The sequence below is a fragment of the Ambystoma mexicanum genome, chromosome 2p (assembly GCF_040938575.1).
Source record: "Ambystoma mexicanum isolate Mex_15411 chromosome 2p, UKY_AmexF1_1, whole genome shotgun sequence".
Taxonomy (NCBI): domain Eukaryota; kingdom Metazoa; phylum Chordata; class Amphibia; order Caudata; family Ambystomatidae; genus Ambystoma; species Ambystoma mexicanum.
In genome coordinates this window covers 1,001,704,090-1,001,776,178 of record NC_090923.1, presented here as the reverse complement: position 1 = coordinate 1,001,776,178, position 72,089 = coordinate 1,001,704,090, and the positions used below count along the sequence as shown (strand labels likewise).

The 72,089-nt window shown below is 46.5% G+C and overlaps 1 protein-coding gene across 1 annotated transcript; it reads right to left on the bottom strand.

The window, feature by feature from the left end:
* Nucleotides 1–23,524: 23,524 nt before the first annotated feature.
* On the bottom strand, nucleotides 23,525–64,122 carry LOC138567828 (uncharacterized). The gene is made up of 6 exons (XM_069646325.1): nucleotides 64,096–64,122; nucleotides 62,840–63,030; nucleotides 56,154–56,218; nucleotides 56,005–56,080; nucleotides 24,182–27,280; nucleotides 23,525–24,085 (listed from the first exon to the last, which is right to left on the bottom strand). Exons 1-5 carry the CDS (start codon nucleotides 64,120–64,122, stop codon nucleotides 25,267–25,269), a joined length of 2,373 nt encoding a protein of 790 aa, XP_069502426.1. The 3' UTR covers nucleotides 23,525–24,085; nucleotides 24,182–25,266.
* Between the last annotated feature and the right edge of the window lie 7,967 nt (nucleotides 64,123–72,089).

The window sequence follows — 72,089 nt, the reverse complement described above, 5'->3', positions numbered from 1 at the left end:
AGGGTCCAGTCCACTTGTCTGCCAAAGCTCTAGGCTTGGTAGGCTCCATCTCAAGGATTTCCTGTCCCGGAGTCCAATCCACTTGCGAGGCTTTAAGGTCATGCCAGTACTTATTAAATTCCTGGCTGGCCTTGAGATTCGCTGTTGCCTGACCCATCATCTGTGTCATCCTCCGTCTGAGGCCTAACACATAGTCCCCCACTTGCTTGGCGGGACCTGGAAGGGTGGCCTCCAAACCTTCTCTGATCAAGGCAAGGGGCCCCCTCACGGGATGTCCAAAGAGTAACTCAAAGGGGCTGAAACCAACACCCTTTTGAGGTACCTCTCTGTAAGCAAACAGTAGGCATAGCAGGAGGAGATCCCATTTTCTCATTAGGGGCTCTTCCAAAGCACCCAGCATGCCCTTGAGAGTTTTATTAAATCTCTCAACCAGACCAATGGTCTGGGGATGGTAAGAGGTGGAGAATTTATAGGTTACCCCGCACTCTTTCCACATGGTTTTCATGTAACTAGACATGAAGTTGGATCCTCGGTCAGAGACAACCTCCTTAGGGAATCCAACACGGGTGAAAATGCCCTGGCAACCTCCTTGGCAGTAACAGTCAGAAGGGCTATAGCCTCAGGGTACCTGGTGGCATGATCAACCAAGACCAGGATGAACTGATGCCCACCTGAGGTGGGAGGGGTCAAGGGGACTGACAAAGTCGATACCCACCCTCTCAAATGGTGTGCCAACCACTGGCAATGGCTGCAGTGGGGCAATGACACTGCCTCCAGTCTTGCCAGACAACTGACAAGTTGGGCAGGTCCTGCAGTGCGGCTCCACTTCTTCTCCCATCCGGGGCCAGTGGTAATGGGCAGAGAGCCTCTGCTTAGTCTTTTTGGTACCAAGATGACCAGCTAAGGGCACCTCATGTGCCAACTGCAGCAGGAAGGGCCTGTAAACCTGGGATACCACCAACCTCTTGAGGGCACCAGGTTCAGGCTTAGTGGGCTCACTAACAAGGAGCTCACCCTCCCAATACATCTGGAATGTCCTAGGCACTTCTCCTGTGCCTGGGACAGGGTCTGTTTCCTCAGACCCTCAAGAGAACGGCACTCTCTCTGTCCCTTACAGAAGTCTGCCCGTGAGGGTCCCCCTTCAGCTAGCAAGCATTGAAGGTCGGGTGGTCCTTCGGGTTGAGTACCTCTCCCACAGGAAAGTCTTCTGGCTCGTCTCCCACTGGAGCCTGGACCCCAATGGGTGCTGTTGGAACAGCAGGAAGGAAGAGCTGCACCGCCAGGAGTCCCACATGAACTCCTGTGCGGAAAACAAGACAGAACACAGGATAAAAAGCAGTAAAGGACAAGGATACGGAGGCCATGTCCCTCCGATGCATTTCCAGCATCACAGAGGGAAGCCCTCGATGGGACCAGTGACAATGGCCTTGTGAGAACGGGGTATTCACAACTTTCATCTCTGTCCCCAGTATCCTTCCAACCCACTCAGTTTCCTGTGGCCCCTCACACCTCTATCTATTTCTGTAGAGGATTCCATGCACAAAGATCATATTTGAATGAGGAAGAGGGAGGCTTAGCCACGAGGAGTGCATACCAGTACTGACAGGAAGAAGATCAGGCAATAAGGCATAAGCCCACTGCGGAACCGACATACGCAGTACAGTCTGCTAAAACCCACACCGGTTATAAAAAGGGAAGAAATACTGTGTACATTGTCAAGCCTGTCCTCGAGGAGCGAGGAACCAGACGCTGCTTTCATGGCAAGAGACCGAGGGAAAGATAGCAAGACGCTGCCAGGAAGGGACAGATGTCTCCAGCAGTTCTGAGGAGAAGCAACTTGTCCGGAAACATGGAGAGAGGAAACCTGACCGGTGAAAGCAACATCAGAGAAAAAAGCACAGCCGAGGATGCTAGTGAGAGCGTGTCACTGCAAAGCCGCCGAGAGCAGATCACTGAACGACAAAGCAGCACAGAAGCCACACTCCATTCCCAGGATGGACCAGAGACCGCAACAGCATTTCGCCATGGTAACAAAAGGGTCGGGCCGTCTGGTGGGACGTGAAGGCTACCCATAAAATAGAAAAGAACATTGCAATACGCAAATGTCAAGAAAAAAGGGATATACAACCAAGTGAGGAAACAAAAGCCAACTTTACAAAGTATCCTAAATTGAACAGTACCTGGCAGGAGAGTACACCAGGTCTGTTCAATGGGACATTGAGAAAAGCAGGGGTAGTGAACCCACAAACAAATAAACAACTTGTAGAAATAAGAAGTGTTGTAAAGTAGCCTATGTGGGACAGTACCTGGCAGGAGAGTACACACACCAAGTATGATGAATTGGATATTGGGTGAAAAATGGAGAGAACCCCAAACATAACACAGCAGGGTCTGGGAACCATGTGAGGGCAGGTGACCTCTACAGAAGTGGAATCCTGGGGTCAAGGACCCATACAAGATTGAAGGAACACACAGGCAAGGGCTTGGGGCCCAGAAAAAATTGAGTAGACCCTGAGGCAACCCAGGAGAACATGGGGCTCAAATAAGAAAGAAAGAAAGAAAGAAAGAAAGAAAGAAAGAAAGAAAGAAAGAAAGAAAGAAAGAAAGAAAGAAAGAAAGAAAGAAAGAAAGAAAGAAGTGCAAGAAGTTGTATCAAGGGGTCAGGTACCCACTAACAAAGGAAGAGACAGTTTTTGGAACTCCAAGATATTTATTCAAGTCTGGCAGATAGTGCACCAGACTTAACGCAACAATCTTTGAGCTGGAGAAAGAAGAATACTAAGGGACTTACCTCCTTGAAACTTGGAAAATACGTTTTATTGATCAAAAGGGTCTAGAGTGAAGTCTGGCAGGATAATGAGCCAAACATCATACTCCATTTATGTATGGAGGAGAAGAATAAGAAGCAGAGACTCCCCCTTGAAACTTGGGAACTTTGTTTATACTCACTGTGTTTACTCATTAAGAATGGAAAGTTGTATGTCTACATCCAGAAAGTGAGAATCTCCCTCTGGATCAAGAAGACACCCAGTTTTTCCTTAGTTAGTTGGCATAAGGGACAGAAATACGTTTGCACATAGGATGGTGGTCATCTTGCTTTTCACCACATCCTGAGTCCTTAATGTTTTGTTTGAGCCATTGCAACCCCTCATAGAACTGGGCAAGGTAGATTTTTCCTTTTTGTTTTATAATAAAAGTTTTTGCCAACAAGCAAGCCACCACTGTGTCAGACTCGTACTTCTGCTCCCTTACATTGGTGTGTCACGATGTGAAATTCCCACTGAAGATTTGTCATGGTGTGGATGCAGACCATGATGTGTGATGATGTTCAAGTTTCTACAGAGATATGTGATGTTTTTAATATCCTCACAGTAATGATACATGATGTTTCTACATCACAGCAGGGATGGTTTTTAATGATATTGGAGTCTATGCAAGGATTTAGTGTGATGATACAGATTGACCTAAAGAATGCTATGGGCCCGATTCATGAATATTTGCCCAGCTCAAAGTGAATTTGCACTGCGGAAAAGTGACTTTGCGCTTCCAACACAACCCCTGATTCATGGAACTGTGCAAAAATGACTAAGCGCTGACTTTGCCCAGCAAAAATACACTTTGCACAGTTGCATGAATCAGGGTTTGTGTCGGAAGTGCAAAGTCACTTTTCAGAAGTGCACATTCACTTTGAACCAGGCAAATATTCCATGAATCAGGCCCTTCATTATTATACTGCAATCCTTACACGGTCTAAAATAATATTAAAGATGGCACAAGATTGATGTTCATTTGTGTTAACCATACCAAATGGATATTTTGTTATGATGTTTGGATCCCCAACAGAGGTAGTATTTCATTATATTGAAGTTCCCAAATGAACGATATCTCAAAATGGATGTTGCTTGGTGATAGTAAAAGCATTAGTGGTTTCTAGTCACCTGGCCACGAGGGTCTCCTCCCCAGCAGGGCGAGCTTCCTAGTTCCTGGCATGCACAGTGGAGATGTGCTCAAAGGCGCCTCCATCTCTGCTGCAAAAGAAATAATGATTTCCTTTGTGGCTCGGGGCGGAGGAGCTCTGGGGCCAGGCAAATGGAAACCAGTGATGCTTTTACTGTCACCACATCCATGGGGCCTCCATCTCCTGCTGCAAAACAAATAGTTATGTATTTCCTTTGCAGTGCGAGCTGGAGGAGCGAGGGTGCCTCCATCTCGCGCCACAAAATAAATAATTTCTTTCTGAAGTCCTAGATGCATGCACTTGAACATCAGAAAGAAGTGTTTTCTTTCTGAAGTCCTGCTCCCCCCCCCCCAGAACATGGTGTGGCAAGGTCCCTCCCCCACAACATGGGAACTGCCGGGTCCCCCACTATGGCAATGACACCACAGGTTAATAGGATTACATGTTAGGGGGCAAAGTAGTTCTGTGTTATGTGAAGGCATCATGAATTAAGAAACAGATAACAGATTCACTTTTCTAAAATCAATGTTTTGGGAGTAAGCTGCAGCATAAGCTTCAGTTCTTGGCGTTGCATTCTGTGATGGTGTGCCCACTGGAGCAGTCTCCCTTCTGTGTTCGTTGGAAGAGGGTTTTGTTTTGTTTTTTTTACAAATACTAACCCCTAGCGCATAGCCAGCGGAGTAAGCTGCAGTTTGTGGCTTAGTGGCTCAACAATGGGTCAAGTAACTGTGAGTTAGGGGGAGCAGCCTTGTTGTACTGGAAGTTGCTAATTTTATGCGCAATAAGTTGCCTCCTGCTTTCTTTGATCTCCTTGGTTTCACCCTTTGGATATGAACATTTATGATCTGCGGTCATGTTTGAGCCCCCGGCTGAAGCATTTCTCTGCTCTCTCTACTACTCGTGAGAGGATTCTACCTTCCAAAAAGGCCCTGGTTGTGACACAGCAATTGAAGCAGTTGTCCCCAGTGACAGCAGTGAGTGATTCACGCTCCATGCGGAACAACATGAGCGCGAGATCTTTGAGGTCAAAGAGGTCTTTGCTCCTGTTAGAGGCTGCCACGATAGTAAACAGCTTTGACCCGGTAATTAAATCTCTGGCGTGGAGAGATTTGATGTTGGTGAGATCTCCAGGTTAAGGGTTTTTGTGACACCGTTTCTCTAGGGATCTGATTGAGAATTTGTTGGAGGTGAGCTCAGGGGTGTAACAAGGGACGGATGGTTTGGTCTTAGCATGGTTGATTTTTAAGGGGGCATGAGTGTCCAACGGCTTCATAGCAGAATTGTTGAATAATTCTAGGATGGCTGATGTATTCCCTGTGGTGGGGAAGTCTGCAGTTTCCTTCTAGCTTATTTTACTGGGAAGGTTTTGGAATGGGTGGTGCTAGGTGAGTGAGCATTTAGCCTGAACTTTGTGAGCCGTAGTCGAATGAGTGATCGATTGTGGGATGTCAGCATTGTCAGATCAGTGAGATAGGGTCTGTGCAGGTTATGACAGTGAGTGGATGATGTAAAGACCAAGGGTGTCATTACGAGGTTGGAGGTAAGTAACTGTCTTTACCGGCAAGGAGCAAATGTTGTGTCCATGTAGGTAAGAGCCGCTAATAGAGGGCTATTACGACTTCGCAGGCACGAGCTATGCGCCATGCCGGTAAAGACATTACTGGCATGCTGCTAAAGTCCCGAAAATGGACCTTAGCAGCATCATGTATAGCGCAGATTGCACTACCGGCATGAAGCAAGACGGCATTAGCGGTCACCATTAATAGCGGTGACCGCTATCAGCGGTGAAGCGGAACCGGAAGTAGCGTCATTGCACAGGAACAGGAAAGAGCACAGCGGCCATCTTTAAAAGCCCAATCCATTGCTGTCCTCAGCAGCCAGGACCTGTAGTATACTGCTGTGTGGCAAAATCAATCCACAACAACAATACTATACCCAAAGCTGTGAAAAAGGGCATCTCCCGCCAGCGCAAGGAGCACTTTAATGAAGATGAGCTAACCATGCTTGCAGAGATCCTGGCAGAGAATGCCGATGTGAGGGAAGCTGTCATCAGAAAGAAGCAGATCTGGGCACTAGTGGCAGAAAAAGTCAGCGCGGTTGGCAACACCCCCCGCACAACTAAGGACTTTAGGAAGAGGTGGAATGAAGTGCGCCTGCGAGGCTGCAACATCCTCTCGGCAAGCAGGAGCCAGGCCATGGCAACTGGCGGAGCAGAAAGCTCTTCCATTAAGCTGTCCCGGTGGGAGGAGATATGTACAATCCTCATTGGCATGGAGGCCATTTAAGGCGTTGGTGATATGGAGTGTGGCGCAACATCATCGGCGGAAGTAGGTGAGTGTCCTAAGAAAACACTGATGCATAGTCTGATGATAGTCCACCAATGTGTCTGTCTGAAGAGGCAAGCCATGCCCTAATACACACACATTCCAAGCCTACTTGTTGTCCGCAGTACAGACACATGCAGATGCCTGCAGCAAGACAATGCCATACCTTACACAAACCACAGCAAGTTGTTAATGGCATAAGTCACAATGCATGCAGCCTACACAAATATGCATGTCACATAGCATACTTCTGCCCCAACATGAGTGACCCCGACGGATGCCTGCATTACCCACCCATATAGCAAGCAACGTGATCATCCAAACTCCACTGCCTATTACCCTCTATTATGTAGATGAGCAATTATACAAATGTATGCATGATGCTTCTCAAACCATCACTCATGCCGTCCCTCTCTTCGACCCATACTAACCTCTACAGCCGACCACACCCCGTAAGAGGGCCTGGGATGAAGACAACAGGCCTTCCACCTCAAAAGCCCAAGACAAGCCTCAGCATGCACCGCAGAGGAAACCACCTCCGGATGCCATGGCACCGGTGCCGCCAAGGGCTGTTGACACTGAGTCCACAACTCCAGTCACACTGCCACAGGACACTGTAGAATCTGCACTCTCAGCAGAGAGCAGTTCTGTCGGGGAGGCGGAAGCAACAGCACCCCTGGCTGAGGACGAGGCGCAGGAACATGTGTGGGTGCCCGTGGAGGACGACTCCTCCGAATTGCCTGGCACACCAAGTCCGGCACCATCCCCGCAGCTCACGTCCATAGACTCGACACACGCCACCACCCAGGAGCAGTATGGGGGGGGGGGGGGGGGGGTACAACCCGAGTCCCATAGGGGACCCAATAGAAATTGTGCATGATCCACAAGCACTCTCCACCTCCACAGGTGTACCAGCGGCGGTGCAGCGGCAGGAGGAGCTGACCTTCCTGGTGCGACAATTCGTAACTGAAAATGCCCAAGCAAGGCAGAAGTGGCGCAAAACCACCACCTCTCTGGGCAAGATCATTGCCAATAGCACAACTAGACAGTGCGAGGAGGTATCAGCCCTGTGGCGGTCCTCAGCCGCATTGCTGATGCATTGGAGGCTGAGCGTCCGGCACCCCAAGTGGAGCAGGCGACCACCCCATCGTCCTCGAGCTCAACACAGACTATCCCACTACGCAGGTCAGCGTGCACCCTGCGCTGCCCGGAAATGCCGCCACCAGGTGCAGTGATTGGCAGGAAGTAGACGGGCCAGCCTGATGAAGGCAATAGACACTTGTTTAGATATGTGTGGGGGAGTTGTGGGGCGAGACAGATGGGGGTGAGGGTGCGTGGGGGAGTTGTGGGGGGAGGTGGAGGGGGGTGAGGGTTGTGGGGGAGTTTTGGGGGGAGGGGGTGAGGGAGGTGAGGGGTTAGTGCACTTTCATCTTCATTGTACATTTCAATACACCCGTTGTGTGAAAAAAAATTCTTGAGTGGACATTCATCATTGCGCATGTGTCATTTATTCATATACAGTGCATAGTGTACATGTACTCCCACCCCCAGTGCCCTCTGTCCAACTATGATGTCACCTTCTGCAGCCATGTGTGTCAGAAATATTGTGCAATTACTGACTGACGCACAACACATCCCTCCTGTGCATCGGCACCGCGATGATGTGCAGCCACATCTTCTTCACCCCCTTCATCCTCACCAGGTGGTTGCAGTTCAATGTCAGCGGGCAGGGGCACGTTCCGTCGGATACACATATTGTGCAGCATGACACATGCCATGATGATCTTGGCCACCTTCTCATGCCTGTAGAGGAGTGCGCCACCCAACCGGCTAAGGCAGCGAAACCGTGCCTTCAACAGCCCAAAGATCTGCTCAATAACCACACGGGTGTGGGAATGATTGTAGTCCTCCTCGTGCCTGTTCTGTGGATTTTGGACAGGGGTGAGGAGCCACGGCTTCAAGGGATAGCCACTGTCACCTGCATGGGAGACAAAAAAGGTATATGTCAGTCGATTCATGATGAACAGCTGTACTAGTCACACATGCCTGCAGATTATCGTTGGTCACATGCACATGTCCCTGGTTGTATGCACGCCATTTTTAGGCCCTCAATGTGTCCTGTGACATGGACTAATGGTGTGGGTTGCATCTTCAAGATGATACACGGTGTGCACTGCTGTCATGTTCCTCATGCATTGTGTACGCATACAGCTGTGTTCGTGTCTAATTTGTGATGTGTTCTGTGGGATTTTCTGACTGGGAGCGTTGGCAGTAGGCTCTGCAATGTTAGGCATTCAACGCTGATTTTTCCCATGGTGGCATGCTGCATTCCTGTGGTGGCCCTGTGACAGACAGTGGATTCCCTTGGTGGTTTTGTTCAATGCACTCCCATGGATGCTTGTCCTGTGTGGTGATTTGATGGAGACAGCAACATAGTGCATATTCACTGCATGTTGCCGGATGGTGTTACGGAGTGTGAGGTCCGCTGATGAGTGGTGATCGTGTTGTGGGGTGGTTTACTTTTTGACATGTTGTGATAGGTGTCAACCTTACTTCATTCCTATGGGATTTGGGTGTCATGTTCTGTTTGGGATGCTTTGGGGCACTGTGTTTATTGATGTGCACATTGTGCTATCACATCAACATTGACACCATGGTGGTGTGTGCATCTCTCTCCCCATTTCAGTGCCATGTGCCTGTCATGCAACTTACCAAGCTGCCAGGCACGTCATCCAGCATGTAGCGTGGAGTTCCGCAGGACCATGGAGTCATGAGTTGATCCGGGAAATCGGGTACAACAATGTGTGATGATCTGGCTGGTGTCACATACCATCTGCACATTGATGGAGTGGTATTGCTTGTGGTTACGGTACACCACCTCCATGGCATGCGGGACCACCAACTCCATGTGGGTGCAGTCAAGGGCACCTATACCATTGCATGGAAGCCAATTTTTGTATCAAAAATCTCCTGGGGAGTCCGTGGTAGGGATATTTAGTCCCTTGTGTGCTTGAGGAGGGCATCCAGCACTTGGTTCAGAATTCGAGAATATAAGGGTTGTGATATGCCATGCATGTGCCCCACTGTGTGCTGGTAGGTGCCTGTGGCAAGGAAATGGAGCACCGACACTAACTTGAGTAGAGGGGGGATGGCGGGGCGTATTTCAATGAGGCCGACAATGTCGCCGTGTATCATGTCCACGATAGTGGTGATGGTATCCCGGTCCAGACGGTACAGGGTGTGGATCTGCTCAGGGGTTAGGTTGAATGCACTGGCTCTGAAGCAAGGAATTGGTAGAAGAAATGTTGTTTCCGCAGAAATGCATTTTCATACATACAATACAATAGTCTCAAAAGCCTAATGCCACAACTGTATTTAATACACCCTTACATGGGGACACCCAAGTTAGCCCCCATGCACTAACATAAAGTCCAGTTAAATGAAGATGTTTTGAACTGGTTCCAGTCACTCACAAATGGTTGTTTCTACAGCTTTCAAATTGCTGCTATGAATGTCACCGGGAGGATATTTTAGAAGGTACATTCATTTTAAATCTGCCAAAAATCCCCCTGGGGTACTATGGGCTCCATAAATGGGGAATTACACTACCCTACCACCACTTGTAATCCCATGGGAAACACAGGGGACCAAGTGGCAGTAACAGTAAAAAGATGATGGTGGTGGTAATTACGCAGATTTCCTTCCATCCTCAAACCTCTTTTCCTGGCTACACACCACCCCTTTTAGTCACTCCACATTACCCTTCCTCCCTTGCCACATCTCCTTTCCTTGCCCCTCATCACCCCTCTTTCAGTCATTCCACGCAGATCCAATGTTCAAAGCATATATTAAAGCCAAAGCAGTTGGCTTTGCCAATGCTTGTTTTTAGTTTGATTTGGACGTGCTTTGCTCTTCTTTCTACTCTTGTTGCCACTGCCACATAAAGTTAAGAAAACAACCTGCTTGAGACCTTCTGTGTCTGACAGATACACTAATGCTAATAACACCACCTGACCAGAATGCAGCAACTTACAAACTGCTGTTCTGTACACACAGAACAAAATTGTAAGACATGTTTTCAAGTGTAACTGCTCCAGCATTTTAGCTTTCTGTTTCACAGGCAGTGTAACTTACACTCAGCGCATGCTGATCAGGAATATTATTTTAAGTAAAACCTTTAAATAATGAACAAGTAAATAAAAAAAGGTTTCTAATGCTCATTTGTATATTGCAGCCCTATTGACTACTTGCTGGCCCTCATTACAGAGTATCTGTCCTGCAGCTCAGTCCCACACGTGCAGTTCAAGATTACAACACAGAACTTGCCTATTGACAGTAAAAAAAAAAAACTGTCTTTGAATTAACTTTTTTCTGCCTGCAAACAGAGCCAATAATCGGCAATACTGCTACAAAACAAGTACACATATAATAAAACCAGCTCCAAGTTACGTTTTCATTTGTGAGAACTAGAGGGAAAGTTTAAATGTCAAGCTCCCTGTGATTTGAGTGGTTTTGGGGTTACAATAGGTGAATCCTGTAGCTGTGTAAAGTGCAAGGCTGAGTCATTCAGGCAGGGCCTTTGTCATTGAGAATCACTAATTGGCTGCATTGACACCTCGCCCTCTTTCCAGATGCATTACAATGCGAGTTCCACAGCAATGTGGAAGAGGCTGCCTAGCACACCAACAGAGGACTGGGGGAGGGGGCTGCTTTGCAGGAAGATTCCTGGCTCTTCATTTCAGTTTGAGTGAAAAAAAGCAGTTTAATTTTAAAAAGTGAACGCCCGCCATATGTTGTACTCTCCTCTCTAACACATACAATTAAAAATGAACAATATGTGTGTGTATTTTCTTATACAAGCAAACTTTTAAACATTTGCATTTTATTTTTTAGAGTCTTCAAAAGTCGTTACAATTATTAAGTATTTGCTTCTTGACAAATGCTACTGCTGCCCCATAAGTGCAGGCATGGCAAATTAAAATATACATTTCACAAAGTGTTAGCACCTTCACAAAAAAGGAAATCTAATTTGTTAAAACGGGTTAGTGCTGTTTATTTTCTTATTTTCAGTTTTGCAGGCCTATTATGTGGATGAAGGAGTAATGTCCTTGCAGCTGAATATGGCAAGCCCCTTGATTTCAAGCAACTCTAGATAATACAAGGGAATTAAGAGACACAGCGAAACTATCAACTGTGCGTTTGCCACAGAGGTAAACCACTACTGATCAAGTAGGACACACTGGGTCTCATCGCGAGTTGGGCGGTATACCGGTGGTATTACCACCGGGGCTAATAGTGTTATCGCAACCCCCACCCCGGTGTTATTAGCGGCACTGGATCACATGTTTGGCAGAACAGTAATTCCCCATTGGGCCCATTCGGTAAATTTCAGCACAACTACCGTCAGCGGTATTACCACGCTGTAATTGCGTTGAAAATAAGCACATTTACGGCGCATTTACCCCCAGATGCAGGCAAACGTGTGATTTGCCAGACCCTTAAATGTGACTGTAATAGCGTTACTGCCACATTTAAGGGTTACGCGATGTGTACAGTTGGACCAAATTCATCGTCGGGCTCAGCTGCATATTATGGGACGTTGTAACTTTACCTCCAAAAAGCAAAACATATGCAGCGGGCCCATGATAAATCTGATAAATCCCCTTGGAGTCCTATGGACTCCTACAATGCAGATTAAAACTCCCTTCCTCCACTGCTGTGGTTGAGGCTGGGGGTGCCAGTTGAGGGATAGGCATCCCATGAGCGAACCGCTGGGACGGTGGTAGCACAGATGCATGCAGACTCCTGAGTGCTGAATGCCCCACTCCGTCAGCAGATCCGTTGCACACACGACATTGAGGTCACTGGCCTGTGAGGTAGCCCCATTTGGAGAAAAATGTATTTTTCTTTCTGATTTCACTTTCTGTACAGAAATAATGTCTTTATGAAGGCAGAGTGACTACAAAAAGGAACTTTCTTTTTGAAGTCCGAGGGATCCCTCCACCCCATGCAATGGAAGACCCTAGGCTGGAGGCCTCCATGTCATGGGTTGGGGAAGCCCTATGACTTCAAAAAGAAACAGTGGGCCTCATTATGAGTTTGCCGGTCTGTAAACAATGGAACCGGTAAGCTTGCCGGTTCTGTTGTTTCTGGACCGGCAAACTAAGAGTTCTGCAAGCGGGTGCCTTTCAGCCCAACAGGTCTGACCTGGCGGTCAGAACGCACCGGTGCGCACAACTCGACGGATGCACCGGCACCATTCATGAATTGTGCCGGTGCATCCGGCCTCCCCATTCAATTGAGTACAATGAGACTCGAATGGGAATGGGGAGTAATATTTTCCTGCACCTAGGAATGGGCAATTACTGGGTTCGCCGGGGCTTTAATGCACTGGTAATTGCCCATTCCCGAGCACCGGAAAATTCATGACTCCCGTGGCGGTATTTACCGGCACGGCTACCGCCAGGGTCATAATGACCCCCAGTATCTTTTTGAAGTCACTCTGCATTCATAAAGAAATTATTTCCGTTATGGTTCAGTCCTTAAAGGAAATCATTTCTTTATGAAGTCAATGTGACTTCAAAAAGAAACACTTTCTATTTGAAGTAATAGGGCTCCCCCTTAACCCCATGACGGGTGCGTGTGTGAGTGTATGGTGAAAGCGTGCACACTTAAATGTTTAGGTGGCTGCCTGTGTGAGTGGATGGTGAAAGCGTGCACACTTAAATGTTTAGGTGGCTGGGTGTGCATGTGTGTATATGGTGAATGGTGTGTGTGCTTGTGTCCTGGGGTGCAACAAAACCTACATTTCGGCAGGGCTAACCCTTCAAATGTTGGGAGAGGCGCCAACTTCACGGGCGGTGGGGGAGGGCTGTATTTATTTGTGTGGGGGAATCCTATTTCTTCTTTATGCATTTTAATAGGACTATTCTAGTGCAGCTTCAATGTTACAAGCAGTTAACTCTCTCCTTTAAGGTTTAAAGTTCCCACTTATGGACTGCTGCGAGAATTGAGTGCTCAAATGTTCCCTCTCTACCCTTCCAATCAATCCCCTGGCATAAATGTACTAAACCCACATCACGATTTCAATTGGCTAAATAATTTGGCATTTGAATGCAGGTACTAACGTGAAATGATTTATGTTAGTAATTCCTAGGCTCTTGTTGATAGCAAAATCCAGGTGCCGTTTAACATCTTTGTCCTGTTCTGTCCGGCAACTGCTCTGAAGGTCAGCCAGGTCGAGTCAACATAGCCCAACATTTCGGGAGGGGAGGAGTGCTGAATCCCAGTCAACTCAATGGTGTTGCACCACTACTTGTGTTTAATGTCTTGATTATGTATTAGTAATATTCGTTACTCCTAGCCCTATTCTTCCTCGTCCCACTATTTGTGTATGAGGCAGTCTGCCTCATACACAAGTGCTGGGATGAGGTAGAGGTACATGGAGGTAATGCCTCACCTGTAATCTTCATTACTCCTAGTCCGACTCTTCCTCATCCCAGTACTTATCAAAGAGTGAAGGAGCCTCATATGTATGCCCTGGGACAAGGAAGAGGGACACGGAGGTAATTCTGGGCCAAGGATCTGATTTTGGAGGTTGGGGAAGGGGTGGGAGGGAGAGGGAATGTTTGTGCATTCGGGAAAGGCAGAGGACAGCCGGCTCAAAGAGGCCATAGGAGATCCACCCGAGGTGGACGGGTCAAAAGTACTAAGGCCGCAGCAGCAGCAGCAGGTGCCTCTTTACCCTCGGCATCTGCATCAGCCGCCCCCAAACCACTCTGAGGTCTTTCCACACAAAACACCTGTAGGGGGCAGGTTAACTCACCATCTGACGGAATGGCAGGCTATTACGTCAGATGCTTGGGCATTGGAGACAGTTACCCAAGGTTACTGCCTACCCTTTCTACGCATCCCTCAGAGTCATCCACCGGAGCACAGCTCTCTAAAAGTTCCAGATCCGCTCCTCCTGCAGGAAATTGTAGACCTGCTAGAGAAAGGTGCCATAGAACCGGTACCTGTAGCGGAGAGGAACAAGGGCTGGTACTCCCCCCTACTTTCTCATACCGAAGAAGGACGGAGAACTGAGACCTATCTTGGATTTACGAGAATTGAACAAGTTCCTCAGGAAGGACAAGTTCAAGATGGTAACTCTCTCTCAGATCCTACAGGCCCTCCAGATCCAGGACTGGCTGGTATCTCTGGACCTCCAGGATGCTTATTTCCATGTGCCAATCCATCTCAAACACAGGAAATACCCGAGGTTCGCAATTGGTAGCTCTCATTATCAATTTCGAGTTCTGCCATTTGGGCTGACCTCCGCCCCGAGGGTCTTCACCAAGCTAATGTCGGTAGTGGATGCAAGTCTAAGGAGGGAAGGGATCCACGTCTACCCCCTACCTGGACAATTGGCTGATCAGAGCTGTATCTTCGGAACAAGCTCAGATCCAGCTAGATTATGTCTGCCACTTCCTTCACAAACTGGTCTTCTCCCTCAATTTAAAGAAGTCACAGATGATACCATCACAGAGACTCCAGTTCATCGGAGCGGTCCTGGACACTTCCCTGGGAAAAGCCTCGCCACCAGAGGTGAGGGCTCAAGATATTCTGCAGATGGTCAACAAGTTTCAAAATGCCCAACATCTCCCAGCCTTTGACTTTTTGAGATTGCTAGGCCTCATGGCATCCTGCATCTTCCTTGTGCCAGAGGCTCGCCTGAGAATGAGATCTCTCCAGTGGGAACTAAGAACCCAGTGGTCACAATACTAAGGAAGAATGGCAGATCTCCTCCGGATTCCGGACAAGGTAGCCCACGACCTTCAATGGTGGGCCTATCCACAGAACATCTTGAAAGGAGAACTGTTTTGGCAACCATGGCCGGAGATAACAGTAGTCACAGACGCCTCACTCACGGGGTGGAGAGCCCATGCCAATGACTTGACCATCAGCGGTCGTTGGTCTCCATCGGAGTCCAGACTACACATCAACCTGTTAGAGCTGAGAGCGATCAGACTAGTGCTGAAAGCTTTCCTGCCATCAGTACAGGGGAGAAATGTCCTGATAATGACGGACAACACGGTGGCCATGCACTACCTCAACAAAAGAGGAGGCGTAGGGTCACTGCCACTGTGCAGAGAGGCAATGCAGCTCTGGTTTTGGGTAATTCAGGAAGGAATCTCTCTATCGGCAGTTCACCTAGCCGGAGAGAAGAATTTGACAGCGGACACTCTGAGCAGGCAGAGCACAGTCTCCCACGAGTGGGAGCTAGCTCAGGAAGTCCTTCAAGAGATCTTTGCCCTTTGGGGAACCCCTTAGGTGGATCTGTTTGCCACCAGTACCAACAGGAAGTGCGATCTGTTCTGTTCAAGGGAATTTCCCCCGAGAGGAGCTCTAGGGGACGCATTCATAGTAGACTGGGAGTTTCCACTCCTTTACGCGTTTCCACCAGTTCCTGTTATTCCTCAAATGATCAGGAGGTTGAGAAGATTCCGGAAAACCATGATCCTAATTGCCCCGGTCTGGGCCAGGAGAACGTGGTACCTGGACCTTCTGGATATGTCCTCTGCCCTCCAATCTGTCTTCCACTCAAAGAGAATCTTCTCTCGCAGAAGGGAGGTCAGGTTCTCCATCCAGACATAAGAACCCTCAACCTTCACGCTTGGCTTCTGAAAGGTTGAGGTACAAGGATTGGGACCTCCCTGATGACGTCATGGAGGTGTTGCTTTCGGCCAGAAGGCCAGCAACAAAGCCTTTATACCGCTGCCATTGGAACAAATTTTGCAGCTGGTGTAGAGAGAACGATATCGACCCTTTTTCATGCGGTACACCAACAGTGTTATCGTTTCTACTCTACTTGGCAAACTCAGGCCTTCAAGTTGGCACTGTAAAAGGCTATCTCGCGGCGCTATCAATCTTCAAGCGCACTGCGGAGGAACCATCGTATTTCAAACTACCCTTAGAAATACAAGTTCTCAAGGGATTAACTAATGTCTATCCTCCAAGACCATTCCAAGTTCCCTTATGGGACTTAAATTTAGTCTTAAATTTCCTAATGGGTACTCCCTTCGAACCACTCCACTCTTGTTCACTTAGATTTCTCACTCTTGAAACTGTCCTATTAGTAGCACTAACATCTGCTAGGAGGGTGAGCGAATTACAAGCTCTACCTTGTAAACCCCCCCATACTATTTTCAATAAGGACAAAGTTGTCCTACAGGTGAAGCCTAATTTCCTCCCAAAGGTGGTTTCTGATTTTCACATCACTCAGAAAATTACCTTACCTTCGTTCTACGCTCCTCCCCATCGGGGGAAAGAGGAAGAAAGGCTACATAGGCTGGACCCAAGGTGAGCTCTAAGCTTTTACATCAGCAGACTGGCTAGGATTAGGTAAGCAGACCAACTGTTTGTAGGCTACTCAGGTCACAAGTTGGGACTACCCATAACAAAACAGACCATTTCCAGGTGGATTATTTTGGCCATTCTGGAATGTTACAAACTGGCAGGGAAAGAGCCCCCTCAGAATCTTAGGGCTCATTCAACCAGGGGTATCGCAGCCTCTTCGGCCCTCCAAAGAGGGGTACCGGTCCGAGACATATGTGCGGCTGCCAAATGGTCATCCGCACATACATTCACAAGATTTTACAACCTGGATTCCTCCGCTAGTCAAGAGACCAGATTTGGCAAAGCCGTATTACATTCCTAAAAGGGATACATGACATTCTTACTTCCACCTCCAATTACATGCCACTGCTATGGGAGTCTATCAAAGATAAGGAATACGTCAGAGGACACAAACCCTTCGAAGAACAATTTACTTCTTACCTGGTAACGTTCTATCGATGGGATGTTCCTCCGACGTAGAGCACACTATGAGTAAGGCAAACCGCACGATGAGACAGCTATCCTAGTACGGCAATCCAAGAGGAGGAGAAAAGAAGCGAGAACCGAAGGAGCAACAAGGAGAAAAGCAACCTTGCCATTTCCAACGCAGACACGCAAAGTCTCTGTGAAAGGAATTGTAAGACTGCAAACAATAGCCATCGTGTTTTGCAACAGATGTCAATGGTACACAAACCCCTCCTATACTAATAATCAGGACAGGGAGAGGCCCCTGCTACTGTTGTACCATCCTAGATTCCAGAGACAAGAAAAGCCAAGCGGTTCATCACAGCCGGTGAGTCGAAGGGAGAACCGATAAGAAACTGAACTGTGTTGAACGAAAGTTGCAAATGGCGAATTGAGGGGAAATCAAAGAACTGTTAACTCCTACTGGGAAAACCAGCTGCAGAGGAGTCCAGCACCACATAGGTGCTCACTCGAGAGACTCTGGTTAAATTCCCCATGGTTGAAACTGCCAATACCAGAAGGCCTTGGGAAAGTTGAAAGCTACAAGGAAGAGGTTAAAGTGGTCATGCAGGGGTCTAGCAAAATCCTCTGTACAGTCGAAAGTCTTTGACCGGCACGTAATTAGCAAGCTAAGGAAGATGAATCCGCATAGTGAGAAAGGAGAATGAACATTGTGTTGTCAAAATTGAACCTGACAAAGTGATGCCGACAGAAAGGGGCGAAACATGGGGCCCTAATGAACATTGTGGTGACAAGCGTGAACCCAACGGAGGGATGTCCGAGCCGGAGGAGCCTGAGAAACTTGGAAAGAAAAACCGCAGCGTTTTCCAACACAATAACGTTGTATTTATGTTTGCGGTTGCTTCAAAAGCGACCGCAAACATAAATACAACGTTTTTAAAGCTGCGGTTTTATTTCTAAGTTTTCTTAGCTCCTCCAGCCCGGAAAACTTAGAAAAAAAAACGCAGCTAGTGCTTATTTTTTAAAAAAAAAATAAATAGCACTTACCGAGATTCAGCTGCAGCTTTCCTGCTCTGGTCTCCGGTCCCCGTCCTCCGCCTACAGCACTAATGAAGGGAAAGCCACCCAGCGGTAGCTTTTGTTTACTACAGCTGGCTGGCTTTTCCTTCATTAGTGCCGCAAAAGCAAAAGCCAGCACAGGAGGGCCTCCATTTCACAAAATAGATGCGCCCATGTGCTTGCTTTTGCGAATTTTGAGCTTGAATAGCTCAAAATTTTACATAGGAAGTTTTAAAACGGAGAATGCTAGTATTTTTTTTTTATGTTGCCCATCTATTTTTTACTAGACCATCCCTTTAAGACTTGTGAATGCGAAAGGTGAAATTGTTTTGGACACCAAGCCGTAGTGAACCCGACAGAGGGAGCCAACTTTATAGAATGGTCTGAGTCCGGAAGAGGGGGATCCAGGGGTGAAAAGCCATCAGCCAACGACACGTGATTGTAGCAGATGTTATCTTTTTTTTAATGAAGCCATAGTGGAACCAATGGAGGGAGGCCGACAATCGAGATGAGTCAATGCCCAAAAGAGGGAGACGCAGGGGTGAAGAACCATTACCCTAGTACAATCAGACAGGAACTTTTGTTTATCACTTTGAACCTATCAGACCTTCGGAAGCAAGAAACCTAACCACTGAAGGTCCCGATAGAGCTAGGAATCTTTGTGGATCTGAGCCTGAAAGAGGGGGTCTAGGGTTAAAGAGTCATCACCCAGCGTACATACGGAAAGGAACTTTTTGTTTATTATTTTGAACACAGCAGAACCTCGGAGGCAAGAGACTTTTTGTAGAAAAGAGACTTAACCAAAGAATGTCCTGATAGCTGAGAGCAGAACTGTCGTCCCATGCTGGGAAAGCTCGAGAGTGTGCTGTGCTCAGGAATCCCGCCTTGTCCCATGCTCAAAATGTCGTGATGGGAGACCCCAGGCTACCACACCCTGATTTATCATTTGTGAACACTTCTTTCTTTCTTCTCAATCCTGTCCCAAACTATTTTTGTATTTATTTGTAAGGATTGGCAATCATTAGTATAGGCCCTTTTATTTGACAAGACGCCACTAGGACAGCCTTATTATTATTTCATGGTCGTAGCTTGCTCCCATCTTAGATTTAGGTTTAGATTAGGCGTTTTTCCAACCTCCCTATACAGTTTAATAAACACCCCTGAACTGTGATTACGTGTGTCTGTCTTTACTGTTGCCACCACGAGTACCTTACCCTGCACAGTAGCACAAAGATATGGACAATAGGTGTGCCAGTTTATGAAGGTGTACAAAAGTGGAACAAATACCAGTGACAAAACAAAACAAACAAATATATATCAGAAAACACTTACAAGGGTAGCATTAACCTAAGGGGGAAAGCTCTTCAAACTAAAGAGTACTATATAACTCTTCAATATTACATTATTACGTGTCGCTGGAGGGAGTGGTGGGGTCACGTAGGGATAATGAGGGGCAGGGCAATAGCAGCTTTCTCATTAGCCAGTAAGTTCAGTTTATGCCAAGCTTTGAAGAAATCCACAGTTGGGCTGTCTTTCATTGTTATGGGTAGCAGCTTCCAGTGGAGCAAGTAGGGAGAAAGAGTGGAAAAGAGAGGAGGAAAGGTGTTGCATGGGACAGTGAGTTTGAGTACAGAGGAGGACCAGAGGGAACAGGTTTGTGAGTAGCAGATATACAATTAGACAGATAGTGAGGAGGACTACCATTGATAGCATTGTGGACAAGGAGAATGAACTTGAATAGTGGTTGTGCATGGAGAGCCACCAGCATATTGTCTGTAGGTAGAAGTGGATGAGGATATCGGTAGGATTTATTATATGTGGGTAGAAAAGTTGAGGACTTTGTCTGGAGGGTTGAAGGAATAGTACGGAAGGCTTAGTAGTAGGCTTGACCAGTAGTCAAGTTAGTAATAAAAGGAGACATTTTACAAATGTTGAGGAGGTTAATATGAGCAGCAGAGGTAGTGGTGGTGATGAATTGTTGCATTTGGAGGTCGCTATCAAAGAGGACCCCCAAGGTTGCAAGCCTCATTCAAGAGAGAAAGAAGGAGATGCGGAAAGGGGAAGGTAGGGTTAGCAATGGAAGCCATGAGAGAACAAGTTACTTTCTTACCTGGTAAGGTTCTTTCGAGGGGATGTTCCAAAGACATATTCCACATCTGACAGGTAATCACCACAGCTGTGCTGCTTCAGAACATTTTAGGTTCCTGCGTCGATGACGTCGATGCGCTGTCCTCGAGGGCCTCCGTCAAGCCGACGTCACCGGATGTTATAAGTAGGACGCACGACGCACGCAGCCTCAGTTGTAGTTTTTTCCCAGAACGTGTGGCACCAATCTTCTGCCAGTATGACTACAGAAAGCCTTGCGGAAACAGAAGCTGCAATCGCATAAGAAATTCTGTAGAGGGGCAGGCTGGGAGGGAACGATGTGGAATACGTCGTCGGAAAATCCCGCCGAAAGAACGTTACCAGGTAAGAAACGAACTTGTTCTTCGAAGGGATCGGTTCCTCCGATGTATTCCACATCTATGACAGACTCCCAAAGCAGTACCAATGTAAGGAGGTGTTAAAAGAATTTAGAATTTTAGAATGCCCAATTAAATTGCAGAATAGAGGACTGCCTTGCCAAAGGCCAAATCTTGCCCATGGATATAATCCAGGGAGTAGTGTTTTACAAAAGTATGGACAGAGGCCCATGTGGCTGCTTCACAAATGTTATGAATGGGAACACCCCTCTGCAGGGCAGAAGAGGCAGTCACCCCCTAGTAGAATGGACCAGCAAGCCTACCGGAGGGTCCTTACCCGCCAAGCAGTAACATTCAGAAATTGTCAAGATAATCCATCTAGACAAAGTCTGTTTAGTAACAGCTTGTCTCAAACGCCTTGCAGCGTATATTACAAAGAGCTGATCATCCACTCTGACCCGGGACATGCGCAAGATGTAGAAACTTAAATCTCTCCTAGGATCCAACCTATGGAGCCTCCCCTCTTCCTTACCAGGATGCGGAGGAGGACAGAACGCCGGAAGAACAACCTTCTGGCTTAAATTAAATTCCGACACAACTTTCAGAAGAAAAGAAGGATGAACCCTAAGTACAACCCTGTCCTTATGGAACACCATGAAGGGTGGCTTAATGGAAAGTGCCTGCAACTCACTCACTCTGCGAGCGAAAGTGACCGCAACTAAAAACACAGTTTTCAAGGTCAACAGTCTCAAAGGGCAAGAACGTAAAGGCTCAAACGGAGCTCCCATGAGGAATTTTAGAACCAGGTTCAAATCCCAACCGGGCACCTGGAAAGGTGTCGGTGGAAACACGTTAGTGAGCCCTTTGAGAAACTGGTAAATCAAAGGAATCTTAAAATAAGAACACTCCTCAGACAAGCGCTTAAATATGGACAGCGCCGCCAGGTAACCCTTAATGGTACCCACTTGCAGGCCCTTGTGGGCTAAAGAAAGCAAAAAAGACAGAACCACAGGAATGGCACATGAAAAGGATCCACATTCTAAACCCTGCACCAGTCAGAGAACTTTCTCCAATGGCAACGGTACAGGGACTTTGTTGCTGGCGTTCTTGCCGAAAGCAACACCTCCATCACATCTTCAGGAAGGTCCCAATCCTTATACCTCAACCTTTCAGAAGCCAAGCATGAAGGTTGAGGGACTTGACCTCTGGATGGAGAACCTGACCCCCCCCTCCCATGAGAGCAGATCGTCTCGGTAGAGAAGACGGCGTGGAGGGCAGATGGACATGTCGAGAAGTTCAGGGTACAATGTTCTCCGGGCCCATGCCGGAGCAATGAGGATCATCCGGGAACCGAACCTCCGTAACCTCTGCATCACTTGCGGAATGACGGGGACTGGAGGAAACGCGTACAGTAGTGGGAAGGACCACTCCACTACAAACGCGTCCCCTAAGGCTCCTCTTGGAGGAAATTCCCTCGAGCAGAATCTTACGCACTTCTTGTTGGTACTGGTGGCGAAGAAATCCACTTGTTGGGTCCCCCAAAGGGCAGAGACCTCCAGGAGAATCTCCTGAGCCAGTTCCCACTCATGAGAGACCGTGCTCTGCCTGCTCAGAGTGTCCACCACCACGTTTTCGTCTCCGGCCAGATGAACTGCCGAGATCGACATTTCCTGCTGGATGGCCCAGAACCAGAGCTGCATCGCCTCTCTGCACAGAGGTAGAGACCCTGCGCCCCCATTTTTGTTGAGGTAATGCATGGCCACTGTGTTGTCTGTCAGAATCAGGACAGTCCTCCCCTGTACAGAAGGCAGAAAAGCCTTCAGGGGTATGCCTGATGGCCCTCAGTTCCAACAGATTGATATGGAGTCTGGACCCCGTGAGGGACGCATCCGTCACGATCGTTACCTCCAGCCAGGGTAGCCAAAATGGAGCCCATTCCTCAGATTGCCTTTGACGGCCCACCACAGAAGATCCTGGGCGACCGAGGGCGGCACCTGAAAGGGATCCGACATCCTGCCGGAGGACTGCGACCACTGGAGCTTGAGAGCCCATTGCAGAGATCTCATCCGCAACCTGGCCTATGGCACCGGAAGAATGCAGGATGCCATGAGGCCGAGCAACCTCAAGAACTCGAACACCAGGAGACTCTGGGCAAGTTAAATTTATGCACCATCTGCAGAATGTGATGAGCCCTCACCTGGGGAGGGAAACACTGCCCCAGGGATGTGTCGAGCACTGCTCCAATGTACTGGAGCCACTGGGTAGGTGTCAAGTGGGACTTCTTTAAGTTGAGGGAGAAGCCCAGCTGAAGGGAGTGACAGGTGACTGACAGATGATCCAGGACTTGCTCGGGAGAGCGCGCCCTGATCAACCAATCGTCCAGGTAGTGGTAGACGTGAATCCCCCCTTTCCTGAGATACGCTGCCACCAGCACCATGAGCTTGGTGAAGACCCTCGGGGGGAGGTCAATCCGAACGGCAGGACCCGAAACTGAAAGTGCGAGTCGCCAACCGCGAACCTCAGGTACTTCTTGTGCTTGGGATGAATCGGCACATGAAAATAAGCATCCTTGAGGTCGAGAGACACCAACTAGTCCTGAAGTTAAAGAGCCTGGAGGACGTGAGAAAGAGTAACCATCTTGAACTTGTCCTTCCTGAGGAGCTTGTTCAAACAACGCAAGTCCATGATGGGCCTCAATCCCCTGTCTTTTTTCGGAATGAAAAAATATGGGGAATACCATCCCTTGTTTCTCTCCGCTACAGGCACCAGTTCTATGGCTCTCTCTATTCTCAAAACGGTACTGAATCACAGGTAGGGATAAAACAGACCTCTTGCTCTGTGCGCATACACTTGTATAAACAAAAAGACAGTCCGATATTTACTTAGGTGTCACTAAACACTCTTCCCACAACAAAAAGTGGTATCAATTATCACAAAATTTTATTAAGATTCTAAATTTCATAAAACAATCATAAAAATGATCATCATACATACAACATATACATTATGCTTAAAACCACACAAGTAGAAATACCATAAGTACGGCAAGTTTTCAGATGTTCTATAAGGATCTTACATTGTGTGTACAACTCACACTCTGATTCCTATGTCACACTACTAATGGCCTATTTCCTATTGGTATAATACAAACAACCCGACTTGTACAAGTTTCTGTCCTTAAGATACAGTGATGTAGGACATTCTTCAGGGGAAATTGTCTTGTGCCGCAATTTAAAAATTCTTCTTTCTTAGGGGAGAACTCTGTTGGTCAAAAAGTGAACACCCTATTAGTATCTAGTCATTGAGTATCAATCTCTATTTACATAAAACATGTATACCCTCATCCCTCCAAGGGTAAAGAGTATGTCTTAAATTACATACCTCTCTGCTCAATCATGAATCTGGGGCTTTCTCAGTTAAATATTGTAGATTCCCGATTTCTTCAGGTATTCTAGCGCTTCCTTATCTCTCCCTTCTCTCTGGTAGTGTGTAAATAGGGCAAAAAGATATGGGATTTAACACAACCTCCCATATATGTCAACTTCCTAGGCTAAAAAATAGGTTCAAAGTCTTACCTATATCAAAGCAGGGTTATGCTACAGTATGGCTGAACATCTTGATCCCAAGTGTTCTGTAAGGATTCCTCCTGTATACTGGTGAGTACCAGACTCCACTCCCCTTATAGGGCCAAGTTCCTGTAAGAGATAGATCCCCATTCAGATTTCTATAGTCCTTATAGTTCTACAAATGTCACCTCCACCATGGAGTTTTTCATGGATTTATTCATCCAAATTCTGCCTTCACTTACTTGAACATCCTTTCTCTTTACCACCAACCCGTAGAAGCACCAATCCTGTGTTCCTGCTAGGATCTGGCGCCCTGCGATTTTCGCGGGTAAAAACGGCTTGAAAACGTGACGTCATGACGTCATCGCGCACCAAAACGTTTTTTTTTTTTCGTTTTTTTCGTTATTGACGTGACTTAGGGCACACAAATACCCACCCTTTGGGACAACTTCTCAAATTTCATATGTAAACTTCTATTTCCAGGTGGAAGTCAACAAGGCCACGGAGAGTCGCAAACATAGTTAGGTGTAAACTGAATAAACACCAGATAGCAGAACAAAGATACAAATACCACACAATCAGTCTCCATGTCGAAAACAAAAAGGGAACTGTGTCTTCAGCTGTACAACATAGCGCTATTCTCATAGATATTAATTTGTAACACATCAACTTAACATTTCATTGTGCGGGAGACAGGTCATAAAAACCCTGGCGGTCCCCCGATGTCATGTGCCAAACTTCAAGGTGTCAAAAACTCATAACACTCTTCCCATTGGCAATATCTTGTAATACATCAACTTTACATTTCATTGTACGCAAGTCATGGGTAAAAAGTCCCCAGATGGGTATCGCAACTTAAATCCTCATCACCAAGGGGTGTCAGAAATTCCAGATCTAGTTATTATACTAATATGAATATGAATTCATAGATATTCTACTAGATTGAAGAACCCCATTGTCCATATTCTCTATTTACCTAATTAGGCATTATGCCATTCGACTCCTTCATTCAAACCCCTAATGTGACTTTTGGACAAAAAAATAAGTTTTTGTTCTAGATGTAATAATTTTCTGTTGATAGCCATCTGTGACTGTCACTTGACTTGTTTCAAAATACACCACTCGAAATTGTTACATGAATGTTCCATTTCTATAAAATGTTTGACCATAGGCGCTTGTTCCACCTTATTCCTGATACAGCTCCTATGTTCAATCATTCTAGTTCTGCATTTCCTATTAGTTTTACCAATGTAGATCAGTTTACATGGACATACAATCAAATAAATCACATTGTTAGTATTGCAATTGGTATGTTCATTAATGTTCCACATCCTGTCCAGTCCCAGATCTACATTTACTGTTTTTCTTGTTTGAGTACACATAGAACAATTACCGCATGGAAAATGTCCAACAACAGGGGGTAAACCCCATAGATTTGTTTGTTGCAAAGGTCTCTTTTTGGTACTCACATCATTTCTCATTATCAAATTTCGTACGGTGGTGCTTTTCTTAAAAGCTACAATGGGTTTGCCCACTTCCTTGGTCATGATCTTGTTCCAATTTCTTGTCACAATACCCTTAATTTTATATGACAGATTGCTGAACGTATTGACAAATACTAAAGGGTTCTCCTTTGTTTTTCTTTCTCTTTGAATTTGCTGGTCAAGGAGGGATTCACGATTATTATTAAAGGCCCTCTTGGCTGCTTTTTTTACCAGAGAGGCCGGGTATCCCCGATGTACCAGCTTGGTAATCAGATTGTTTGCTCCATTCTCGTATGATTCATTAGTGCTGCTATTTTTCTTTAACCGCAAAAATTGGCCAAATGGGAGGTTATTCTTCACATGTTGAGCATGATGACTTTTGAAATATAATAAGGCATTCTTATCAGTTGTTTTAGTATATGGTCGAACTAAAAGTAATCCATTCTGGTGGTATATACTGATATCTAAATAATTCACTTCCTTGTTACTTATATTACTAGTGAATTTAAGATATCTATTTTGTAGATTGAGCCATTGTAAAAATTGGTCTGCTTTCTCTTCGTTCCCTTTCCAAATGACGAAAACATCATCTATATAACGTAACCAACAGATGATGTTATTCTGAAAAGGATTACGTTCATTATAAACTACCGTTTCTTCAAACATGTTGACATACAGATTGGCGACATTTGGGGCCATGGCTGAGCCCATTGCTGTCCCTTCAATCTGTTTGTAGAACTGTCCCATGAATTGGAAGAAATTTTTAGTGAGGGCCATCTCTGTGCACCATTTTATGAAAGAACTGGCTACCGGGTGCCCATCATCTCTTTTCAATAAAGTTTCCTCCACTACCTCCAAAGTTGCCAACTGGGGTATGTTGGTGTATAGTGCTTGAATATCTAAGCACATGAGTAAATTAACCGCGGGGTCAAAAGTGTTGCCCTCTATTCTGTTGATAGCATCAGTGGTGTCCTTAATATAGCTTCTCATAATAGGAATGAAGGGTCTCAAATAGAAATCTACAAATTTAGAAAGTGGTTCCAAAAGGGAACTCACTCCCGAAACAATAGGTCTCCCCGGCGGGTTCTCTAAACTCTTGTGAATCTTAGGTAATGTGTAAAAAATGGGCACCCGCCCGTTCTCTCTTGTCAAATATTCACCCTCTTGTTTACTAATCATCTGTTCATCCACTGCCTTATGTACCTTGTCTCGAATGATATTTAAGAGGTCATTACTGGGATCTCTATCTATTTTAAGGTAATGATTCTCGTCAGATAACAGTTTCTCACATTCCTGAATATAATCATTCCTATTCATTATGACAATAGCACCTCCTTTGTCTGCTTGGCGAATAATAATCTTATCATTTGCCTCCAAGTTCTTCAAAATCGTCTGCTCTGCTATACTTAAATTAGAATGGTGAGGAATACCCTTAGTTTCCAACTTAGTTACCTCTTCCAAAACCTTTTTTTCAAAAACCTTAGATTCAGCTGATTGTGCACTGCTAGGTGCACAAAAAACGGAGGGATTTCTCAAACCACTGCAATTATCACTTTTATCAAAGGCGTTATCCATAAAGAATTCTTTAAGGTGAACTTTCCGCATGAACTGATTGAATTCAATCCTAAATTCAAAAGGATTATGAAACTTGGTGAGTACAAAGTTCAAACCCTTACTGAGTACTTCTTCCTTTTTAGTGATATGAGTATCTGAAAGGTTCACTACCAACCCCTGTAACTCCTCGTTTGCATCCGTTCTGGTTCCCACTGTCTCCGATCTCCTCCTCTTCCTAAAAAAGACTGCCTTTGGTTATTCCCCCTCTGGCTGTTGTTCCTTGTACCTCTTCCTCTACCTCTAAAGGGACGGCCTCCACCCCTATGGCGCCTTTCTCCAGCAGGGACTGAATTTCCTGGGCAAGGAGCGGATCCGGACACTTCAAAGAGAGATTCCCTGGTGGATTGTCGTGAGGCCTCTGCCGGAAAGGAAGACAGTAGCCGTGGGCTATGATCTCCAGAACCCACAGATCTGAAGTAATGGCATGCCACTCTACAGGATACTGCGCCAGCCTTCCCCCAACCGGCGAACCATGGGACCTGGCCTCATGACTGAGCTGAAGCGGCTGCGGCAGTGGCTGAGGGCAAAGAGGCAACTGCCCGAGCGGCCTTGGCACCTCGAGTACCCTGTTTTCCACCTCTGGCACTCCTATGGTGACCCCTTTGACTTGCAGCTCCCCTCGATCTACTAAAGGAAGAGTAGTATCGAAAGGAACATCACCTCCATTTCTGTCCCCTAGGACGAAAAGGCGGAGGTTGGTGAACTGCAACGCTCAACGACTTTGCTGCAGCTTTGGAGGTCTGCAACCTCTCAAAGCTCTCATCAGCCTTGCTGCCAAAAAGATGTTCACCATCAAAGGGCATGTTGAGAAGCCGAGCTTGTACGTCAGGAGCAAACCCCGACTTCCGCAACCACGCAAATCTGCGCAATTCGGTGCTCGCCGCCATGGACCGGCTGACACAATCTGCCACGTCCAGACCCGACTGAACTGATTCACACATGGCATCCTTGCCATCCTGAACGAGAGCAAGAAAACCATCCCGTCCCTCCCCTTCCGGAATATGTTCAGCCGCCAAAGACACACAATTCCACAGAGTGTGAGTGAATCGTGCTAAGGCACACACATAGTGGGCTGCCTGTAAAGCCATACCCCCTGAAGAAAACACTTTCTTCACCCAGCCATTTAAACGCTTGTCGTCCCTATCAGGAGGGATGGTAGGGTACGACACCTGCTTTGCTGGGGCCTTAGCCTCCTGCACCACCAAACTCTCCGGAGTGGGGTGCATAGTCAAGTAGCTGGGGTCGCTACTAGCTGGACTGTATTTCTTCGGCAAAGACTTGCTCACTGCCGGGAGACTCTCCGGAGCAGTCCAAGCCGCCGCCACCCTTCTCTGTAAAGCCAAATGAAAATGCAGCATCAGGTCAATGGATGGACCTTGGTCAAGGATATCTGTCAGGTCATCCTGCAGAAAATCCACTGGTGGCGCAGACCACCCGAAGTACTCCGTCACCCTCGACATGAGTCGCCTGTACAAAGATTCAGCATGCGTACCAGGCTCAGGCCTGCCAAATTCAACCTCTGGGGAGGTATCAAGACCACTGGCATCATGCAAAGACTGACGCTGGCCTTCCAACTGTCTATGACCAGATAACAGGTCATCAGGAACCTCCTCAGGAACCAAACCTTCCCCAGACCCTTCCTCCATCTCAGAAATATAATCCAGAGGCTGGAACAAATCCCTGGAAGAGGGCACAGAAAAAGGCTCAAGTACAGGCCTTACCGACTTCTTCAGGGCCTTCCTCGGAGTTTCCACCGATGCACGGGTACCTCCGGTAAAGCCTCCACAAATGGCGTGGAGGGCGTCGACGGATTCGGCGTCGATGTCGAGCGAGGCGCCGATGGCTTCGACACAGGCCTCGAGGATGGCGTCCCAAGCGTGTGCTTCGACGGCCCCGGCGCCGATGGCATCGATGACTTCCTCGGAGGCGGAGTCTTGAGAGAGTCCCTCGATGGACATGGCGCCAATGGCGTTGAGGTCTTCTAAGAAGACCTCATAGACTCAACCGGTCTCGAGGGCGTCGAGGACCGGGACCTGGAGCGGGCATGGCTAGAGCAATCTACCCTGTCCGATCGGGACCTCGAAGGCTCCCGATGATTGCACCGACCGCCCGAGCCCGAAGCCGTGCGAGCAGTGGCCCTAGCATGTTCCCTGCCGGCTTCTTTGGAAGGCGCGGATGGAACGGAGCCCTGCGACTGGAAAATCGCCATCATCTCCGTAAGAAATGCCTCCCATTCCGCAGGAGAAGAATGCTTCTTGGGACAAGCAACCTGCCGACGGGCGGAGTCCTCGGACGAGGACGGGGAAGGCGACCGGTGACAGTGCTTCTGCGAGTGCCTGGAAGAGGCAGAGGAATGGCAAGACCCACTCCGAGACCCATACCCCCTGGAGTTACACTGACGATGTGGAGAGTCGCCCCTCGAATCATCGGTCGAAAGCCCAGCGGATTTTGACTTTCAGGGCTTGGACACCCTACCAACAAAGCTTCTTCTTCCGACCCCGCAAGGCCTCCGATGTTAACGACTGGCAATCGTCACAATCATCCGTAGCGTGGTCCTCACCGAGGAACCAGAGGCAGACGTTGTGCGGGTCTGTCAGCGACATCTTGGAACCGCAGTCCCAACACTTCTTGAAACCCAACCGCAGGACAGAAGAAGACGAAGGCATGATATCCTCACAAACAAACAGGTTCAAAGAACCGAAAGAAGTACTCAGAAGAACCGAGGTGCACCGAGATCTCCGAAGCGAACACGTTTGCGGAAAAAACGGAAGTGATGCTACGGGGGTCGTGCGTCCTACTTATAACATCCGGTGACGTCGGCTCGACAGAGGCCCTCGAGGACAGTGTATCGACATCATCCACGCAGGACGCAGACGCCGAAGATTTTCCAAAGCAGCACAGCTGTGGTGATTATCTGTCATAGATGTGGAATACGTCGGAGGAACCAATCCCTTCAAAAGAGGATTTCCATTTTTGTGGAGTTCAGCATGAGGCAGCTGAGTGTGATCTAGTATTGAATTGCAGTGAGACAGTTGGTAATCCATTCCAAGATGGCTGGGGTGAAGTAGATACATGTTTTGAGTGTCATCAGCAAAAAAGTGATGGTGAAAGGCAAAGGATGAAATAGGTTTTACTTATACAAAGGTATAGAGGGTGAAGAGGAGAGGCCATCTACCATGTTTGTTGCTTCTTTACCATCATTTACAGTTTATACTAATGGAAACTTTGGCATCACAATAGTCACAAACCTTTACAGGAGCGTAACTAAAAGCACAGTTTCCCACATGGGTAGAGGCATAGTCCTCACAGACCATCCTTGTGGGTGCTTTAAAATCACCACAATACTAGACCCTGTGCCTCTTTACAAGTATGGCAGTGCAGTAAAATACAATGGGCCTCAGCACGAGTCTGGCGGTAACCCTTAAATGCGGTGGTAGCGGTATTACCGCCGCATTTAAGGGTCCGCCAGATCATGGCTTTGACAAATTTCCCCCCAGCTCTGAGCTGGGGGGGAAATCTGCGGCAAAATTGCTGATTTTTGGCGCGATTACCGCCGGCAGGAAATTCGCCGGCGGTAATAGCGTGAATGTTCCCCATTGGGCCCAATGGGGAATGGGGAATTCCTGAATGGGCCCAATGGGGAATGGGCAATAACCCTTCCGCCAAACCCGTGATCCGGCGCTAGTAGCGCCGGGGGGTTTGGCGGTAGGGCTATTAGCACCGGCGGCAATACCACCAGCGTTACCGGCCAACTCGTGATGAGGCCCAATGTGTGTAACAGATCTACTACCAATTTTAACACACAGCCATTTATCGATTTTGGAGTTTAGTTGGAGGAAAAAAACTCCAGCATTTGACTGGCTGTTTTTCGTCCACAAAATGGAGAAGTTACCACCTGAAAAATGACGGTCCTTTGTTAATCCTCCATACCCCATTTTAGTTTAATAGGACAGAATAATGGGGATTTGCACCACCTCAGAATCTGTAAGATGTATCTCCAGGTCTGATGTGGTAGTGCTATTACAACAAAATAACAATACAGTAATTGGACAGAATTATCAAAGAGAATTCCATTCAACTCATAATCAAGCCTTTTATCTTTGCAGACATTAAACTAGGGCTCAACATTCACAATGCAATGTAGATGAAAGCACCACAATCAAACAATTGCTGTGGAGAAGCCATCTATTGGCTTGAGGAGATGTGGTCTACATGCTCATTTGGTGACTATTGATCACTGACACCTGACTTCTAATTTAGCTTCCTCAGTTTCCTGTCATCACACAGCACCTTGCTGGGAGCTAATAAATCACCATTATGTCACAATTGGTCTATGCGATGTGTAACAAAACCATCATCACACACTAACAATGAGGGAAAAATATAGCATTAAACATTTCCATCTTAGAAAAATTTTTTCACATCATCAACTACTGTCTCTGCAGGGGTTTTAACCTCAACATCACACAACATCTCTGTGGGGCCTTTAAAATCTTTATTGTGATGTTATTGACCTTCATGCTCCCTTATTCATCTTACACTCTGTATATCAACCAACTAAAGCTCCCCTCACAGTGGCATGGCCACTCAAACACCCATAAGGGAAAACACCCTAATCTGTTCTGTGATCTCCCATGTTGCATTGCCACACCTACCCATGTTCGTAAGATGAATCCTGTTAGTATTTCATGGAATACCACACCTGGGGCCCATGTATCAACACAAAACCTACATGTCCAACTCACTCGGTATCTCACCAGCTCACAGAAAGCAAAGCACGTACATCTACATCTGTACAAATCAACACTTCAGGATTTGCAGCTCACATTTGATCTGCTCCCACCAGTCCCTACCTTACCTCTATTGCAGAACATATCGCCAAAAAGCCACCAAAATTGTAGAAGTCATATCATTTAAGATCCATTTATCAAATATTGTTACATACCATCTCTGACTTTAACATTGATACACATCATCTCTGTGTGGACGGTAACATCATTATTATCCCACTTCACATATGAAATTATCCCACTTCACCTGTGAAAACTTTAATAGCACCCTTATCAAACATCTCTGTGAGAACTTAAACATCAATATGATCAAACGCCATCTCTGTGGGGTCTTCAATCTCATTTTTATCACACACCATCTCTGTAGGGACTTTAATACCGTTATAAACACACCATTGCTGTGGGAACTTTAACATCACTATATTCAAACACAATCTCTTTGGGGTTCCGACACCATTTTTATCACACACCATGTCTAAGTGGAGTTTAACTGCATTATGATCACACACTATCTATGTGGGGACTTCATTATCACCATTATCACACGCAATCTCTGTGAGGACCTTAAAGTCATGATAATTACACAGCATCTCTGTGGACTTTTGAACATCATATTAATCGCATATCATCTCCTCAGGGACTTCAGCATCATTATCATACTCAATACATTAACTGAAAGGTGGTCTTCTATAGTGAACCTTTGGCATTTTGGTGGTTTTATTGCATGAGACTTTACTAGGTTAGTGGGGGAATCCTATGCAAAACCCGACTCCTCAATGCCAGTATGGTTCTGTGTGGTTTGTGACAGTGGCACTTCGATTTCTCTCTTTTAAAAGGGGAGAGCCCAAAATCTATTAAATGACAGCGCTGTGATACCTGATTAGCCACTGCTTTGGGGGTGATTGAAATAAATAGAGATGAGAGCTTTTTGCAAGGCTCCCTCAGGTTAATTTGGTATTAATAGGCATAAGGCTGCCATGTGTGTAGAGGAATACGTGTGTGTAGTGTACGATAGTAGGAGAAGGAGCGGTAAGTCATTTTTGATGGGGAAGGGGAGATGCTTAATGAGGACAACCATTGAGGAGTTCAATACTAGACTCAAATGTTCAGTTCAAGTTTTTGTTGACCTCTGTGTGACCTCTGGGTGGACTTTAAAAATATTCCTATTACACACCATCTTTGCGGAGAACTAAACATCATTGAAATTACACACCATCTCTGCGGGGACTTTAGTGTTATCATAATCACATACCATCTCTGTGGGGACCTAAACATCATTGAAATTGCACACCATCTCTGTGGGGACTTTAGGTTTAACATAATCACATACCATCTCTGTGGGGACCTAAACATCATTGAAATTACACACCATCTCTGTGGGGACTTTAGGGTTAACATAATCACACACCATCTCTATGGGGACTTTATCGTTATCATAATCGCGTACCATATCTGTGGTAACCTTACTTTCTCTACCGTATACATATGTGTTTCATATTTTTTTCCTTTTTCTGTATTTTGGTCGCAATTAAATGTACCACTTTGACATTTTCTACGGTAAAATGACTGGTTACTTCGGCTAAGCCTAAGTTTTTAACATCATCATAATTACACACTAACATAATCACATACCATCTCTGTGGGGACCTAAAGATCACTGAAATTACACATCATCTCTGTGGGGATTTTAGCGTTATCATAATCACATACCATATCTGTGTGGACATTATTTTGTAATTGTATTTTATATTTTATCTAGATTTATATAGCTGCTTCTGGCAAAGCGCTTATTACACACTGTCTCTGTGGGGACTGGATTGTAGTCATAATCACACACCATCTCCGTTGGGACCTTAACTTGATTACAAGCGCACTCCATCTCTGTGGGGACTTTATCATGTTTATCGTACCCGATCTCTGTGGAGAATGTAACTTTCCCATAATCATAGATGACCCCTATGGGAAAGTTAACTCCACTATTATTATACACATTCCAAAAGAAGAAAGCAACACCATTTCCATTCCACCATTTCTAAAAAGGATATATAAGTGAGCAGGGAAGATGATGTCTGTGAAAGAACGAAATCTGAATCTAAATTCATGATTCCTTTTTTGCCACAGTGCGTGAGCCTGGGTCAATCAAGTCATCTCTTGTGTCACAGTTCTCTTTTTCTGGAACATTTTTAACGTTTATAATAGTCTTTAATGCCAGAGACCAAGTGCTTTTTTAAGTTTCAAATGCAAATTAAACATCTTATGGGAAATGCAAAACCAACTGAATCCATCTGTTGTGATACCCATAATGCAGGCAGATACTCACATGTAGATATAAAATGGTATAATGTATACTTAGTACTATAAAGTAAGCATGTTTACATTTGCTTATGATGCCCTCCATCCCAAATGAGAATAATGAAGTAAGCCCCCACAAAGATGGTAACACACATTAAAGTCCCCGCAAAGATGGTGCATAAATGTGAGAAAAAATAAGCATTTTTGCAAATATGAATTTCCTGTGTTATCAATTTTTTCTGAACATAATTCTGCTATTAGCCCATTTTTATAACATTGGGAAGGGTTAGTTCCCACAAGGTAGGTTTCCGCACATAGTCCTCACAAGGTAGGTAAAATGTGTTTGTGGGTGTAGTAGCTAATGCCCAAGCAGTTAACATCATCATAATTACACACTGTCTCTGTGGGGACTTGAGTATAGTCCTAATCACACACCATCCCTATGGGGACCTTATCATCATTGTAATCACACACCATCTCTGTGGGGACTTTAGGGTTATCATAATCACTTACCATATCTGTGGGGACCATATTTTGTATTTGTATTTCTTGTATTATATTTATAGAGCGGCTAATGACCAAGTGCTTAACATCATCATAATTACACACTGTCTCTGTGGGGACTTGAGTATAGTCCTAATCACACACCATCTCTATGGGGACCTTATCATTATTTTAATCACACACCATCTCTGTGGGGACCTCAACATGATTGCAAGTACACACTCTCTCTGTGGGGACATTCTGTTAAGAAAGGAAGAAGGCAATGTGCACGGAATCTCACAGTGTACAACTTTGAATCTAAATATGTGCATACAAAACCCAAGACTTGTGTATACTAAAACCCAGGAGAAACAATAATACCTATATATGAAAAGGAATGTGGGGTAAGCACTTAGAACCTCCTTATGACTGAAAGGAATGTCGGCAAACTCCTTAACCACTATGCTATTACAGATACTGACAGCGCTAAACCCACGTAGAGGGCAAGCAAGGACAGGATCTGTGAGCTGACACTCTGGATGATACAGAATAAGGAACTTAGAAACTGTACTCACGAGGACCGGAAAGACCACTTGAATGTCAGTAAACTCACGAACCCAGTTGATCAAACAGGAACCCTGAAGGCTATAACAGCAATGGGTGGAGGAAACTAAATACATAAGACCCTAGTCAAGGGGCGAGTAGAAATAGTGATATAAAATAGTGAGGAAACAAAAAGGGCATTTACACTGGGACTAGTTACAATAACACCAACACCTAATAATCCATGGGAAATGAATGCAGAAGTGAGATGGAAAACATGGAATGGATCCCAATAGAAAGTAAGGATCAGGAGCAGGGAAAATGATATCACAAAAGGAAACCTTGAGGCAGGAAGCTGAATCTATAAAGGGAAAGACTAAAGCATCAGGTTTTTCAGTAGCAAAGGACAGCAACAAAGAAACAGAAAACACAGGCGAATTGGGCAGCATTAAAGGGTAAAGCACAGAGACAGGCTGCCTGCAGACAGAGGAAGACAGAAAGGGAAATCCAGTGAGCAGAAATCAATTAAGCACAAGAATCCGAAATCCAGGGCAGAGGAACAAGAAACAGGAACTGGGCACTAGGCACAAAAGCTAGGAACAAGGAACAGGAACTAGGTACTAGGCACAAAAGCTAGGAACAAGGAACAAGGGACCAGTCACAACAGGAACACAGCAACAATGACCAGCGCTGGACTGAAGCAAACTGAGGCTTTTAAAGCTGCTTAACGAGCACACCCCTCAGGCGTGCCGCCTGCTGCACCTGCAGCCACAGGTGTTGCCTATCCTCCACCCAGCCTTGTCCTGCAAGGGAGGAGGTGAAGCAGTGAGCCAGGCATTCTGGGAAGCATAGTCATTTGATTAAAGTAGCAGTAGCATGCTGGCTGCCAAAAACCTGGAATGGATCCGGAAGGAAAGTAATTTGGGAAATAAGATTTTAGCGCTCCCAATTCATCAGGACACTGTAGCATAAGGTTCGGAGGAAATGTCCAGTAGGGAATAAACCCCAAAACATGCCCCCAAGTGGCGGGAACGGGAGCGAAGGGAGCGAGCCGTGACACATTATCATGATTATCGCACCCGATCTCTGTGGAAAATGTAACTTTTCCATAATCAAACATGACCCCTATAGGAAAGTTAACACCACTATTATTATACACATTCCAAAAGAAGAAAGCAACACCATTTCCATTCCACCATTTCTAAAGAGCAGATATGAGTTAGCAGGGAAGATGATGTCTGTGAAAGAATTAAATTTAAATTTGAATTCTTTATTCCTTGTTGGCCACAGTGTGTCAGCCTGGGTCAATCAAGTCATCTCCTCTGTTGCAGTTTTCTTTTCGGAAATATTTTGAGTGTTTATTATAGTGTTTAATGGCAGAAACTAAGTGCCTTTTTAAGTTTCACATGCACATTAAACATCTTATGGGAAATGCCAAACGATCAAAATCCATATGTTGTCATAGCTATAATGCTCACATGTAGAAATACAATTGTATAATGTATATTGAGTACTATAAAGTAAGCATTTGTCCATTTGCTTATGGTGCAATCCATCCCAAATAAGAATAATAAAGTAAGTCCCCACAAGGATGGTAACACGCGTTCAAGTCCCCACAAAGATGGTACCGTACACGTGAGTAAAAAATAAGCATTTTTGCAAATATGAAGTTAGATCCTGTATTATGAATTTTTTCTGAACATAGTTCTGCTATTAGCCCATTTCTAGAACTTTGGGAAGGTTTAGTCCCCACAAGGTAGGTATCCACACATAGTCCCCACAAGGTAGGTAAAGTGTGAGTGTGTGTATGTGTATGTTCCTGTGGGAAAAGTTTACATCAGTGTGTATTCCAGTGTTGTGCGTTTGTGGAAGTAAGCATTACAATGTTATTATTAAATTAATGGGGATTACCATACTGGTGTTCTGATGACAATACAAAGAGTGCACCTTACTCATTGCAAGGTGCAATTAGTAAGGGTGAGGCAAGTGCTTTGGGGTTGGATAGAATTGCCTAGGCTACAATACAACAACACTACACTGTCTGAGTAACAGGCAGAACACTACTACAGTACTGCACTTACTTTGTTGGCTGTGAAGAATAGGTTTCTGCTGGGTTTTATCACAGCAGAGACATCACTGGCTTTTAGGAGGCGGTTCTTCAACGAGACTGCAAAAGACGGAAGTTAGTGGGTATGTGTGTTAATGGTACAGTACTAGCACTAGTAGAACACATTGTTTCAGATTGTAGGAGTATTTGTTGGCAGGACGAGTTAATGTGTGTGTTTAATTGTATAGCACTGCATCCGAGTGGGGACTTGGGAGTATCAGCATTGTTGGTATGGGGGCCAGTGCTGTAGTGATAGCTGTGCCCTATGGGGCTGCACTTTTGAAGTGTGTGAGATGTTGCACTACTTGCTTTGGAAATGAATTAGTGAAAGGCCTAGTAGGGTTAGAAAAAGGGCAGAGAGGTGTACAGGTTGTAAAGGAGAATGTTACCGTGTGTGGAATTCTGTTAACTTTCTCATCCATATATGCTTGCAACATGAGTGCAGAAATCCTTTCCTGGTATTTCATTTATTTATCCAAATTTACAGATAGCACTGTTTCCAATGTACACATGCAGTTCTTTGCTTTCCTTCCAATGGTGAATTTTGTCAATTGTGCAGTGTATGCACTAGCCATGCTTTAACATACATGCAGTTTCCCTTTTCTCTGGGCATTTCAGATAGGATCTGCCACTTGAATTTGCTGTCCAAATTTTCCTAATGTGTTTTTTTATAAACAATATCACAGACAGTAGTGCTGGAATTGAAATGTGTGGTTTGCAGCTGTTATGCAAGTGGGCATTACAAGAAAACTTTGAAAGCAAACAGCATTGCAAGTAACGGTCAGTTGATTTTAGGAGATGGGACAAAGGAGTTTGATTATTGAGCAGGTTACGCAGGGCAAGTGGCAGGCACCCTGTTCAATGCATGTAATTATGCACTTGCTATGCTTTGGTAACATACATGCAGTTTTCGTTTTATCTATGCATTACAAAACATATGCATACCTGAAGTTTGTGTTGATGGGTGTAGATGTGGATGAATCTGGAAGTAGACATTTTGGCGAGTTTCACAGTACTTTGGCAGCAGTACTGAGTTGACAGAGTTAGATGTAGAGATCTTGGATGTGATTGATGGATGGGTGTGGGACTGCTTACTAGTAGCCAATGAGAGAGTGCTGCAAAGAGTGAAGTGGAAAGGGAAGAAGGGCTGGCCCTGTGCTACTTGGTCCATGGACACTGCAGTAGTTTGCGGATCGCACATGCCACATCCGGGTCTTCCCCTTTGTGCCTCTTAAGTGACGCAGCATCATCCAGCTATTATGATTGTTCATTGTGGAGGGAATAGTTTAGGCCACGTTACTGGAATCTTTTGGCAGTTCACGATAAAGGAGGCACTTGGGAAAGGCATGGACATGTCGCTGAATTTTTTGTGCATTGCCCAGAGACGGATGTGGCTGCGCTCTTCCTCATTCGGTTCGCAAATGGAGAAAGCCAGGCGCAATGCCAACAGGGCTGTTTGCACATTTTTGTGAGATGTGGTATGTCTTCCTTCCACAATGAAAACATTACATTTCGTAGCACCAACATTTTCCGCAGAGATGGTGTCCATCTTACTGATGCTGGCAATCACCTTTTTTGCGCAATATCCAAAATGCTTTGCAGCCGTTCTTGCAAGTATAGCAAGCATTTGTACAGTAGGTGTTGGCCACTTCAAAACTTCCAAGAACAAAACAAAAAAAGGAAAAGGCTCTACTTTCTCGCAGAAAAGAATGCAACTGTTTACATGCTGCCATACCCTGCATGCTTTGGGAGTCTGCAGACTACCGCCTGCACCGATTTTTTGGTACTTCTATTTTTAAACTGTGAAAGGTGGCTCTGAAAAGAGCAGTTTTCTTTTACTTTTGTGTTTTGTGATTTTTCAAACACAACACACAAGGAAGGGAGGGTAGGGGCACGAACCATAGGGATAAGAAAGGGCAGATGGAGAGAGGAAGATGTTGGGTGGGCCTCATCGAGGAAGAGGGCACTTTCCTTCGTGGTCCTGGACCACAGCCTTGAAACCACTCTGGAACTGCTCACCCCTGCAGAGTACCATGTCACAGTACACACACAAAACAGTGACCTTTGAAAGGTAAGGATCCACTGCAGTGCGTATGGCCTGCAAGGCTGAGTCAGGGATCTGCTGCCCCACAGGAGTGTCGCTTGTGGTGACAGGAGCAGATGTCGAGGATGCTGCAGTGGAACTCAACCTACTACCCTGTTCAAAGGGGACAACCCTCCAAACTGCTGCTTTGAGGCTGGATATCAGGTGTCCCCGCATGGAGGTGGTGCCATAACTGTACAGCCCAGGTTTGCAGCGAACCTGGTTTGCAGCAAACCTTGGCTGCTTGAGCCTTGGCTAACCCCCTCCCTCCAATGGTGGTAAAAAGCCTCCACACCCAAGACCCGTCAGCAGCTGGTAGTGGAGACTTCCACTACCTCATCTTCTTGTTCCCCCTCTGCATCATCACGCCTGTTCCCCCTCCAGGCCCTTTGGATTGTGGTGGGGGTGGGGCAGAGGCAGCAGATGTAACAGCAGTGGATGTCATTATTCAGGAATCAACTCAGCAATGCAGCAATGTGGAGCAGTAAGGCAGCAATCCAGCAATCCGGCAGAGTAGTGTTCAGGAAATCCAAAAACAGAATGAGGAGCAGCACTGGGGTGTGGCCTTTTAGAAGTCTAGATCAGCATGGGCATGGTCTGTGACCTCTGCAAGGGTGAAGTTTTACAGTAGAACACCTTGGATTGCTCAAAAAAGCACTTTTTTGGTGTCCGGGGTTCATGAATAAGGACCAACGCTCGGCGTGGGTGCAGTCACATGGTGACATCGTGAATGTTCGTGAATGGGACAGCTGTCCGTAAGGCACATTGTGCGGGAATCCATTGTGCGCATACGCTTAGGTGGCCTACAGACAGGGTTGGGCTCCCCAAACTAAAAGTGCGACACACATGCAGCCGACAGTTACAAAAGGTGCAGTGTTCATAGGACCCAGGGGGTGTGATGCGCATGTGCCTAGGTGTCCGCCGGACAGGGGCAGCCTCCCTGAACTAATTAAAGTGCGTCACTGCTTTGCAGACATGCCAGACATGCACAGTGTTCGTATGACCCAGGGGGCGTGATGCGCATGTGACCACCAGACAAGGGTGGGCTCCCCTAACTGATTAAAGTACATCACTGCTTTGTGGACATGCCGGACAGGCACGTTGTTCAGAGGACCCCAGGGACGAGATACGCATGCGCCCAGGTTTCCGCCGGACAGGGCTGGCCTCCCCAAACTAATTAAAAGTATGCCACAACTTTGCAGACAAGCTTGTTGTCCATAGGACACAGGGAATGTGATGCACATGCACCCAGGTGTCCCCGAACTAATTAAAAGGTACATCACACCTTTTCGGACATGTCCGCACAGGCACTGAGTCCTAAGGACACCTCCATTTTGATTCGGACAGCCTGGACAGTCATGCGCTCCGCTGACTCCTAACGGGGCTTTTAAAAAAAGGAAACACACACACAGCAACAGTACACACATAGAGCTTTATTTACAAACACAAATACACAGTATTTGGAAAGGGAAGGGGTAGCGAAATTTTAAACATATAGGGGAATAGGGGTTATGTATTTGTTGGTCATCAGGGATTCTTTAATTTTACTTGTAACCATAATATGGATAGGTTTTTATTAACACAAAGTAACTAACGTCCCTTTAATAACGTTTTTGCACTGAATATATATATATATAAATATATATATATATATATATATATATATATATATATGATACATTACTCACCGTAATCGTATTTCTGATGCTTGTATCTGCTTAGATTCACATGCTGTGCATAGGCCGACATCTAGTGGAAGCTGCGGAGTATTACAGTTTGTTTTTCGAAACTCGAAATTGGGCGTCGACACAGGCGTGCCAGTAATACTATCCCTAGTGTGACGTCCACTGTACCCAAGATCCCTCACGCGTCTAGGATCCTCAGATTGTATTTTTTCTGACATGAGGAAGCATGAGGAGTAGCGTGAGTACAGATAATCCAAGCAGATAGACAGAAAGGTAAGACTACAAGCAATCATGCGCCTTCTCTCGGAGAGGAGGAAGGGTGGGTCGCATGTGAATCTAAGCAGATACAAGCATCAGAAATACGATTACGGTGAGTAATGTATCCCTTCTGAGGCTTGTGGAATCTGCTTAGATCACATGCTGTGCATAGATTAGCGAGCAGTACCAGAAGAAGGAGGTGGGATGTGAGAAGGGTCATGAGCAAACAGGTGTCTTAGAACCGCTTGTCCCACTTGTGTATCTGTCTTGGAATGAGTGTCAATGCAGTAATGCTGAGTAAAAGTGTGAATAGAGCTTCAAGTAGCTGCTTTGCAAATGGTGTCGAGGGGAACATTTGCGATGAAAGCCAGAGTGGCCCCAATGCCTCTAGTAGAATGGGCCCTTGGCGTAAAAAGGCAGAGTTTTTTCAGAATGAGAGTAACACAGCTGTATACAGTTGATAATCCACTTCGAGATCGCGCCTTTAGAGACGCGATCCCCCTCTCTGCCTGTAGCTACGGAGACAAACAGTTGATCTGTTTTCCTTAGCGGTCTGGTCTTATTTACATAGTAGAGGACCGCCCTACGCACATCAAGGGTGTGTAGTTTCACCTCAGCTGAGCTTTGCGGGTTCTGGAAGAAAGCCGGAAGCTCGATGGACTGGTTTACATGGAACTTAGATATAAATTTAGGTGAGAACCTAGGGTGTGTGCGTAAAACCAGTTTGTCTTTGTGGATAGTAAAGAAAGGATCCTGCACTGACAGAGCCTGAATTTCACTGACCCTTCTTATAGAGGTAATGGCTACTAAGAAGGCCGTTTTATAAGTCAGGTGTTTGAGACTACTTTTATGCATGGGTTCGAAAGGGGGGCCCATGAGCTTAGCTAGCACCACATTGAGGTCCCATCCTGGCGGTGGGTTCGAAATAGGAGGGTGAAGTCTCTTTACTCCTTCCATGAAGGCTTTAACTACTGGTACTTTCCACCACGATACTTTGTTATGGGATGTGGTGTAAGCCAAGAGGGCTGCCAGGTGTACCTTCAGAGAGTTAAAAACTAAACCTGCGTCCAGCAGGTGGAGCATGTATGTTACAACGTTGGAAGGAGTGCAATCAACTGGGTTGATTTGTTTATTCTGGCACCAAATAACGAATCTCTTCCACTTGTCAAAGTAACAGTGCCTTGTGTTTGGTTTCCTGGATTCTTTTAGGATGTCCATACACCTCTGTGGTAAATTGAGATGCCCAAACTCTATGACCTCAGGAGCCATGCTGCCAGGTTCATTGAGTTGGGTTTCTGGTGCACTGTTAGACCTTGTTGCTGGGACAGTAGGTTGTACCAGGCTGGGAGTTTGATGGGCTCGCACACCGCCATCCTGCGTAGGTGTGGAAACCATGGTTGTCTCGCCCACATGGGAGCAACTAGGATGAGCGTCATCGATTCCTTGTTCATCTTGTACACCACCTTCCTGATGAGAGGAGTTGGTGGAAAAGCGTACGCAAACATCCCTGACCAGTTCATCCACAGGGCGTTCCCTTGGGAGTCTGGCTGGGGGAACCTGGATGCAAATCCTGGGCATTGTTTGTTTTCGCCTGTGGCGAATAGGTCTATAGTGGGGAAACCCCACTGAGAGAAGAGATCTTCTACGATATCTCTGTGAAGGACCCATTCGTGTTCTTCTGGGAGGGAGTCTCTGCTTAGGGCATCCGCTAGGGAATTGAGCTCCCCTGGAACATGTTGTGATGACAGGAAGATGTTCCGTCTGAGTGCCCATATCCAGATTTTCTGGGCAAGCTTGGACAGATTTGGCGAACGAGTCCCTCCTTGTTTGTTCAGATAGAACATGGCTGTCGTGCTGTCCGTCCGGATCTGCACCGACAAGTTTAGCAGATGGGGCTCGAACGCCCGAAGCGCTCGGAATACTGCCAGAAGCTCTAGCAGGTTGATGTGGTTCTTGGCTACTGAGTGAGACCAGAGACCCTGAGCTGTGTGGTGGAGATGGTGAGCTCCCCACCCAGTCAGGCATGCATCTGTAGTCACCACTGCCTGTACTTCGGGATCGTAAAAGGGTTTTCCCCTTGCGAGATTCTCTCTTGTCCACCAGTGTAAGCTCTGTACGAGTGTTGGCGAAACGACCACTAGATCGTCCCACTGACCACTTGCCTGAGACCACTGTTTCGCCAACCATTCCTGCATGGGACGCATGCGCAGACGCGCGTGGGGGACCAGGTAAATGCATGACGCCATCATGCCCAGTAACCGCATTGCTTTGCGTACCGTTATTTGTTGACCTGACTGATAATGTGGAATTTGCAGTAGTATATTCCGAATTCTCTCTTCCGAAGGGAAGGTCAACCCTTTCTGAGTATCTAGGATTGCTCCTAGGAACTGTTTTGAGGTGCTTGGCACCAGACTTGACTTCTTCTCGTTGATAGAGAAGCCTAATTCGTGGAGGAGGTCGATAGTCCTCTGAATGTTTGACCTGCAAATTCCTGGGGTTTCCCCCGTTATGAGCCAGTCGTCCAGATAAGGGTACACTGGGATTGCCTCCCTGCGTAGGTGTGCAGCTGCCACCGCCAGTACCTTGGTGAATACCCTTGGTGCTGAAGCTATCCCGAAGGGCAGTACCTTGAATTGGTAGTGGCGACTGTCCACCTTGAAGCGCAAGTATTTTCTGTGCGCTGGGAGCATGGAAATATGAAAATAAGCATCTTTCATATCCAAGGTTGCCATGTAATCCCCCTTTTTTAGGAGGGGGATTACCTCTTGTAGCGTGGTCATACGGAATTTTTGGGGCTTGACATACTTGTTGGCAGGCCGTAAGTCCAATACTGGGCGCATTGTCAAATCTTTCTTTGGCACAAGGAAGTAAGTTGAATAGATACCCTTGTTTACCTGGTGTCCTGGGACGAGTTCTATCGCGTCCTTTTCTAGCAGAATGGCGATCTCCTCGAGAAGGATCTTCTGATGTTCTAAGGAGTGTATTCTTTGTCGTGGAGGGTGGTTCTGGGGACGCTGCAGTAGTTCTATACAATATCCTGTGGACACTGTTGACAGCACCCATCTGTCTGAGGTGATCCCTTCCCAAGCCTGGGTGAAGTTGGAAATGCGTCCCCCTACTGGGGTTGCGTGAGAAGGGACCCTGAACTGAGCGTCACTGCTTTGGTGGAGGCGTGCCACCTCCCTTGTTGGGGCTGCCTCTGCCTCTTCCACGACCTCTCTCGTTACCCCTGCCGTAACTTTGGGTAGACTGCTGGTTGTTGTTCCATTGTGTACCCTGTCCTTGGGCATAGTTGCCTCTTTGTGAATTTTGGCCGCGTGGGCGACGAAAATTACTGTTCCCCCTCTGGTTAGGGGGTTTGTTGGTAAGCTGGCCAAGGGATTTGAGAGTCTCGTATTCGTCCTTGGCATTCTTAAGTGCGTCTTCGACCGCTTTTCCAAACAATAGATCGGGTTCCACCGGCTTGTCTATTAATGAAGCCTGGGTTTCTGTTTTGAACCCCGACTGCCGTAACCACGCATGTCTCTTGATAACAGTACCTTCCGCTATCAATCTTCCTGCGTTGTCCGCGGCGTCGAAAGTTGCTTTTAATATGCAACCAGACACGGCTCTCCCTTCTGCCGAGATCCGAGCCAACTGGCCCTTTAACGGTTCAGGAGCAGAGGCTATGAGCGCCGCGACCTCTTCCCATTGATGGCAGTTGTAACTTGCCAACAGGGTGGTGGAGTTTGCAATCCTTGCTTGGTAGGCGGACGTTGAGGCTACCTTCCTGCCAAACCCATACAGTTTTTTGCTCTCCTTGTCGGGAGGAGCTTCTGACGACGATAAGGGTGTCCCAGCCCTCTTCCGAGTGTTGGTAACCACTAGGGAGTCTGGTTTAAGATGTCCTCTTATATAAAGAGGGTCAGACTGGGCTGCCCGAAAAAGTTTTTCGACTCTGGGGTTGACGGCTCTGGTGAGGTTAGGATTCACCAGGGATGGATCTATTCTACGTTGGATGGATTTAAGGATAGGGATGGTCTGAGCGACCGGCCTCCTCTCTCCCACCAACTCTTCTGCGAAGTCCCTTTCCTCCTGTACACCGTGGGTGTCGATGTGAAAATGCTCTGCTGCGCGAGCGAGAACTTCATTAAGGAGGGGCAGGTTATCAACTGGCGAGTCGGTAACTGGGGCTTCGCTCTCTACCGGGGAATCTACTCTGTAAATGTCCTGCTCATCTTCTACCTCCTCCAGGTCCTCATCATCCGCATAGTATTCAGTCCCGGTTTGTTCCTCCATAATGTTAAACTCCTGGTCCCCTTCAGGGAAAGGCTGTCCTTGGTATCTGGGGTGTGGAGTAGAGTATGGAGTAGAGTAAGGCTGCACCTCGAAGGGTTCAGGTCTTTCGAACCGGGCCTTTTTACTTAGGGGGATAGGATCAGAGGAGCCTGAGGGTGTGGCCCCTTGAGGGTCATACGAAAGGAAATGTTCTGGGTTTTTGTCATAAAAATCAGCTAAGGAAGACATCCTTGACATGACCCCGTCTATGTCTTCACTGGACCATTCTTTGGAACAGGGTATGACTTTAGTAGGCAACTTAGAGGACTTATCAAGGGTACCCTTGCTGGATGTTGATGTCCCAGTAGATTTGTGTTTGTCTGTCTGCTTAGGGTGGAAGGATGGTCTTACAGGAGTGGAAGGCTGTGCTTTCCGCTGTTTCCCACCCTCCCCGTGCGTGGAAAAATGTTTTCCCTGCCCCTTGGAGGCCCCAGAGACTTTCGACGCCTGGCGTCGAGGGTCGGGAGAGGTATCTGTGTGTTTCGAGCGTGGGGCCTCGCTGGTGTTAACTGCGGCCTCGGTCTCCTGGAGCGCGGCCTGGGGGTGGAAGTCGTCTTCGTCTTCCGACGATCGAACTTCCGTTAATCTAGGGAGCGAGGCACTCTTGGCAAGAGTGGATGATTGCCTTGCGTCATGAGGCGATCTCGATCGAGAGCGCCCAGAGGACACCGAGTCGGACCGTTCTATCTGTGCCTCTTTCCGAGAAGTCGACGTAGTCGAGGTTCGGTTGGACTTAGTGTGCTTAGGGTGTGTAGCGCTTGCGTCGCCGGGGGTCTTCCCCATAGCCGCCCTGCCGGACAACCTTCCGAGGTCGGGGACCTGCGCTCGGCAGTCTTTCGACGCCGTAATGCCCTCGCCGTCCGAAAGTACGGTGTCGCTGCCATCGCTGAAGGCGCCCTCCGCTGCCATGGCCGCCTGCCTGGCGTGGTGGGCCCAACGCTTTGTCGAACGGTCCTTAAGTGTCTTAGGCTTAAACCTACTACACGCTCTGCAGTTCGCTTCGGGGTGGTCCCTCGGCAAGCAGAGATTGCACGTGGCGTGCCTGTCGACCCAAGGGTATTTGCGGTTGCACTTGGGGCAGAATTGGAAAGGGGTACCCTCCATACGCACCTTGAGGCAGCGGGCTGGTAAGTGTTGGAAATATATAAGGTGTACCTATATACCAAGAGTGAAGAGTATGTACCACCCCCCACTCTCCCTACTTGTAGGGCCGAGGCCAGCGGCCTACTAGGCCCGGGCCGAGGCCAGCGGCCTTCCGAGGCCCAGATCCGTCGTGCAGCAGCCGACCGTCGATGTCTTCTCCAGCCGTCGTCGAGTGTCGAGGGTCGACGTTGGGGTGGGGAAGGATGTCAATAAATAATTTTAAACTTCAATAATTAGCAAAAGTAAGGCTAAGGCCAGGGGACTCCGCAAGATGCTTCCGACCAGTATGGCGGAAAAAAACAATCTGAGGATCCTAGACGCGTGAGGGATCTTGGGTACAGTGGACGTCACACTAGGGATAGTATTACTGGCACGCCTGTGTCGACGCCCAATTTCGAGTTTCGAAAAACAAACTGTAATACTCCGCAGCTTCCACTAGATGTCGGCCTATGCACAGCATGTGATCTAAGCAGATTCCACAAGCCTCAGAAATATATATATATATATAGATACATACATTACTCACCGTAATCGTATTTCTGATGCTTGTATCTGCTTAGATTCAAATGCTGTGCATAGGCCGACAGCTAGTGGAAGCTGCAGAGTATTAAAGTTTGTTTTTCGAAGCTCGAAAAGGTGCGTCGAACTAGGGCGTGCCAGTAATACTATCCCTAGTATGATGCCCACTGTACCCATGATCCCTCACGAGTGTAGGACCCTTAGATTGTATTTTTTCTGACATGAGGTAACATGAGGAGTAGCGCGAGTACAGAGTATCCAAGCAAATAAGATAGATAAGACTACAAGCATCCATGCACCCTCTCTCAGAAGGGAGGAAGGGCGGGCGCATGTGAATCTAAGCAGATACAACCATCAGAAATACGATTACGGTGAGTAATGCATCCCTTATGAGGTTTATGGAATCTGCTTAGATCACATGCTGTGCATAGAAGAGCGAGCAGTGTTAGAAGGAGGTGGGATGTGAGAAGGGTCAGGAGCGAACAAATGTCTTAGAACCGCTTGTCCCACTTGAGTATCTGTCTTGGAATAAGTGTCGATGCAGTAGTGCTGAGTAAAGGTGTGAATAGAGCTCCATGTAGCTGCTTTGCAAATGGTGTCAAGGGGATACATTTGCAATGAAAGCCAGAGTGGCCCCAGTACCTCTTGTAGAGTGGGCCCTCAGCGTAAAAGGCAGTGTTTTATCTGAAAGGGAGTAGCACAGTTGGATACATTGGACTATCCATTTAGAGATGGCACCTTTAGAGACGTGATCTCCTTCTCTGCCTAGAGCTACAGAGACGAACAGTTGATCTGTCTTTCTTAGCGGTCTGGTCTCGTCTACGTAGTAGAGGACTGCTCTTCTCACATCTAGTGTGTGGAGTTTCACCTCAGCGGAGCCTTTGGGTTCTTGGAAGACAGCCGGTAGCTCAATGGACTGTTTTTTTTGTTGTTTTTGACAATTTTTATTATTTTTATTAACACTCCAAACTTTCCAAACATTGAGGACATTCGCATCACATCGTTATATTCACATGTTGTGCGTCACAGTCCTCCCCCCTCCCGCCCCTTAACTCGAGCCCCTTCTTGTGGTACCTTTGAGCCCTATCCCACTGTCCATGCAGCATAGGTTCTCCCACCTCCTCCTCCCAGTCCCGCCTCAGTTGGAGCAACTCCTTGCCCACCCTAGTCATCAATAGTTCATATATGCGGGATATTTCGTGCCCACCCTCTCGTACATTGTCTCAATGACCGTATCGGGTTGCTCCGCTAGCACTGCCTCAGGCCACCTTTCTCGCACCCGTTTGATGATTCTTGTATGAGTAATATATTGGCCTTTGTGCACCCCGGTGTCCTCCATTAATCTCTGGAAATCTAGTGCCTCCCCCTCTTGCCATACATCTCTGAGGGTCGCAAGGCCCATCGGTTCCCAGTATCTACGGACCCCTTTTATCATTTGCGTATCCTCCCCACATAGCACCACTAGCGGCACCTGCAGGGAGCATGGGGTCAGGTTTCCCACCATTTGCCATGCTTTGCTCCATATTTCCCAGCCCAGTTCCAGCAGTGTCGCCCGTCCTTGCAACTTTGATTTAGGCAACCACACCACCTCTCTTAGAAAAAAGGGGGTGGTGTCTTTGTACAAAAGCCTGGCTTCAGCCGTCTCTTCTTCGGACAACCACCTGGCCACATACTGGAGCTGTCCCGCCAGGTAGTAGATCTCGAAGTTCGGTAGGTTTATGCCGCCCCAAACCCCCCGACGCCCCCACCCCCCCATCACACAAGTTTTGTAGCTTCCAAAGGGCCACCCTGTTCCTGGAGTAATGCCATATGAAGCCCCTGCATAAGCTGTGGAGTTTCACAAAAAAAGCGTTTGGGGGGGCATGTACGGGATGTTCATAAAAAGTGTAGCAATCTCGGCAGGACCACCATCTTGATCAAGGCCGCCCTACCCACCATGGCCAGGGGTAGTTTGGACCAAAACCCCATGCTATTCTTAATGCCTTCCACTGCCTTTTCTGTGTAGTATTTGTGTTCCTCCTCGGCCGTGTGATATATGTCGATTCCCAAGTATCGGAATGCCCTGGTCTGCCAGGGTATCGGCAAGACCAGTAGGTTGCTATGCAGGGCCCACCTGTATCTCCCCGAGGGGAACATGCTTGATTTCTTGGGGTTTACCGCTAAGCCGAGAGGGTGGCATACCGTTCCATCACCTCCAGGACATATTGTAGGTTTTGTTCTGGGAAGCGCAAGTATAGCACCATGTCATTCGCATACAATGATATGAGGTGTGATCCTCCCTTTGTGGGGATCCTTATCGCCCCATACTGTTGTCTGAGGCAGATTGCCAGTGGTTCCAGAGCAAGGATGTAGAGTATGGGCGACCAGGGGCAGCCCTGTCTAGAGCCCCTACTAAGTTGCCATTTGTCTGAGATTATTGCGCTGGTTTTAACCCTGGCGATCAGGGAGCTATATACCATTTTGACTCACCTCAGGTACCCCCGCCCCATCCCATATTCTTTCAGTGCCGCTAGCAACCACGGCCACGTCACAGAGTTGAAGGCCTTAATGGCATCCAGCGAGACTATTGCCATTTCGCCGGGATACTTCTCTGTTCACTAATGTGGTGGAGTATCCTATGATTGTCGGTTATATTCTTACCTGGTACGTAGCTTGTTTGATCGAGGTGTATCAGTTTGCCAATAACTCGTTTGAGCCTGTTTGCCAGCGTAGTTGTGAGGATTTTGCTATCTTCGTTGAGCAGTGATAGGGGTCTGTATGACTCGCAATCCGTGCTTGGCTTGTCCGGTTTTAGGAGCAGAATGACCACCGCCTCCCTCAGGGACTCCAGCAGCCTCCCTCGTTCAAGCGCCTCAATTAGCATGGCAAGCAGCAGGGGGGGGGGAGCACCACCTGCTTGTATGTCTTGTAAAATTCACTTGGGAGCCCATCCGACCCCGGAGCCTTAAACGTGGGTAGGCGCTGAATCACTGTCTCTAATTCTTCTAATGAGATTGGGGCCTCAAGGTCCTCCCGTTCCTCATCGTTTAATTTGGGCAATCCTATGTCTTCCAATGTTTCGTGAATCTCCAGACCCATCTCCTCCCCCGTGTCCTCATAAAGGCGTTTATAGAATCTAAGGAACCCCTCGTTAACTCCCTCCTGGGTATCCCAGGTCTGGCCTTCTTCCCCCTTTATCTCCCTGACCACTGGTCGTGGTGTTCATTTTTGTATAACCATGCTAGCAGCCGTCCTGGTTTCTCCCCACACATGTTGCCTTTCGATATATGTTTTATAGTTGAGTTTACATAGTCTGTCCCAATGCTCCCTGCTAGTTTGTTATAACAAATTCACCAGTTTGGCATCCTCCTGTGAGGTGCTCCCCCTCTGCATTATTTCTTCCAGCTCCTTCTCTGTCTCCTGTAGCTCTCGCTCTATGCCCCCTTGGAGCCCTCTGGATTTGGATATGGCTGAACACCGTACTACCACTTTGAACACCTCCCATAAGGTTCCTTCTGATTGCACACTCACTGTGTTGATGTGAAAGTACTCAGTAATCGCCTTCCTTAAGTCCTCACGCAACCCCGAGTCCTGCAGGGCCTCGGATCTGAGCTTCCAAGTCGAGATTCTCGCTCTAGGGGGCTGGGGCCTCCACTCCAAGACCAGGGGAGAGTGGTCCGAAAGTACTCTGGCCGTGTATTCCGAGCCCATCATTTCTCCTACCAGCTCTGAGGCAACAAACATAGTCCAGTCTCGTGTGCAGGTTGTGTGGGGCCACATAATGTGAGTACTGCCCGTCTTCCGGGTGTAGCTGTCTCCAGATATCCTCTAGTCCAAAGTCTCCCAGCAGGGCCTGTAATGCCCTCGCTGCCGGGGTGGGCCTACCTAGTTTACTGTCCGACCTGTCCATTTTGGAGTGTAACGTACAGTTAAAATCCCCTCCCCATATAATCGCACCGCCCAGTAGGGGACTAATTTTTCCGTATAGCACCATAAAATAGTCCGCCATGTCTTGGTTAGGGGCGTATGAGTTTATAATGCTCACCTATGTTTTCCAGCATCCCACGCACCACTATCATTCTACCATCTGGGTCTACTGTGGACTGAAGCAACTGAAACGGTACATGAGGTGCCACCCACGTGACCACCCCCCCCTTGCATAAGAAGAGTATGTGGCTCCCGTGGTGGTCCCTCTCCACTTTCTCTTGACCACTTCTAATTTCTCCTTAGTAAGGTGGGTTTCCTGCAGTAGTGCTATGTCCACTTTCAGCCTTCTCAAGTACATCATTACTTTATTCCTCTTCAAGTAACTGTTGAGGCCTCTCAAGTGCAAGGTTACAATTCTAAGGCTTCCCATTGCCATGGTTGGTTTGTTCCCGCTCCTCCCCTCCCGGGTTCCCTCTCCAGTCTAGTTTGGCATGAACTTGGGCTCGTATCCCTCCCTCTTTCAACATAAACTCCCTAACTAAACCCCCCCTCCCCTCCTTCCACAACTATAATGCACTGCACACAACCCCTTCCCTACCCCTCCCCAACTGGTGCCCAGCTCCATCCCTGGATCTCAGGCTCCCCCGCGTTTGGTCCTGCCTCGGGATGCCGAGATCAGGAAGCAGGGTGTCAGCGTTCTACCGGTAACCTAACTGGTCTGTTCGTGGGGGCTGGCTCCATTAGGCTCCTATACCTTACACTAAGTTCCCGTGCTCAAAGGATCATATGCGTGCAGCCCTGGTCACACTACTCCGACAGACTGTATCCTGTCCTATGTTCTAGTCCCAGTGTCAGACTGCAACACCCTGGGTACCGCAGTCTCCATGTTACTTATCTTCGCCATCTTTCTTCTGGATACCAGATTCCGGGGGGGGGGGTGGGGGGGGTGGACGACAGCTCTGCGTATCCAGCCATTCTGTCGCATCCTCCGGGGTATCAAAAAACAGTGTTCTATTTTTGTGGAACTTTCAGTTTCGCAGGGTAGATCAGCATGTACTTGTAGCCTGCTTCTCGCAATCTTCTCTTCACTGCACCAAAGTTCATGCGTCAGCGTTGTACCTGCAGGGTATAGTCTGGGTATGCCGTTATGTTTGCCGACGCCCTTTGTATCGTTCCTCTCTTCTGGAAATGCTCTAGAATTTTTTTCCCGGTCCCGGTAGTTCAGGATCTTGGCAATTACCAGCTATGGGGGGGGGGCTCCCGGTGGTGGCTTCCTTGTAAGGGCCCTGTGCGCCCGTTCCACCGCAAACCCGAGTCAGCGCTCCTCCGGTTGATTCTTGCAGCAGCATTGATTCGATGTACTCCGTAGGGTTGGGTCCCTCGGCTCCTTCAGGCAATCCTACGATATGTATATTGTTCCTCCGGGAGCATCCCTCCGCCTCCTCTGCCCCTACTTTCCAGGTTGCCCATGCATTGTTCCAGGACATGGAGCTTAGATTTGTGGGATGCATATGCAGCTGTATTCGGGGCCACTTCCTTCTCTAAGTCACCTGTACGTTCTGCTAGCGCTCTGACGTCTTGCCGGAGGAGATTCACCTCCTCCTGTACTGCCCCAACTTTGAGCTCCAGTGCCGCCTTCAGCTCGACCATGGCTGATTCCAGTTTGGTTTCCCATGCCACTTTCAGGTGTGCAATTGGTGTGAGTTTTCAGGGCATATGTGCCTGAATGTATGCACTTTTGGCCAGGATCAAATTCCGGATAGCAGGAGCTCACCCAGAGCCCGACTCCTCACATGGCTCTCGTAGCCACGCACCCATGGACTGGTTAACATGGAATTTTGAAATGAACTTAGGTGAAAACCTAGGATGAGTGCATAAAACCAGTTTATCCTTATGAACAGTAAAGAAAGCTTGAAATTCACTGACCCTTCTTATGGATGTAATGGCTACTAAGAAGGCAGTTTTATCAGTTAGGTGTTTGATACTAGCCTTGTGCATGGGTTCAAAGGGAGGTCCCATGAGTTTAGCAAGCACCACATTAAGGGCCCAACCTAATGGTGGGTTAGAAATTGGAGGGTGGAGTCTCTGTACCCCTTCCATAATGGCCTTGACAACAACTGGCACTTTCCACCATGACACCTTGTTATGGGAGGCAGTGTAGGCTGACAGCGCCGCCAGGTGTACCTTGAGTGAATTAAATACTAACCCTGCATCCAGTAGGTGGCGCATATAGGTGATAATATTGGATGGAGTACAATCAATTGGGTTGATTTGTTTATTCTGGCACCAAATAACAAATCTTTTCCACTTATCAAAGTAACAGTGCCTTGTGTTAGGTTTTCTTGACTCCTTTAAGATATCCATACATCTCTGGGGTAAATTGAGATGGCTGAACTCTGACTTCAGGAGCCATGCTGCCAAGTTCATCGAGTTGGGTTGAGGATGCACCGTTTGTCCTTCGTGCTGGGAGAGTAGGTTATACCAGCACGGGAGTCTGATGGGGTCGCACACCGCCAGTTTGCATAGGTGTGGAAACCATTGTCTCGCCCACATAGGAGCAACTAGGATGAGCGTCATCGATTCCCTGTGCATCTTGTTGACGACCTTCCTCATTAGAGGGGTTGGTGGAAAAGTATAGGCAAACATCCTTGAACGATTCATCCATAGAGAGTTCCCCTTGGAGCCTGGCTGGGGGAACCTGGATGCGAAGTCTGGGCATGGTCTGTTTTCGTCTGTGGCGAAAAGGTCTATAGTTTGAAAGCCCAACTGAGAGAAGAGAAGAGATCTTCTACGACTTTGTGTATTCGCCATTCATGTTCCTCTGGGAGGGGAAATCGCTGCTCAGAGCGTCCACTAGTGAATTGAGATCCTCTGGAACATGTTGGGATGACAGGTAAATGTTCTGTCTTAGTGCCCATTTCAAAATTATCTGGGCAGGCTTGGACAGATTTGGTGAACGAGAGCCCCCTTGTTTGTTTAAGTAAAACAGAGCCATTGCGCCGTCTGTGAGGATTTGCATGACAGGTTGGATAAGAGGGCTTTGAATGCCCAAAGTGCTCTGAAGACTGCCAGAAGTTCTAGCAGATTGATATGGTTCTGAGCCACTGTGTGAGACCAGAGACCCCGAGCTGTGTGGTGAAGGGAGTGTGCTCCCCACCCTGCCAGGGAAGCGTCTGTTGTGATGACGGCTTGTATCTCTGGATCGTAAAAGGGTTTCCCTTTTGTCAGATTCTCTCTTGTCCACAAGTGAAGACTTTGTGCTAGTGTTGGCGAAATGACCACTAGATCGTCCCACTGACCACCTGCTTGAGACCACTGTTTGCCAACCATTCCTGCATGGGTCACAGGCGCACGCGTGAATGGGGAACCAGGTAAATGCAAGATGCCATCATGCCTAGCAAACACATCTCTTTGCGTACCCTTATTTGGCAACCGGACTGATATTGAGGAATTTGCAGCAACAGATTTCAAATTATTTCCTCTGATGGAAAGGCCAACCCCTCTTGGGTGTTTAGGACAGCTCCTAGGAACTGTTTTGGGGTGCTTGGCAGCAGGCTTGATTTTTTCTCGTTTATTGAGAAGCCCAATAGGAAGAGGAGGTAGATTGTTCTTTGAATGTTTAACCTGCAAATTACGGGGTTTTCCCCTGTGATGAGCCAGTCATCCAGGTAAGGGTATAATGGGATTGCCTCCCTGCGTACCACCGCCAGTACCTTAGTGAATACCCTTGGAGCAGAGGTTATTCCGAAGGGCAGCACCTTGAACTGGTCGTGCTGGATGTCTATCTTGAAACGCAAGACTCTTCTGTGCGCTGGGAACATGAAAATGGGCATCTTTCATATCCAATGTTGCCATGTAATCCCCCTTTTTTAGTAGGGGATTACCTCTTGGAGTGTAGTCATGCAGAATTTTTGTGGCTTGACATACTTGTTTGCAGGGCACAAGTCTAATACTGGGCGCATCGTTAGATCTTTTTTTGGCACAAGGAAGTAGGTTGAATAAATACCCTTGTTTACCTGGTTGCCCAGGACGAGTTCTATTGCGTCCTTTGCAAGAAGAATGGCGATCTCCTCGAGGACACTCTGGACAGCACCCACCTGTCCGAAGTGATCCCTTCCCATGCGTGGGTGAAGGTGGACATGCGCAGCCCCCTACTGGGAATGTGTCACGGCCCTCAGCCCATACCCCCACTGGCAGGCCCATTGGCCAGGTGGAGTCAGGACTCGGATCGCAAATAAGGCCGGGCATCCACCTTTCAGGCCCTCTATGGGCCAGTGCTGGCGCCTTTGGCGCCAGGCTCATACCCACTGAAAGACATCTGCTCAAGGAACTACTTTATTTAGGCTTTCAGCCAACATGGAGGCATCCACATAGCTTGATTCCTAAGAACCAAGGTATGCTGTATAGTGTTTTGGGTGTGGTGGCCTAGGGACTACTTTACCTGGACTACTTTGCAGAGGCTATTTAAACCACACCCGAACAAGACAACACGCTTCGCGTTACTTTGCTACTAGCAACGTGACGCTCACTGTGTCCAGCTTTCTCACAAGCCTGGCAAAATCCGGACTTGCAGAAAGACAAAGAACATCGTTAGCAGCAGAATCCTACCTGCACTCTCCATCCTTCACTGCTCGCACCTCATGGGCAGCTCCGTTGGAACGGTTCACCGCCCGGATCGAAGCACCTGAGAAAGGAAGAAAGACCTCATTAAAGGAGGTAGGAGAGACATTACCACCACAAATTGCTTAAAGACTTACCTGGCTGGTTGCTTTTCGACCGGCATACCTCCGGAACTCCACCCGCGCTGGAACCACACCGCAACCTACAAAAAAGAGAAAACACAGGTCAGTGAAGACAAGACAGCACAAATCGCCTACTTACAGCATCATAGCACTTATTGTGCACCATCATTTACAGCCGAGGACCAGCCTACCCAGTTCACCAAGCGGATGCTCCGCGAACCTAAGGGAGATAAAAAGAGACATTATCGAACAGAGAAAAGGCATGCAAGAACAACAACACCATAAACCGCAATAAGACCTACCTGAAAGACATTACTTGTGCTGCTGTCAGTGAAGTAACTGGACCGCACACGCCCACGAAAGACAACGCGCCCCTGCCCAGAAAGCAGGACGGAGAGCCCACCAACTTCGACAACAAGGTGAGAAGAGAACCCGGAGGGGCTGAAATCACAATGGAGGTGGGGGGAAACTTACCTTGGTCGTCCAGTCGTAAACACAGTCTTAATTTCCAGGCGGAATTTCCACCGAGAACCACACCATGGAATCACTGAGAATGGCACAAGCGACCAACTGGCTGGGTGGCGTCCCTGTGGATACCAGGTGAGCGTAACAGGATGCATGGGAAGGGAAACACAGCTTCACCTCACTGTTGAGGCCCAACAAGGCTGAAACGTGTATGGGGTTGCTGTTGGTACTCTTGTTCAGAGAGGAATTGCCATAGCATTTTGGTGCTGGACTGCCCATGTGGGCGGGACAAAGACTGATATGCAAATGGATATTTCCCCATCTGTGAAAGGTACAGTGAGCAAAAAGCGTGTGCTGCCAACTCTCATCTCAGAACAGGTTATCATGCCATGTTCTTTCTGGAGAGGAGCACTTACTACCTTTTTTGAAATCTCAGAAATATATATATATATATATATATATATATATATATAAATAAATAATAAACCAGGTCCCCAGATCCACAATTGAACCGGGAAAAGAAGGTCAGCGGAATGCACTCCCAGGAACAGCAAAGATAGCTTGGATGACTCTGCAAAAAGGCTCATACGTCAAATTAAATCCAAACTGACAATCCTTTATTGTTTCAAGTCAGCATGGCAAGGAAATGTGCAGGAAAACGACGCGTTTCGCGGTCAACAGGCCGCTTGATCACATTCAATATATATATCACACAGAAATCACAGACATTAATGTGTTTCCTGCCTGTATTTGCATGTGTTGTAACATGCTTTCGACCTGCCTTGTCTTCTATGCATGAAAGGTGAAGTTATGAGAGTTCTCAGAGTGGAATGTTGTGTGAGTGCTGACTGTTCTATGCATGACAGTTGGAGAGAGACTGGCTGAGAGAGAGGGTGTGCCGCTGGATGTTCTCTACAAACCAATCATTCAGTTATTTGTATAGGCCACTGTCGCCAAAGGCATCATGGCGCTTATCACCGATACCGGACAAAGAGACCAGGAGGATCAGCTCAAAAGAAGAGACTGGTCAGGAGCTTTTGTTTGAAAGATAGGAAGCCAACCATAGTTCTTAACTGGTAAGGAAGGGAGGTCCAGAGCTTAGGGGCCCTCCCCCCCAGCCACTTCTTCCTATACCTAGACTTAGGTACACACAGAAGAACTGCATTGGAGGATCTTAAAGACCAGGTTGGGGTATAGATCTGAAGTTTCTCCTGAATAGCTAGACATCCTTTGCCACTCAGGGCCCGATGGATCAAACACATGGCTTTAATTTTTCTCTGGCTTCAATAGGCAACCAATGAAGAGATTGCCGGACCTTGGTAACTCCTGCTTCAAACGGGATAGGTTTCACCAGGTGCACTGCTGCATTTTGAAGTACTTGCAGTCACTGGGTGAGATACACTGGTTGTGCTAGATAAATAGCATTGCAATAGTAAATGCTGCCATTAAGGCATGCTGCTAGTATCTGTTTGCGAAAGATTTCGGGCACAAAAGGGAGGACCTTCTTCAATTGCTTAAGTTTAAGGAAACCTAGCCCGCATACAGTGTTGACCTGGACCTCCCTAGACAAAGTTTCCGATATTTTTACACCCAGGTTAAGAACCACTCTGGCAGGTTGTGGCAAAGGACCAAGCGATAATGGCTAGAAATAGTCAGTCCATCCCTTAGCTGCCTCAAGAGGGCCGATGATTAGGGCCGATGATTAGGACCTCTGTCTTCCCGCCATTTAATTTAAGCCAATTTCCTCCATCCAGCCCAGGACAGAATCCTGGCATTTTTTTTTTTACTTTTGTTCACATCACCCTGTTTAGGATCCAGTGTGAACAAACTCTGGGTGTCATCAGCATAAGAGAACACCATGAACCCAAACGAGTGAATAAGTGCCCTCGGTGGCCTGATCTATAAATGAAAATGTAAGAGTAACAAGGCAGAGCCCTGTGGAAACCCACAAGTAACTATCCCTATCGAGCGCCTTCGTGGCAAAGAGAAACTGTTTGCGAGCGTGAACTCAGAAAAGCACGAAACCAATCCAGAACCGCCCCCGTGAACCCTGCTTCTTGTAACCTGGATATCAGAATCCCATGATCAAACGTGTTGAAGGCGGCCGACAGGTTCAGTAAAATAAGGCCTGCCGAGCCCCCCTTGTCTCCGAACATGGTAAGGTCATCAAGTACTAATAACAGGACCGATTTGGTCCCCATCAATGGGCAAAAGCCTATTTGGCAGCTATCAAGGATGTTCTGTCCTTCAAAAAAGGCCCGTAATTGCGGCGTAACCACTGCTTCGAATACCTTCCATAAGGAAGGGAAGCTGTGAAATGGGGCAGTAATTTGCCAGGACTGAAGCATCAAGGGATGGCTTCTTCAGTAGCAGTATTTTATTTTTTAATTAGCATTTGGTTTTACAATTAAAAACCTTAAGCTTTTATCATAAAAAGAAAACAGATAACAGAAAAAATACAAAAGTAAGATAAAAATAATAAAATGCCAAATTTTACAATTTTGCAATTTGACTTGGAAGCAAGATAATCAAACGTATGTGTTGTTGTGAATATGTACATTTAAGCAAGCTTAGCTGAAGCGTGTGGTCATTGTGAAAGACCAAAACATGAAATGCCAATCTCTTGACGCCTCTCATTTTTTTAACAATGTCAGATTTGGAATTTAAAGCAAGCGATCTGGGGCACAATTATTAATTTTTCATTTAATTTAATAGACTTTTCCTGTATACTTGAGAACACTTCTTTCAGATAATCTAAAAGGGCTGGTGTCAAAGAGATTCTTTCCCCTTATAACAACAATGACCACCATTCCTCAATTGATCTCGTCCTGTATTGTGCACAATATTTGCCCAGCCATCGACTTCTTTCTTGTATAAGTTCTGGACAATGCATAGTGAAATGGAATAGAGTCTCTCTCTCTCTGGCTTTTACAAAGCCGACATCTATAGTGTCTCTGTTATGACTTTTCTTGCTTCCAATAGTTCTTTTGTAGGCATCAAGTTTATACAAAATCTCATGAATTCCATTCTACGTTGGTAGAATGTGAATCTTTTCAGGTATTGACACGGATTCCCTCTTGCTCTATGTGCAAGATCTTTCTGACCATAAAGTTTTAAACTTCGAACCTTCTCTCTGTTCAAGATCCCATCCTGATCAAAAACTTTTCTTTTAGCTTTGCCGGGACATGTCCTCAGCAATTCCTCTGTCACGCTCGATTCTTCCAAGATGTTTAGACATGATGATCTCCAATTTTTAAGCACTTTGTTCGAATCGTCGGACAGAGCTTTCTTCAAAGCTTTAGCCCCTCCTTCCAAATCGCCCAATAGGCATTTTCAAAAGAAGGCCAATGCTTCCACTGCACAGATGCATGAAGTGAAGTTAGCCACATCTCTTCTCGTATTAGAGCAATGGGAGTAGCTGTTGGAAGTATCAGCACCTGTCTCCAAAACAATCATAATTTCGGCCATAGCTCTTTAGAAATGAGAGTTGTAGATTCTGACCCATAAGTAATTACCGGGATGGCTTTCATTTTTATAAATGTCGATTAAAGGCTGCAGCGTGAATTTGCAGTATTTTTTTATAATTATTTTTCCTTGTGGGGTCGTCAGATTTCTCATTTTCAATTTTAGCCTCAATACTTGGGGTGCTTCTATTATGCTGTTAATGCATACGCCCCAAGTAGATCAGGCTAGTCACTTCTGGGATTTTCTCTCTTTTTAAGTGCTACACTTGTTTTGTAGATGAATTGTGCATTTTCCACACATCTTCTTGCTGCGCCACAATTATGTATGAACAAAGTTCCACAATCACATGTGTTGGTGATCCAATTAGTTTTGTTTATTCAGCATTATTTATATATGCATGTTTGTAGAGATGTTGAGATAGTACTGGGATAAATCCCATCTGCTGAAAATGTTTGTTTCTTGCAGCTCGCGTCATGTGTACATATAGCAGACGCCCAACTGCTTCCCCTGTAAGTCTCGGAGGGAACATTCGGATATTGTCAAAGGCATTTGGAAAATCTGAAATAAACTGATTAAACATATTCAGCGCCAATGTGCACCCTTATTTGAGGCCTATTGTTCTAATTGGACTTGTGAGGCGGCCTTTTTTAACCAATTTTACCTTTATGCTGGTGTTTATATGCAGTACCATCAATACTTCTCTCAAATCGTTGGGACAGTTCCAGATCTTCCATTTTCCCCACAATTTGGTTCTTTCCATAAGGTCAAATGCTTTGGCTAGGTCGATTGATGACAGATAAACCCTGCTCCCAGGCTTGGCTTTTGTAACAGCTTTAATATGGTTGAATATGAAAAGATTTAAAGCTGTACCTATGCCCTTCTCAAAACCGGCCTGCCATTTATCATAATGACCTGAACTCTTAAGTATTGACCTCCCTAAGAATTAAGGCTCCAAAAATCTTCCCCATAACATCAAGAAGAGCAACCGGTCTATAGTTTGCTGGTTCCGCCCCATCACCTTTCTTGAAGATGGGTACAATTATTGAGGACGTCCATGTTGGAGGAATCAATTTTGTTTTTTTATTTCATTAAACCGGTCGAACATCACATTGGTCCATCCGTCCGGGTCCATCCGTCCGGGTCCTCTTTAAGTCTACAATTAGTCAGGCCATCAGGACCTGGCACCCTTGAATTGTTAGCAGCTAGGATCAATGCTTTGATGTCATCACTTTTTTTTTTTTAATCAAAAAGGACCACACTGTGTTGGATAGTTGTTGGGCCTTTTCCATCGCCTGGTCTGATTTGAACAGTATTTGAAAATGTTCTCTACATCATTCTGCTGACACTCAATTAGAAACTAAGGAGCTTTGAGGATCTTTTAGACATGTATTACTCTCCATATACCCATAGTATTTTTCGTGCTAATCAGTCTAAGCATCTCCACAGCACCACGCTAGTCAAAAAGCCTTCTGTGGCTTTTTAACCAATTTTTATACTGTTATTTTAATTATCAGCAATCCCTTTGAATCTTTCTTTGCCCGGAGCAACTCAGCTTTCAGAATCATCTTTTTTTCTCAGTTTCCCTATATCAAACACATGCTTTTCCTTAAAACCGCCCTTTGAGGTTCCAGTGCTCATAGCCATGAATGTCTCAAGGCTTGAGTCGAATACAGTGGTTTCCTTTGCTCCGTAACTGATTTGGATTCTATTACGTCCTTGCTCATCATAAAGATCGATATTATCCCCCATCAAATTAGTGTGACCAGTTACAGATGGACAGTTAAAATGTCATAATCACTTCTGTCCGATTCCTTTATCTTCAAATCTGTTAAGTTTGCATACAGTTTATCAGAAGCAAACAGATTATCAAGGGTTTGTCGTGCTTTCCCTCTTCTCCAGGTAAATCTGAGGCATATACCCCTGTATGGACCCATTATCCATATTGATGTTTCTCTCTTCCATTTGCTCTCTACATAGAAGGCCACTCAATACTTGTGGAGTTGAGTTTATGCAACGGTTTGTAATAGTACCATTGGTGTCAAAGCAATGAATATTCAAATCGCCACATATAAGAATCTCAAAATCAGCTCTTAATTCGATAGCCTCGTCCATGGTCGTTGATACAATGTTCAAACACTCTTTTTCTCCACAGAATTCCAGTATAAATTTAAGAGTAAGAGGGACCTGATTTGGTTCGAATTTTCAGTCTTGATTTCAATCAGGAGGGCTTGGACCAAGGGTGATAGACAGTATTCATTAGTCACCTTGATTTTGATGTTTTTTTTTTTTTTTAAACCATTAATAATCCCGCAGTCGGGAGCCCACTTATCCCCTTCACTGCGGGATGAATATAAACGTCATATCCCTCCAGTAATGGGTTTTCCCTCAGCCAGGTCTCCTGTAGGCATATTATCCCAAAGTTTCAAAGTGTAATTCACCCAGACAGAACAAAATGGGCAAAGCAGCGCATATTTCATTAAGCTAATAATATATTTGTGCTCCGTTTTAAACCCTGCCCTGCTTCTTCATTTATTACTGGCTATGAAATAGTTTTTTGTTCGCCAGAGCTCCAGCCAAACATGTCCAGTTTTCCTCAATACCCCTCATTTCCTCTAGTACTCTCCTTCCTGATGAGGCGTTGAAACTTCTGTTTTTCACTGTTACTTGCAAGAAACTGTCATCATAAACTCCATCCCCACTTTCATTGATGTTACGATGGACTTCGACGTCTGGTACTTGGTGTCTATCTCTCCTTTGTTGTCGGCGATTACCTTTTTACTTCTTCCCCTTGCTTCTCCTCTATTGGTTTGTCATTGTCATACAGTCTAAATCCCATAGTGAGCAGGTTTTCTGCTGCTTTCAAGATCTGGTTTTTCTTTTCCTTGGAAGCGACATAGATTACTTTCTCCAGTCTTTCATCCTCTGGAAATTCAATTAAATGAAGATCTGTAGTTTCGATGTTCTTTAGTGATGGGATACAGTGCAACAATCACAGTTTATTGGTGCAGTTCAGCACCAAAGCATCTTTTATCAGCATCACCAAAGCCTCTTAATTTATTAGGAATTTGACCCCAAGTCAGAGACGAGTCCACCACTGCGGCCAAAGTCTCATTAAAAAAAAACCTCAGGTGCTAGTTTTAGTAAATGCAGGCAGATGTCGTCAAGAGGAAATGCAGACTTTAATTCCTGCAACTGTCTTGCTCATTTCCTCCTTGTTTATTAATACAAAGGTCGAGAAAAATGCAGCCATGTTAGCTACAAAAGGGAGATGCCACTAACCCACTTTCGGAGATCCTATCGTTACTGTGTTCAATATTCCCTTTTTCTGTAACCTCCTTCCTAATCCCTTTAATTTTACTAGTAAAGAATTACGAAAGACCATCACACAATGATTGTGAACTAGCTGAGTCAATGCTCGTAGCTAGCTTCGTCAGATTCTTTATTATTTCAAAAAGCTTTTTGGGAGTATTGACCACTGATTGAATAGAATCAACAAAATAGAGAGATTTGGCTGCTTTTAAAGCCTCATGATAAGCTGTATGTTGTTGCTTATAGTCTTTGCACAGCTGGACCTCATAGCGTTTTCTTCACTTCCGCTCTGCCTGTAGGATCATAAATTGTAAGAGGCGTAGTTCTGGAATTTACCAGGGGGCACATTATAGGGGGGATTTTGACATAATCTGAAATGGTGCCATTTCGTCTGCCACTGCCTCCATAGCATTAGTCAGCGTAGCTATGTCGGAGGCCCTGGAACCGGACTCCGATAGGTCCCTTGGAAAGCTGCTGGGCAACTTTAGAAAAGACTAGTGTTAGAAAAGAGGTGGGGTCCGCTCTCAGCCAGTTACGTCTCTTGGTTGGTGTCTACGAATAGAGGTTTTTTTTTATATTGCCCAACTGTCTGAATCATAAAAGGAACAATGTAATGGTCGGACTAAGTAAGTGGAAGACTTGGAGAGACCTTCACGAGCGAAGGGGAGGCAAGTATGAGGTCCAGAGTATGACCTTTAACATGAGTGGGGCCCATTACCTGTTGTGTTAGCTGAAGTTGCTTCATGGCTTTAAGGAAACCCTCATTTACTTGTGCTGGTGTGAACCTCTGCCCATAAATTGAAATCTCCCAATACAATTACATTTTTGTATTGCAAAGCTAGATTAGATGCATCATTCACAAAGACTGTAGCGAATGTGGCAGAATTGGTGGATGGGGGGGCGGTATCTCAAACTAATGGCATTACCCAATTGGAATTTACTACAATTCTCACAACTAGGTGCTCCAACTATGCCTCCAGTGAACTGGGTAGCAGTGAGCATTCATATTGTGCATTATAAATCAATGCTACCCCCTGTGCTTTGCCCCTCAGTCTACCTGGAGTGTAGCGTATCCTGGAAGTAATGACTGTATGACATCCACACCTGTTGAGTTAGAAAACCAAGTTTCCATGACAAACACCAAATCCAGACAGTGGAGTTCCTACAGAGAGTACATCTCCATTTTATGGGCCACCAGGCATCGTGCGATGATCAGACATGCATATAGGAGGACTCCCGCACCCAGATGGCACTTTACCCTGCATCTGCCGTCAGCCTGCTGGAAACCACATTTGCGGCAGCACCAAAGCCAGAATCTCCCCGCGACTGTCCGTCTTGCTGTTAGCCTGCTGTGCCCACAGCACAGAATCTGCCCGGGCGAGCATAGACGGGCCGGACATTGGCCTGCGCTCCCGGCGTGATCGCTTAAATTGATTGGCCACAGAATTGTATACACCAACCCCCAAGGAGACTGGAGTTAGTGAATGAAAGCAAGGAAACACGTGCGTGCTGCAATGCGTGTGTGTGAAATCAAAGACAGCTGGGAGATGTAGTCCCGGGCCTGAGCACCGGTCTCCCCAAGTCCAGGCACACTTGGAAACGCAAAAAGCGATATACAAGGAAATAAAAATCTTACCTTTAAGTGTGGGAATACAAATTATTACAATGATTTCTTCAATGAACCACGATATCCAGTCAGCCGCCCGGCACAGTAACGCCTGAAAGGAAAATAAAAGTACTACGTTTTTTTAAAAAACGAACAGAATAGAAAGTAGAAGGTAAAAACAAAACAAACCGACACTCTCCAGCGTGCCCCCGCCATATCACGGTGTCCGTCGCCTTCAGCAAAGAACTGGGCTAATAAGCCCTAGAAGTGACCAACCCCCAAGGAGACTGGAATTGGTGAATGAAAGAGTAAAGACTCGTGTGCTGCAATGTGTGTGTATTAAATCAAAGACAGCTGGGAGATGTAGTCCTCTGCCAGAGCACCGGTCTCCTACTTTACCTGAATCTTTTGTCCGGTTACCTTTTAGTGTTGATCTGTCCTGCACTCTATCCAATAAAGAAGAGTTCCTATTGTACCTGTTCCTCCTGGTCATCTCTGGGAAAAGACACCATGCAACACGTGTTCCCACGCTGTCAGTCTGGCTTTGCTGATCAAGGCATGCGTTCCCATGATGTTGGTCTGGCTTTGCTGACCAAGGCCACGAAGACTGGCCAAATTAAAAATGCAATTAACGGAGCAGACTCTTATGTAGGCAGGGCTGTAACTTGTGCAGGGCATCTTGCCAAATACCTTCAATTCACCCTCAGTTTTCTGCATTGGATTTATATTGTGCAGCACCGTAAACTGCAGATCAGCACTGATTTGAGGGGGGGCGGGAAGAGGTTAGAAGTGATTGTGAGGTTTTGCTCGGGCCCTCACACCGAACTCGGGACATAATACGCGGGAGCCAGGCTTGCTGCTAACGGGTCTTTATTCAACACTGGCAGGAACTGCCGAACTTCCCCCTCGTCCCCCCTCCTTATCCCAAACGTCACTTCCATTCCAGGGACGATACGACTGCAACGGCGGTCGGCCCACACAACGATGTGGGCTGGCTGCAAGCCCTGCGAGACAATCTGACATCTCCCTTCTTTTTAACAAGCAAGGTACTTGCCTCTCCTCACTCCATCTCTTCGATCAGTCTGTGAGGTTTGATGCAGCTTCTTTGTGGTCAAGCACGAATGCTCGGTGTCCTCTCTGTCTGTCCTGGTGACACCTGAGTGTCTTCACTTTCAGAGATCTCCCAATCTCCTACGTAGGGGTTGTCTTGGCCACGGTCATCATCGCTGTATCTTCCCACTTGCTCGTGCTCAGCGTCGCTCCTTTTGGCCTCTAAGTGCGATACATTCCGAGTGACAGAGGATTGGTCAGTTCTCTGAGCCGTGATCAGTCCCTTTTCTCTGTGTCACCGTCAGAGGGTCTCGTGCGAACGTGGCGTCCTCCTTTCTTTGTTTGGGTTGCCTCATCCACACTTGTTCTCCGGGCTCAATGTTCGACTCCTGAGCTTTCCTCTTGTGGTCCGCGGTCTCTTTCATTTTGGCTTTTGCTGCTTCATCCTCGTCCCTGGCTTCCTGTTCAAGTGGCGTTGTTTCAGCCGAATGTGTGTCTTCCGGCAGTCGCGTCTGGACCGGTCTTCGGAACATCAGATCAGCTTGGCATATGCCCGTCGTGCTATGGGGTGTGTGTCGATAATCCCTAAGGAATTGATAGAGTGCTTGTTCGAACGGTTTGTTGAGTATGGCCGCTATCTGTAATGTTCTTTTGATGTTGGTCATGAATCTCTCGACCATGCCATTTGCTTGTGGCCACCGTGGTGTTATTCTCCGGTGCTGGAATCCCATGTATCTCGAGAAGTTTTCGAAGTCCTTGCTCATGAATGGCGCTCTGTTATCAGACTTGATGATCCTGGGTATGCCATATGTAGACGGCATGCGGTCCAGTGCTGGGATGACACTTGAGGCAGCGGTGCTGTCCACGATTTGTGCTTCTGGAAATCTTGAGTGTTCATCTATGAGCACCAGCACGTATGTGCCATCTCTCAGGGGTCCAAAGAAGTCCACCGCCAATTACTCCCATACATGTCTTGGCATTGGTGACATGTGAGTTAAATATTTGAGCTTTCACTGTTAGTGCTAAATTAGCAACCTAAAGCAATCCGTTTACCACCTTTAGCTGTCTAACCTATGCCTCATCCTAATACAACATAAAAAGTGAATCACAAAGTAAAACCATTTCAAACTCCATGGTGATTTTAGGTGTACAGATTAAGCAGTTGTTTATTATCACTAGGGATTCAAAATTCTACTCAGCATGCTCCTAAACAGATTACATTTGAAAATGCAACTGCAAAGTTAAAGTGCTTGTGTCAACATTTGTTTTGAAAAAAATAAAATAAAAATAAAAAGTAAAAAAAAAAAAAACAATGTTAGTAAAGAAATAAAAATGAATGCCGATTGTTAGGGAGAATTCTCTGTTAAGGCTAATTTCCCAAACCTAATGAGTCCCCCAGCAGCTTTGCTGGATTTTTGGGGTTTATTTTTTTCTCCTGCTAAGAGTGAGACTCTTTCTCCCACTCTTAGACATGATTTGAGATATCCTTTGACTTTGTAATGTGTTTTATGGGCTATGGGGTCTTTTACTCCATAGGGTCTCATGTGGTTTTTGGTAAGTGTGTTACACAGCACCCTCAGTGCAATAACACAGGGGTGTCATAGTGACCCCCAAACATAGACTCCATACCCTGGGACCGACTACCGTCTCCCAGGGCATGTAAAGTCACCATTGACTTTACTAGTCTTAAATTGTGAACAGAACCAGTACAAACCATCATATTATGGAAGTATTGGTAGGGGTAATTAGATTGCCTCTGGGTCTTTTTTTTTTCGAGGGGGCAGTGTGCAATCCCCCCCTCGTCGAGTTTCTGGCTGGTGGCAGTGGTTACCACGCGAAATATTCCAACGGAATATTTCCTATGGGATTTTCACATTCATTTTACTTTATTTTGGTGCAATGTTAAAGATACCGCTGGGTTATTCATTTAATATTTATTTTCCCCGGTTGGGTCTTTTTGCCAGGACTCGGTTTTAAAATGGCGCTTGTGTTCGCCTCTGTAACTCCAACCCAAGTCAAGCCCTTTGTTCCACTTTTTGGCGGGCTTCTCCACAGAAGCCTCCAAAAGTGGTGCCACTCTGTCTGGGTCTACAGGATGTGTGGGAGGGGGGGTTTAGGCACCCTGGACTGAGTTGCCTCGGCAACCCAAGTCACACTCTTGTGTGATTGGCCCAGTGGTGAGCCGCCCGGCTCACCACTTAGCATGTTTGAGTGACAGCTAGGACTGATGAATGGGGGTTTTCTGCATAAAAGCAGGGCTTTGGGGACTGGAACTTGAGAAGTCGCCACATGACCAAAGAATCCGAAGAGGGAGAAGCTGAGCCAACCTGCAACGACAACACCACCGGTGGAGCCCTGCTGAACCGTCTCACCACTTCCCAACGACAGAGAAGATCTTCATCCCGGAGAGTCTTCTTCCTCTGAACTGGTGGGGATAACCAGTTCGCCCTCTTTTAGCCTTCCTGGATCGTCTCGTGGTCGAATCGCCCATGCCAAGCACCCCGGCGGCCGGATAACCATGCTTCACCACTACCACGAATAAAAGGGTAGTACCTTTTAACCGGGAAACTCCGCAGCTGGTCTCTTCCCAGGCAGTGCAAAGACCTCCAGCTTTCCTCCACGTCGAGATCTTCTCTTCCCCTGGACGAAGCACCGACTTGCACCCGCTGCCTGGAACAACTGCCTCCGCTGGAGCTTTCGCACCATTTCAGGTACTGAGTCCCGCCTGGTCTCCCTTGCAACAGACTGTTCAAGGTGTCCCGTAAATCCTTGACTTTCTATCCTAGGGTGACTTGGGACCTCCTAACTAACTTTTCCTGACTTGATCAAAACCTTTTTGAACTCTTTGCAAAGACTCTTTAAAAGTACTATTCAACTGTGTGATCTTGGACACATTCCGCCTTGCTCTCTCCAAGAGTGGGCCTGGCCTATGACTTTCTTGCTCCTCAGTAGACTCTGCCTTTTCTGACTTGCTCTGGTTCTCTTAAAGAGTTGGTATTGTGTATGTTCCTAATTCTGCCTTTTTCCCCTCCCTTTTCAATTAACTTATTGGAGTGCCATCTTAGGTTAAGTGCTCACCTCTGTCTGAAAATAAGTGGTGTTTTAACTAAGACTTGTTCAATAAGTGATCAGGGATGTATATATATTAATAGGGACTGTGTTTGAACTTGCTTGCCATATTAGTGTTAGTGTATTTTACAAAGTGTGTTTTTAAATACATCATTATATACTTTTATACCCAAGCTCTGGTCAGTGTTTGCTTGTGCTACTGTATTTTGGTACCTACCTTGTATACTCTATATACTGTCTAACTCTTCTTGAGAGAAGTCTGGCTGCTCAGCCACAGCTACCAGGTAAATCTGGGTGGTACAGACCGCTACCAATTGGGTTTACTGCCAACACCTGTAGTCTTAAGCCTTTTGCAGTGGTCCCGGAGGGAACTGCACAGGTTTCTGCCTAACACTGATAAATACAGATAGAGAGCAAACAATACATATGCATAAAACCAGGAGCATTCATTATAATATATTTACATATATAACGAAATGTGCAAACTAAAATGTGTTCAACTATTTGACACTCTCCTCAAAGCCTAAAATAAAAAAAAATAAAAAATACAGTAGTATTAAAAAATAAATGTCACGAGTCTCAGATACTGAATTCCATGGGCTGTCTCTCAACGCTATAGAGCCTTTAATACAAGCACCTTAACTTGTAATTGCTACGGTGTACAACCTAGCAACTTCTCAAGCACATTGCAAGCTTGCTTTCCAAAGTTTAATGGTGAATATTTTAAAGAAAATCAAAGCTGTACTGTCAGATCTGTTAATTGGATAGCTGAATGGGAAACTGGAAAGGAGTGCCTTTGCTTATGAAGAATTGGATGATGCTGGACTCCATTCTGATGGGGACGATAAGGGTGGCTGTAGAGAGCACATGTTCGCCTTTATTGCATGCCTTACCTGCATTTTTTAAACTTTTCCATAGTGGTGGAAATAAAAAAGGAAGACGGAAACATTTGGAGGCTCAGAAATACTGCAGTCCTTTTGTATTCAGCACGTTCCTGGTCTTTTTGATGGGTCGATAATGACCTTTCCACTGGTGGTGGCTACATTAAAGGTTTTAAAATCGTTTACCAATGTACCACAGGTATCAGCTGTGAGGGGGTGACGCACAGGTGGCAACAGTGGGTGAGAGAAACTGGCGAAAATGACGACCAAAGAGCATTAAAAAACGCTTTAAAGCAAAACAAGCAGTATTTCACGTTAAAGAGCTTCCCTTACTCATACACAATGGCTGCTGCTGTAACAGATCTACAGGAGAGCTACTGGTTATGCATAACAGAGAAGCTGAATACAAGAGGTCCCCTCTGGTATGACCCTTCATTAGCTCCGGCACCAGCCAGACCCTAAAACAAAAGAATCCCATGAAATAATCACAAAAACAATCAGCACCAATTATCACTCACCGTTTACATAATCTGCCATGCGCAATGAAGCGGGAGGGGAAATGCGCCTATTATTTCTTGGTAATCTTAATTATTAGTCCTACTCATCACAGTGCTTACCTGTCCTGCCTCCATTTGAGGAACTTTTTTTGGAGGGATAAGGCTTCTACTTTCCCACCATCTCTTAGTTACCAATTTCCCAAGCCGAATCATGGGACCGTCCACACGCAGAGCGGCAGAGAAGGGTAGTCAGTACAGTGACGAGGAAGATTAGGATTAATGAAAATGACTGGTAAGTAATCCGGGTACTACCTCCTCATCACTCTTACTCATTCCAGTACTTACTGATGAGGTTTAACAAAGCAGAAATATGTGGAAAGGTGCCAACAAGACACATAACAATGCTTCAGCATCCCATCACCACTTTATTACCACACAAAGTAATTCAAACCATGCCAACAGAAGGCACACAAACTCCAAAAGTACCCATTCCAGGGTTATTCAGGTTCAGTTTAGAATGCCGAATAAACCTGTTCTGATCAGCCGAAGTGGCTGCCCTACAGATATCCTGCACAGAAACCCAGTGTGTGGCCAGGATACAACCACTCCTCTAGAACAACTACCAGGCACGACCATGCTAGACCAAAAAAAAAAAAAATCACAGACTGTCAGTCGCGCTAAAACCCTCAGTTCTAGAAAGATACTCCAACACCGTTCCTCTCTGATCAATAGAGTGCTATACCTTTTCTTCCGGGGTTCTAGGATCCTGAAAGAAAGCAGGGAGAACCAGATATTGAGAAGTGTTACAGTTGGATACCACTTTTGGGAGAAATTTAGGGTCAGAAGACTACACCCTTTGGGAGTACTTGAAGAAAGGGACGCCGACATAGATGACCGAATTCCTGCAACCTCCAACATGATGTGATAGCAATTAAGAAAGCAGTTTTAAGAGTGCAGTGCTAAAGCGGAAGCATACCAGTGGGCTCAAAGGGAGGACCTTGGAGAAAGGTTAGCACCAAGGAGGTAAACCCTTATAGGAGGGATAGGGTAGAGCCAAAACTCTTAAGGAACATTCCCACCAATGTTGCAGTTTGCCCTCCTTGCCCCTTTGAGAGCCTTAAGGGCTCCCCACTGCGCGCCGGCAGTGGACACAAGCAGCACTTCATCAAACCCATCTTTAAGGAACAGAAGCACAGCTGGCAACGCACTTAAGAAAATTCCCCCAATGCCCCTCATAGTATTTCAAAGTAGACAGGCGCGCATTTGAGAAGTGCTGTCGGCTGTGGAGGAGACCGAATGCCCGTTTTTCTTGGGCTCAGGAATATTGCTTAAACCTTGGGTAAAGACTCCTAAAAGGAAGAGACTTTCAGTTAACCTCTCTATTACACTAAAAGAAGTGTTATTTATAGAATATCTAATTTTACCCATTTACAGAGGTACGATTGTAAGCTCCGCCCCTTTCCCCCACAATCCTCAAAAAGAACGAGCCGCGCGCCTTTGCGAAGTGCTGTCGGCTGTCTGAGGGTGGTGGGCTAAAATAACCTTTTCTCTTTTTTCTTTAGATTTCCTGATATTTCTGAAACACTAAATATTGATTGTATGCTCTTTT

What these genes read in the sequence shown, in the direction of transcription:
- LOC138567828 (XM_069646325.1), bottom strand. Translation starts at nt 64,122, where the DNA reads ATGAAGCAACTTCAGCTAACACAACAG. An exon ending in AACTTCAGCTAACACAACAG is followed by an intron (nt 63,031 to 64,095) that starts GTAATGGGCCCC and finishes CCATCACTAAAG; the next exon opens with AACATCGAAACTACAGATCT. An exon ending in GTGAAGGATGGAGAGTGCAG is followed by an intron (nt 27,281 to 56,004) that starts GTAGGATTCTGC and finishes TTTTGAATTTAG; the next exon opens with GATTGAATTCAATCAGTTCA.